Source organism: Odocoileus virginianus, chromosome 25, assembly GCF_023699985.2.
Source record: "Odocoileus virginianus isolate 20LAN1187 ecotype Illinois chromosome 25, Ovbor_1.2, whole genome shotgun sequence".
Lineage (NCBI taxonomy): Eukaryota > Metazoa > Chordata > Mammalia > Artiodactyla > Cervidae > Odocoileus > Odocoileus virginianus.
Genome location: NC_069698.1, coordinates 47441807 through 47513895, shown reverse-complemented (window position 1 = coordinate 47513895; position 72089 = coordinate 47441807). Strand labels below are relative to the sequence as shown.

The following is a 72089-nucleotide window of genomic DNA, read 5'->3' as shown; positions in this document are numbered from 1 at the left end:
GCAAGAGTACTGGAGTGGGGTGCAATTGCCTTCTCTGATACCAAGGTCTAGTGGAGGTTAAATCTTGGACCTAGTTGGCTCTAACCAGTTTTCCTATGGCTGTGTCATTCTTAACAAAATCCATTTATCTAACTAATTGTAATCTAATTTTAGAAAATCCTGAGCATACATAACTCTTTTTAGTATTTTTTCATACCTTATTTTTTTTATTGAAAACACACTTTCTTTAGCAATCAAGAACTAACTTTTATATTAGCATTTTATAGATTGTTGAGCATAAATACCAGTGATAATTTCTAAAACTCTTGCTTTCTTAGAACATTTTAGGATGGCACCAAACATTATTCATTTATAGTCCCAAATCTCTTTAGTTTTTTTGTAAAAGGAAATTAGTGCTTAGAAGTAAATGTTTCAAAATCTTATTGTATTTGGAAATTACCTAACTATTCAATAGATGCCCAACACTTATTTTAGCACAACCCTTAGAAATTCAAGTTACCCAAAGGAAACTATAAGCTAGGTGAAAAGACAGCCCTCAGATTGGGAGAAAATAATAGCAAACGAAGCAACAGACAAAGGATTAATCTCAAAAATATACAAGCAACTCCTCCAGCTCAACTCCAGAAAAATAAATGACCCAATCAAAAAATGGGCCAAAGAACTCAACAGACATTTCTCCAAGGAAGACATACAGATGGCTAACAAACACATGAAAAGATGCTCAACATCACTCATTATCAGAGAAATGCAAATCAAAACCACAATGAGGTACGCCAGTCAGGATTGCTGCTATCCAAAAGTCTACAAGCAATAAATACTGGAGAGGGTGTGGAGAAAAGGGAACCCTCTTACACTGTTGGTGGGAATGCAAATTAGTACAGCCACTATGGAAAACAGTGTGGAGATTTCTTAAAAAGCTGGAAATAGAACTGCCATATGACCCAGCAATCCCACTTCTGGGCATACACACTGAGGAAACCAGATCTGAAAGAGACACATGCACCCCAATGTTCATCGCAGCACTGTTTATAATAGCCAGGACATGGAAGCAACCCAGATGCCCATCAGCAGACGAATGGATGAGGAAGCTGTGGTACATATACACCATGGAATATTACTCAGCCATTAAAAAGAATTCATTGAATCAGTTCTAATGAGATGGATGAAACTGGAGCCCATTATACAGAGTGAAGTAAGCCAGAAAGATAAAGACCATTACAGTATACTAACACATATATATGGACTTTAGAAAGATGGTAATGATAACCCTATATGCAAAACAGAAAAAGAGACTCAGATATATAGAACAGACTTGTGGACTCTGGGAGAAGGCAAGGGTGGGATGTTCCAAGAGAACAGCATTGAAACATGTATATTATCTAGGGTGAAACAGATCACCTGCCCAGATTGGGTGCATGAGACAAGTGCTTGGGCCTGGTGCACTGGGAAGACCCAGAAGGATCGGGTGGAGAGGGAGGTGGGAGGGGGGACTGGGATGGGGAATACATGTAAATCCATGGTTGATTCATTTCAATGTATGACAAAAACTACTGTAATGATGTAAAGTAATTAGCCTATTAAAAAAAAATAAAAAATAAAAAATTAATAAAAAAAAAAAAAAGAAATTCAAGTTACCCCAATCTAGAGAGACTATTTTAGACAGACATTTCTAAAGCATAAGTATTCTTAATAGAGTTTATATAAAAGTTCTTATACCATTTACACTTTTTTTTTTAGAGGTTTCTTCACTTGAGGTAATTTCCTTGTTGACAAACTTGTAACAGATGTGATTATATTTAACTTATATTAAACCTAGGTACAATGAAAATATTCTACTTACTGTTAATTACTCTAAGACATGTCTATAATAGATAGGTCAACAAAAAACATTAATATCAGGTATTTAATACTGAATAATTCCCAGATCACATGAACCTGGAATTTATTGTTTAATTTAGAATTATTTGATTTGTAAGCACTTACCTTGCTTTAAGCCAATTAAATAGAGCTCATTTACAAATTAATCTCAAAAATATTATCTAGAGACAAACACATACTGAGACATATTTAGACAGACATAATGCAAGATCTAGCTTCATTTTCTAAACTTAGTCATGAATTAGATGTTACAATATAAAATTTACTAGTTTATAAAAAACAGTTGGAATAAATAAAATTTTTAAAGGCTTTTCCCCATTCTTCCTCAGTCTCGGGAGTTAGACATGGTCTAGATTAAATGTTCCTGAGAGTCCTGGACTCAAGGAACAGGGAAAGGAAATCAAGTTCTAACAACACGGCAGCAGGTCTAAACCAAATGGGGGGCAGACAAAGGAAAATATGTGATGGCCATCACAAATCACAACCCAGAACACAGAGTATAAAACACACACAAAGACCTGGCAGTCCTCATCAGACACTCCCTTAAATACAAGAATACAGCCTCTCAGAAAACCTCTTATAAAGACACAAAACTTCAGATCCAAGTATTAACAGAGTAAAGGAAAATATCCCAGATCGTCAAAGATTTCAAAGACAGGAAAGGAAACAAGGTTGAAAAAAGAAGGGGGAGGAAGCAGGAGAAGGGGACAAAACGGGTGGCCTTACAGATGTATCCTGCCACCTGCAGATACCCCGGCATTACAGGACTTTACCTTGGGTCTCCAGAGAAGGGAGGGCTGGAACTCAGCCCCATCAGAAACCAGGCCAGAACAGAACCAGAATTCGAGTTCTCTGCCAAAACGAGGTGATCAGTCTCCAATCCTCAACTCAGGTTGAGGCCCTTCGACTTGATTCCTGCATCCAGGACCAGGGGACTAGGGAAAAAAAGGGAAGGGTAGGAAGGGTTAAGGGGAGAAAAGAGAGAGGGGAGGGGAGGGAGGTCAGTAAAGGCCCTTGTTCCTTACCCAGTTGGGCACTCTGGCCAGTTGTCTGCGTCAGGAGGAGACCAGGGTCAAAAGGGTCCCAGGTGCAGCCACTGGGTCTCGTCCTTTGGTGGGCAAGCTGGTCCCTGAGTATCCTGAGTGGTCAGGATGTCAGTCGCAGTGAAGAGTCCCTGCCAGAGTTGCCATTTGTTGCAGGAAGGGGGCCCCTTTCCAGGGCCTGAAACTAGGCTCTTGTCTAACACTTGAAAGTGAATTGCCTGAGGAGACACGTGTGCTGACAAAGCAAGAGATTTTATTGAAAAAGGGCACCCGGGTGGAGTGCAGTAAGGTAAGAGAACCCAGAACTGCTCTGCACCTGGTTTTATGGTGATGGGATTAGTTTCCCAGTTGTCCTTAGCCAATCATTATGACTCAAGAGTCCTTCCTGGTGGTGCAAGTGGTGCTGCATCTCATTCAGCCAAGATAGATGCCACTGAGAAGGATTCTGGGACGTGGTCGGACATGTGGTGTCTCCTTTTGACCTTCCCTGAACTCTTCTGGTTGGGGGTGACTTATTAGTTCCGAGTTCCTTACCAGGACCTGCTGTCGTAAAACAACTCATGAAATGGTGTCTATGGTTCCTGGCCAGGGTAGGCGGTTTCAGTCAGTGTGCTTACCCTAAGGGCATAGACTTGGGTTACTGTGATATTGAATGGTTTGCCTTGGAAACAAACAGATTATTCTGTCATTTTTGACACTGCACCCAAGTACAGCATTTTGGACTCTTTTATTACTATGAGGGCTATTCCATTTCTTCTAAGGGGTTCTTGCCCCTAGTAGTAGACATAATGGCCATCTGAATTAAATTCACCCATTCTGGTCCATTTAGGTCACTGATTTCTAAAATGTCAATGTGTACTCTTGCCATCTCCTCTTGACCACTTCCAATTTACCACAATTTTTAATTATAAATTATGTATTATTATTTTCTTTGAAATTGCACAAATAAATCATGTCTATATCATTTTTGAGCATTTTAAAAATTTTGTAAAATCTATTGGATTTTATCTTATGTGACCATAGCTATTTTCATTGGAAATGACATAAATTAGCCCCCATCACACTCAACCTAGTATATACTGAATCATTCATGGGATTCTTAAATTTGTTAGATTATGTGTCATCATTTGACTTCAAAATGACTCATTGAGAAAAATATAATTTTGGTCAACTATTTTCTTTTTCAGAATAAAAATAAAAAATAAAGCTTGATAAAGGAAAAAACAGGATTTCACATTAAAATTAATTAGTCCTTTGAGTTAAATATTCCTTTAAAATCTGAAAGTCATTTCAGTCCATAATTCACCTTAAAAAATTATCAAAATTTTGCCATGTAAAATTTACTTTTTCATTAATTCATCAAACATTTTTGCTTGGAAAACAATGAACAAATCCAGTTATGAAAATGCATTATCAAAAATGTTATAAAAACAATAACTCAAAAGATATTCATGGGGAGTTCTCTGGTTTATCAGGGTATAGGATTTTGAACTTTTACTGCCATGGCCAGATTCAGTCTCTGGTTGCAAAACTGGTAACCCACAAACCACAGAGCAGGCCAAATATATATATATATATATATATATATTTACACCCTCTTGTTCACTGAAGCATCATTTTTACAATAGCCAGATATGGCATCAACCAAAGAGACAATGGAAAAGTGAATAGATAAAGAAACTGTTTTATATATATAAAGTGAAACTACACAGTCATAAAAAGAAATCTTTCTACTTGTAGCAACATAGATGGACTTTGAAGGCATTATGTGAACTGAAATATGTAAGACAAAGAAAGACAAATATCATATGATTTCACTTATGTGTGGAATTAAAAAGCAAAAGCAAAAACAGAAATCTGAGCTCATACATACAGAGAACAGGCTGAGGCAGAGGCAGGAGTCAGGGGTGGACAAAATAGGTGAAAGTGGTCAGAAGTTACAAATTTCCAGTTACACAACAGATGTCATGGGGATACTATATTGTACATTTGAAAGTTATTAAGACAGCAAGTCTTAAAAGTTTTTAACACAGGAAAAAAATTAACTCCTGTGTGGTGATGAATTTAACTAGACTTATCATGGTGATCTCTTTGCAATGCATGCAAATACTGAATCATTACATTGTACATCTGAAAGAATATAATATGTCATTTATATCTCAATAAAAATGCTATTTATAAGCCTCAAGACAAAGCCACAGTAACAAAACAACTAAAGTCTCAGTAATGATTTAAGTCGTGGAAAGTGATACGCTGTTAAAGACCCAAGAGCAAGATATGACTACCTCCAGAGGAGCTTAACCATCGGTTGGGTTTGCAGTCTTCACAGAGTGAGCCGAGGGTCAGCAGAGACTGGTCATCAGCTTCCTGTACCTTCTTCTTGTCTCAGTCATCATCACTGCACACTCATTTAGGGAGATTTTCAAGACATCAGGATTTTAAGATACCCTGTTAAAAATGCTGTATAATTTTAAGACAATATAATTTTTCATTAAGGTTAAACTTTAATGAGTAAGTAATGTATTATGAAAAAAATATTTGCCTATTTGCCTGAGAGAAATAAGGGACTGAGACAAACAGAAGTGCTAAAGAAAATTTAAGATAAAAAAAATCACACACAAAAAAATCACGATGAAATTAGAGACATGAGTAGAAAGAAAAAATACTGATTGGAACAAGTGGATAAGAATAAAAGACCTAGCTGATGCAAGCATGGCTGGGAATGAATGTTGATGGGGATTTAAAGAGAGGTTTCACAGAAGAATGATACATGGAACATGAAGAAGAGAAGAAAGATAGTAACTGTAAAGCATAGAGCCAGGATCATGTGCATTTTCAGGCCACATTTTGGGTATTGTCTGTTCTGGAAAAGAGGGATATGGTGTGAGGCAATACTTTATAATGGTTTTCAGACTGGTTATGAAAGTGAATTTTTTTCCCTTGGAAATATTCATGCCACTCCTGAGATAAATTTTACTATATTTATAAACCAAAAGGATGCTTTGTATGCCATATATAAAATCAAAATAGTTTTCTCATCTGTGTATACATATATATTATATATATTTACATTATAAGTACATACTGAATTTGTATATTATATGTATATATTATATACACGCAAATGGGAAATAAATTTGACATTTATTTGAAGAATTTTATAGATTCATGTTTTAAAATTTTGATCATTATATTTAAATTTAGGCAGAATTAATACAAGACAATCCAAAGAGTGCTATGAAAATGAGAAATGAGAAAAAATTTTAAGAGAAAACACTGTCAATTATGAATGATGCAATATGTTTAGTAATGAAGAATTCTTTTCAGGAAATTTTTACTTTGTGATTGTGCCAACACAAATTTCTGACTTTGACGGCAATTTTTTTTTTCTCTAACTAAAAGAGAATGTAATCAGTTCAAGGCCCTTTAAGCCAGGCAGTTATGCAAGCTCAAACAATTTAATGACTGTGTGCCTCTCCTCGGGTCAGCAAACAGATTAACAATTTGCCTCAGGTAAATGCATAATTTGAAATGATACAAAGGCAAGGTCACATGCTTAACCACGTGTTCTGACCAGGGTATATAAGCGTCCCTCCGCACGAGCTGACATCCACACTCAGGACCTGGTCTGAACAGCAAACCGGACTCGCCCCCCTGACACCATGTGCCATTCCAGCAGCTACTACGGAGGCCTGGGCTGCGGCTGCGGAGGCTTCGGCGGCCTGGGCTTCGGCCGCGGCTGTGGATGCGGCAGCTTCCGCAGGCTGCGCTTTGGCTCTGGCTTTGGAGGCTACGGATGTGGCTCTGGTTTCGGAAGCTACGGATGTGGATGTGGCTCTGGTTTCGGAAGCTTTGGCTCTGGCTGCTGTCACCGCCCACTGTTCTTTAGAAGATGTGGTTTCTCCAGCTTCTACTAAACTCTTGACTATAGTAACCCGACATCTGCTACCATGAGTGGATTTGACATAATGTTATTCAGTCGATGAATTGAGATTACTGTAGGCCTATGTATACTCAAACCTTAAGAATTTCAAAGAATTTATTATTTATTTATTAATTATACACATCTCTGTCTCATGTTTGCTGGAATTTGTTAGCTTGGGCCCTAACAGATGACTGATGTTGACAACCAATAAATTATCTAATTAGAAATACAAAATATGGATTTTTCGGGTTCATTTAACTCAGTATGTATACATACCTGTATGTAATTTTTCTGTTTGTCAACTATAAATGTAAGGATTATCTCCTTTAATATTTTTATAAAAACAGGTTGTGTTAGATATACCTAGTGATAGTTGATAGTGTTCTGTTTTATTAAAACTGTAGTCAGAGCATACTTGCATTTCACAAATCCTAAAATCCACATTTCTAAATTTTTAGGAAAAATAAGCTCTGTTTTTCTGTGAATCTATTAATTATAAAGTGTTATAATATTGTTCTATATTCGTCATCTTCTGCTTTCATCTAGTTTGTTACACATGTAAGATACACCTGAGTAAAATGATCTAAAAGTCATTAAGAAGCTGGATAGTAAAAATATGAACTTTGGCCACTCAACTCACTCATCTCACTTACTCTCTGACATCATCTGCATCATCATAACTGCATTGAAGCATTTGTAATTCAGTAAGAATTCAATGGGGGAAAAAAAAACAAAAAAATCACTGATGCTGAGAAAGATGAGGGCAGGAGGAGAAGGTGGCAGGAGAGAATAAGGTGATTGACTGGCATCACCAGCTCAATGGATATGAGTTTGAGGAAACTCTAGGAGATAGAGAAGGACAGGGAAGCTGGGCCTACTTCAGTTCATGGGGTCACAAAGAGACAGACATGATTTAGTGACTGATCATCAACAAAATCAAAACCACTAAATGCACAGAAATACTATCAAGGAGCAAAAAATTGTTTATCTACAACTGATCAAAATTTCTACTTGATAATCACAAAAAAAAATTTAAAGAAGAATTTAAATAAAAGATTATTCTTTCAAAAACAATCATTTCATTGCAATATAAGAAATGAGGAATAGGTAAAATTCCAGATTTTCTAAATTGTTTTCCAAAAACTTAATGATACCTTCAGATGATGATATAAACATAATATTTGGTATAAATGGGCAAATATATTTTTAAAAAGAGCTTTGTGGGTGGCTCAGTGGTAATGAATTACTTGCTAAGCAGGAGACGTGGGTTAGATGCTTGGGTCGGGAAGGTCCCCTAGAGGTGGGCAACTCAGTCCAATATTCTTGCCGGGAAAATCCCATAGGGAGAGCAGCCTGGTGGGCGATGGTCCATGGAGTCACAGAGAGTCAGACATGACTGAAGCGACTGAGTATGCACCCGTGCAATCAGGCAATAGTTCCTAGTATATGGACGAGCCCTACAGTTGGTGTTCAGTGCCTCAGTCACGTCTGACTGTTTTCGACCCCATGGACTGCCATACGCCAGGCTCCCCGTCCCTTCACCCTTTACCAGAGCTTGCTCACACTCATGTGCATTGAGTAAATGATGCCATTCAACCATCTTGTCCTCTGTCGAACACTTCTCTTCCTGCCTTCAATCTTTCCCAGCATCAGGGTCTTTTCTAATGAATCAGTTCTTCGCATCAGGTGGCCAAAGTATTGGAGTTTCAGCTTCAGCATCAGTCCTTTCAAAGAATATTCAGGACTGGTTTGATATCCTTGCAGTCCAAGGGACTCTCAAGAGTCTTCTCCAGCACCACAGTTTGAAAACATGAATTCTTTGGTGCTCAGCCTTCTTTATGATCCAACTCTCATATCCATATATGACTACTGGAAAAGCCATAGCTTTGACTATATGGGCCTTTCTCAGCAAAGTAATGTCTGTACTTTTTAATATGCTGTCTAGGTTTGTCATGGCTTTTCTTCCAAGGAGCAAGCGTCTTTTAATTTCATGGCTGCGGTCACAATCTGCAGTCATTCTGGAGGCCAAGACAATAATGTCTGTTACTGTTTCCATTGTTTCCCATCTATTGGCCATGAAGATATGGGAACAGATGCCATGATCTACATTTTTATTAATGTTGAGGTTTAAGCCAGCTTTTTCACTCTGCTCTTTCACGTTCATCAAAAGCCTCTTTAGTTCCTGTTTGCTTTCAGCCATAAGAGTGGTGTCACTTGCATATCTGAGGTTATTGATATTTCTCCTGACAATCTTGATTCCAGCTTGTACTTCGTCCACCCCAGCATTTCACATGATGTACTCTGTATAGAAGCTAAATATTCAGGGTAACACTTAGCCTCGAAGTACTCCTTTCCCAATTTTGAACCAGTCCATTGTTCCAAGTGCAGTTTTAATGGTTGCTTCTTGACCTGCATACAAGTTTCTCAGGAGGCAGGTAAGGTGGTTTGATATTCTCATTTCTTAAAGAGTTTTCCACAGTTTGTTGTGATCCACAGAGTCAGTCAGTGAAACAAAAGTAGTTTTTTTTTTTTTCTGGAATTCTCTTGCTTTTTCTATGATTCAGTGATTCTTGGCAGTTTGATCTCTGTATCCTCTGTATTTTCTAAATCCAGCTTGCACATCTGGAAATTCTCAGTTCATGTACTGTTGAAGTCTGGCTTGGAGAATTTTGAGCCTTACTTTACTAGTGTGTGAGATGATTGCAGTTGTTCAGTAGTGTGAACATTCTTTGACATTGCCTTTCTTTGGGATTGGAATGAAAACTGACCTTTTCCAGTCCTGTGGCTGAGTTTTCCAAATTTGCTGGGATATTGAGTGCAGCACTTTCACAGCATCATCTTTTAAGATTTGCAATAGCTCAGCTGGAATTTTATCACCTCCTATAGCTTTGTTCTTAGTGATGCTTCCTAAAGCCCACTTGACTTTGCATTCCAAGATGACTGGCTCTAGGTGAGTGAGCACACCATTGTAGTTATTTGGTTCATTAAAATCTTTTGTTTGGATAGTTCTTTTCTACATTCTTTACACCTATTCTTAATCTTTTCTGTTTCCATTAAGTTCATGTTGTTTCTGTGCATTACTGTGCCCATTTCCATGAAATGTGTTCCCTTGGTTTCTGTAATTTTCTTCAAGACATCTCGAGTCTTTCCCATTCTATTGTTTTCCACTATTTATTTGCATTGTTCACTTAGGAAAGCTTTCTTCTCTCTCCTTGCTGTTCTTGGAACCCTGCATTCACATGTGTATATCTTCCTTTCTTCCTTTGCCTTTAGCTTCTCTTCTTTTTCTCAGCTCTTTGTAAGGCCTTCTCAGGCAAACATTTTGCCTTTTTGCATTTCTTTTTCTTGGGGATGCTTTTGATCACCACCTCCTGTACAATGTCATAAACTTCTTAGGCACTCTGTTTATCAGATTTAATCCCTTGAACCTATTTGTCACTTCTACTGTATAATCATAATGGATTTAATTCTCTACTTTCTTCCACTTAAATCTGAACTTGGCAATAAGGTGTTCATGATCTGAGCTGCAGTCAGCTCCCAGTCTTGTTTTTGCTGACTGTATAGAGCTTCTCCATCTTTGACTGCAAAGGATATAATCAATCTGACTTCGGTATTGACAGTCTGGTGATGTACACTGGAGATTCGTCTCTTGCGTTCTTGGCAGAGGGTGTTTGCTATGACCAATGTGTTCTCTTGGCAAAACTCTGTTAGGCTTTGTCCTGCTTCATTTTGCACTCTAAGGCTAACCTTGCCTGTTACTTACATTATTTCTTGACTTTCTTCTTTTGCAGTCCAGTCCCATATGATGAAAAGGACATTTTTCTTTGGTGTTAGTTCTAGAAGGTCAGGTAGGTCTTCATGGGACCACTCAGTTCCAGCTTCTTCAAAATTAGTGGTTGGGGCATAGACTTGGGTTACTGTGATACTGAATGGTTTGCCTTGGAAATGAACAGAGATTATTCTGTCATTTTTGAGATTGCACCCAAGTACAGCATTTTGGACTCTTCTGTTACTGTGAGAGCCATTCCACTTCTCCTAAGGGATTCTTTCCCCTAGTAGTAGATAGAATGGCCCTCTGAATTAATTCACCCATTCTGGTCCATTTTAGGTCACTGATTCCTAAAATGTTGATATTCACTCTTGCCATTTCCTCTTGACCACTTCCAATTTACCTTGGGTATTAATTATATATTTGCATATTATTATTTTCTTTGAAATTACACAAGTAAATCATGCCATATTTCATTTTTGAGCATTTTTTTTGAAAATTGTAGAATCTGTTGGATTTTGTCTCATGTGACCATAGCTATCTTCTCTGAAAATGACATAAATTACCCCCATCACACTCAATCTTGTAGATTTAGTAGATCATTCATGGGATGCTTAACTTTGTTAGACTTTTTGTCATCATTCAACTTCAAAATGACATGTTGAGAAAAATATAATTTTGGCCAACTATTTTCTTTTCAGAATAAATATGTAATAAAGCTTGATAAATGAGAAAAGAGGATTTGAGAGTAAGATTAATTAGTCCTTTGCGTTAAATATTCCTTTAAAACCCCAGTCATTTCAATCCATAATTCACCTTAAAGGATTATCACAAGTTGTGCTGTATAAAATTTATTTTTTTATTAATTTAACAAACATTTTTGCTTGGAAAAACAATAAACAAAAGCAGTAGGGTAAATGCATTATTAAAAATGTTATAAAAATGATAAGTCTAAAGATATTCATGGGGTATTCCCTGATTTTTTAGGGGTTAGGACTGAGAACTTTTACTGCCTTGGCCAGATTCAATCTCTGGTTGTGAAACTGATAACCCACAAGTCACGCAGCAGGGCAAAAGTAAAAAAGAAAAACACTTGCATTCTCTTGTTCACTGAAGGGTTATTTACAATAGTTCAGATATGGCATTAACCCAAGAGACAATGGGTAAACAAATGGGTAAAGAAACTGTTTTATACATATAAAGTGTAACATTACACAGTCTTAAAAAGAAATATTTCTACTTGTAACAACATAGATGGACTTTGAAGTCATTAAAAGTGAAAGCAAAGTCACTCAGTCGTTTCTGACTCTTTGCGACCCCATGGACTGTACCCTACCAGGCTCCGCAGACCATGGAATTTTCCAGGCAAAAAACTGGAGTGGGTTGCTATTTCCTTCTCCAGGGGATCTTCCTGACCCAGGAATCCAACCTGGGTCTCCCTCATTGCAGGCAGACTCTTTACCATCTGCGCCACCAGTGAAACCTTTGAAGTCATTACAATAAGTGAAATAAGTAAGACAAGAAAGAAATATATCATATGATTTCACTTATATGTGGAATTAAAAAACAAAAACAAAAATCTGAGCTCATAGATACAGAGAACGGGTTGTTGGTTGGCAGAGGCAGGAGTGAGGGGTGGGCAAAATAGATGAAAGTTGTCAGAAGTTACAAACTACCATTTACAAAATAGATGTCATCAGATACTATGTTGTATATTTGAAAGTTATTAAAATAGCAAATCTTAATAGTTTTTAACACAGGAAAAGTTTTAGCTCCTGTGTGGTGATGAATTTAACTAGAATTATTATGGTGATCACTTTGCAATGTATGCAAATACTGAATCATTACTTTGTACATCTGAAACTAATATATGTCATTTATATTTCAATAAAAATGCCATTTAAGCCTCAAAACAAAGCCACAGTACAAAACAACAAAATCCTCAGTAATAATTTAAATTGTGGAAAGTGATATGCTGTTAAAGACCCAAGTGCAAGATATGACTACATCCAGAGGAGCTTAACCGTGGGTTGGGTTTGTGATCTTCACAGAGTGAGCCAAGGATCAGCAGAAGACTGGTCAACAGCTTCCTGTAGCTTTATCCTGTCTCAGTCATTTCATCACTGCACATTCATTTTGGGAGATTTTCAAGAAATCAAGATTTTGAGATGCTCTGTTAAAAAAACTGCATGATTTTAAGGGAATGCAAACTTTATTTTAAGGTTAATCTTTAATTAGTAGGCAATGTACTATGAAAAAAAAAATATTTGCCTGCTACCTGAGAGAAAATAAGGGACTGAGACAAACGGAATTGTTAAGAAAATTTAAGGTTAAAAATATTATGATAAAATTAGTGACATGTGGAGAAAGATAAAATACTGATTGGAACAAGTGCATAAGAACAAAAGACCTGGCTGATGCAAGCATGGCTGGGAATGAATGTTGAGGGGGATTTAAAGAGAGGTTTCACAGAAGAATGATACATGGAACATGAAGAAGAATAGAGAAGAGAAGAAAGATAGTAACTGTAAAGCATAGAGCCAGGATCATGTGCATTTTAGGTCATATTTTGGGTATTGTCCGTTCTGGAAAAGAGGGTTATGGTGTGAGGCAATACTTTATAATGGTTTTCAGACTGGCCATGAAAGTGAATTTTTTCCCTTGGAAAGTTCCTCACCACTCCTGAGATAAATTTTACTATATTTATAAACCAAAAGGATGTTTTGTACACCATATGTAAAATCAAAATAGCTTTCTTGTGTATGTATGCATGTATATTACATTTATGTATATTATATATGCATATTATATTTGTATATTATATGTATATATTATATACATGCAAATGGGAAATGAACTTGACATTTATTTGAAAAATTTTATAGATTCAAAATTTTAAATTTTGATCACTGAAATCTAGGTTGAATTAATACACAGCAATTCAAAGAATGCTATGAAAATGAGAAATGAGAAAAAAATTTATGAGAAAACACTGTCAAATATGCATGATGCAACACGCTTAGTAATGAAGAATTCTATTCAGGAAATTTTTACTTTGTGACTGTTCCAACATAAATTTGTGATTTTACAATTTTTTTTCTCTGATTAACAAAGAATGTAATCAGTTCAAGGCCCTTTAAGCCAGGCAGTTATGCAAGCTCAAACAATTTAATGGCTGTGTGCCTCTCCTCGGGTCAGCAAACAGATTAACAATTTGCCTCAGGTAAATGCCCAACTTGAAATGATACAAAGGAATGGTCACATGCTTAACCACGTGTTGTGTCCAGGGTATATAAGCGTCCCTCCGCACGAGCTGACATCCACACTCAGGACCTGGTCTGAACAGCAAACCGGACTCACCCCTGACACCATGTGCCATTCCAGCAACTACTACGGAGGCCTGGGCTGCGGCTGCGGAGGCTTCGGCGGCCTGGGCTTCGGCCGCGGCTGTGGATGCGGCAGCTTCCGCAGGCTGCGCTTTGGCTCTGGCTTTGGAGGCTACGGATGTGGCTCTGGTTTCGGAAGCTACGGATGTGGATGTGGCTCTAGTTTCGGAAGCTTTGGCTCTGGCTGCTGTCACCGCCCACTGTTCTTTAGAAGATGTGGTTTCTCCAGTTTCTACTAAACTCTGACTATAGTAACCCAACATTTGCTACCATGAGTGGATTTGACATAACGTTATTCAGTCGATGAACTGAAATTGGCCTAGCCTGTATACACTCAAACCTTAAGAATTTCAGAGAATTCATTATTTATTTATTAATTATACACATCTCTGTCTCATGTGTGCTGGAATTTGTTAGCTTGGGCCCTAACAGATAATTGATGTTGACAACCAATAAATTATCTAATTAGAAATACAAAATATGGATTTTGGGGTTCATCTAACTCAGTATATATACATACCTGTATGTAATTTTTCTGTTTGTCAATTATACATACAAGGATTATCTCCTTTAATATTTTTATAAAACAGGTTGTGTTAGATATACCTAGTGATAGTTGGTAGTGTTCTGTTTTATTAAAACTGTAGTCAGAGCATACTTGCATTTCACAAATCCTAAAATCCACATTTCTAAATTTTTAGGAAAAATAAGCTCTGTTTTTCTGTGAATCTATTAAAGTGTTATAATATTGTTCTATATTCATCATCTTCTGCTTTCATCTAGTTTGTTACACATGTAAGATACACCTGAGTAAAATGATCTAAAAGTCATTAAGAAGCTGGATAGTAAAAATATGAACTTTGGCCACTCAACTCACTCATCTCACTTACTCTCTGACATCATCTGCATCATCATAACTGCATTGAAGCATTTGTAATTCAGTAAGAATTCAATGGGGGAAAAAAAAACAAAAAAATCACTGATGCTGAGAAAGATGAGGGCAGGAGGAGAAGGTGGCAGGAGAGAATAAGGTGATTGACTGGCATCACCAGCTCAATGGATATGAGTTTGAGGAAACTCTAGGAGATAGAGAAGGACAGGGAAGCTGGGCCTACTTCAGTTCATGGGGTCACAAAGAGACAGACATGCTTTAGTGACTGATCATCAACAAAATCAAAAACACTAAATGCACAGAAATATTATCAAGGAGCAAAAAATTGTTTATCTACAACTGATCAAAATTTCTACTTGATAATTACAAAAAAAAATTTAAAGAAGAATTTAAATAAAAGATTATTCTTTCAAAAACAATCATTTCATTGCAATATAAGAAATGAGGAATAGGTAAAATTCCAGATTTTCTAAATTGTTTTCCAAAAACTTAATGATACCTTCAGATGATGATATAAACATAATATTTGGTATAAATGGGCAAATATATTTTAAAAAGAGCTTTGTGGGTGGCTCAGTGGTAATGAATTACTTGCTAAGCAGGAGACATGGGTTAGATGCTTGGGTCGGGAAGGTCCCCTAGAGGTGGGCAACTCAGTCCAATATTCTTGCCGGGAAAATCCCATAGGGAGAGCAGCCTGGTGGGCGATGGTCCATGGAGTCACAGAGAGTCAGATGACTGAAGCGACTGAGTATGCACCCGTGCAATCAGGCAATAGTTCCTAGTATATGGACGAGCCCTACAGTTGGTGTTCAGTGCCTCAGTTTTGTCTGACTGTTTGCGACCCCATGGACTGCCGTATGCCAGGCTCCCTGTCCTTCACCCTTTACCAGAGCTTGCTCACATTCATGTGCATTGGGTCAATGATGCCATTCAACCATCTTGTCCTCTATCGAACACTTCTCTTCCTGCCTTCAATCTTTCCCAGCACCTGGGTCTTTTGCAATGAATCAGTTCTTTGCAGCAGGTGGCCAAAGTTATTGGAGCTTCAGCTTCAGCATCAGTCCTTTCAAAGAATATTCAGGACTGATTTCCTTTAGGATGGACTGATTTGATCTCCTTGCAGTCCAAGGCACCCTCAAGAGTCTTCTCCAACACCACAGTTTGAAAATATGAATTCTTTGGTGCTCAGCCTTCTTTATGATCCAACTCTCATATCCATATATGACTACTGAAAAAGCCATAGCTTTGACTATATGGACCTTTCTCAGCAAAGTAATGTCTGTACTTTTTAATATGCTGTCTAGGTTTGTCATGGCTTTTCTTCCAAGGAGCAAGCGTCTTTTAATTTCATGGCTGTGGTCACAATCTGCAGTCATTCTGGAGGTCAAGACAATAATGTCTGTTACTGTTTCCATTGTTTCCCATCTATTGGCCATGAAGATATGGGAACAGATGCCATGATCTACATTTTTATTAATGTTGAGGTTTAAGCCAGCTTTTTCACTCTGCTCTTTCATGTTCATCAAAAGCCTCTTTAGTTCCTCTTTGCTTTCAGCCATAAGAGTGGTGTCACTTGCATATCTGAGGTTATTGATATTTCTCCTGACAATCTTGATTCCAGCTTGTACTTCGTCCAGCCCAGCATGTCACATGATGTGCTCTGTATAGAAGCTAAAGAAGCATGGAGACAATATACAGCCTTGAAATACACCTTTCTCAATGTTCAACCAGCCCATTGTTCCAAGTTCAGTTTTAACTGTTGCTTCTTGACTTGCATACAGGTTTCTCAGGAGGCAGGTAAGGTGGTTTTGGTATTCTCATTTCTTGAAGAATTTTCCACAGTTTATTGTGATCCATACAGGCAAAAGCTTTAACACAGTCAATGAAACAGAAGTAGTTCTTTTTTTCTGGAATTCTCTTGCTTTTTCTATTATTCAGCAATTCTTGGCAGTTTGATCTCTGGATCCTCTGTATTTTCTAAATCCTGCTTGCACATCTGGAAGTTCTCGGTTCACTTTCTGTTGAAGTATGGCTTGGAGAATTTTGAGCATTAACATGCTAGGATGTGAGATGAGTGCATTGTGCTGTAGTGTGAACATTCTTTGGCACTGCCTGTCTTTAAAAACCAACCTTTTCCAGTCCTGTGGCCGCTGCCGTTTTCCAAATTTGCTGGCATATTGAGTGCAGCACTTTCACAGCATTATCTTTTAAGATTTGCAATAGCTCAGCTGGAATTCCATCACCTCCTATAGTTTTGTTCTTAGTGATGCCTCCTAAGGCCCACTTGACTTTGCATTCCAAGATGGCTGGCTCTAGGTGAGTGAGCACATCTTCGTAATTATTTGGTTCATTAAGATCTTTTTTCGGATAGTTCTTTTGTGTATTCTTTTTATGGATAGTTCTTTCTTTTTTTTTTTTTTTTTGTTTTGTTTTTGGATAGTTATTTTGTGTATTTTTCCACCTCTTCTTAATCTCTTCTGCTTCTGTTAGGTCCATACCATTTCTGTCCTTTATTGTGCCCATCTTTGCATGAAATGTTCCCTTGGTGTCTCTATTTTTCTTCAAGACATCTCTAGTCTTTCCCATTTTATTGTTTTCCTCTATTTCTTTGCATTGTTCACTTAAGAAAGCTTTCTTATCTCTCCTTGCTATTCTTTGGAACTCTACTTTCATATAGGTATTTCTTCCTTTGCCTTTAGCTTCTCTTCTTTTCTCAGCTCTTTGTAAGGCCTCCTCAGGCAAACGTTTTGCCGTTATGCATTTCTTTTTCTTGCAGATGCTTCTGATCACCACCTCCTGTACAATGTCATGAACCTCCATCCATAGTTCTTCATGCACTCTGTTTATCAAATTTAATCCCTTGAACCTATTTGTCACTTCTACTATGTAATCACAATGGATTTGATTCCCTACTTTCTTCAATTTAAATCTGAACTTGGCAATAAGTTGTTCATGATATGAGCCACAGTCAGTTCCCAGTCTTGTTTTTGCTCTGTATAGAGCTTCTCCATCTTTGGCTGCAAAGAATATAATCAATCTGACTTCGGTATTGACTGTCTGGTGATGCACATGTGAAGATTCGTCTCTTGCGTTCTTGGCAGAGGGTGTTTGCTATGACCAATGTGTTCTCTTGGCAAAACTCTATTAGACTTTGCCCTGCTTCATTTTGCACTCTAAGGCCAAACTTGCTTGTTACTTATCTCTTGACTTCCTTCTTTTGCAGTCCAGTCCCATATGATGAAAAGGACATTTTTCTTTAGTGTTAGTTCTAGAAGGTCTTGGAAGTTTTCATGGAACCATTCAGTTTCAGCTTCTTCAGAATTAGTGGTTGGGGCATAGACTTGGGTTACTGTGATACTGAATGGTTTGCCTTAGAAATGAACAGGGATTATTCTGCCGTTTTTGAGATTGCACCCAAGTACAGCATTTTGGACTCTTCTGTTACTGTGAAGGCCATTGCATTTCTTCTAAGGGATTCTTTCCCCTAGTAGTAGATATAATGGCCCTCTGAATTAATTCACCCATTCTGGTCCATTTTAGGTCACTGATTCCTAAAATGTTGATATTCACTCTTGCTATCTCCTCTTGTCCACTTCCAATTTACCTTGAATATTAATTATATATTTACATATTATTATTTTCTTGAAATTACACATATAATTCTTGCCATATTTCATTTTTGAGCCTTTTTAAAAATTGTAGAACCTATTGGATTTTACCTCTTGTGACCATAGCTATATTTGCTGAAAATGACATAAATTAGCCCCCATCACACTCAACCTAGTAGATTTACTAAATCATTCATGGGATGCTTAACTTTGTTAGATATTTGTGGCATCATTCAACTTCAAAATGATTCATTGAGAAAAATATATTTTTGGCCAACTATTTTGTTTTTCAGAATAAAAATAAAACTTGATAAAGGAGAAAAGAGGATTTGACAGTAAGATTAATTAGTCCTTTGAGTTAAATATTCCTTTAAAACCTGAAAGTCATTTCAGTCTGTAATTCACCTTAAAGAATTATCATAAGTTGTGCCATATAAAATTTATTTTTCCATTAGTTCAGCAAACATTTTTGCTTGGAAAAACAATAAACAAATCCAGTAGGGTAAATGCATTATTAAGAATGTTATGAAAACAATAACTCAAAAAAATATTCATGGGCAGTTCCCTGGTTTCTTAAGGGTTAGGATTGTGAACTTTTACTGCCTTGGCCAGATTCAATCTCTGGTGATGAAACTGATATCCAACAATCTACGCAGTAGGGAAAAAATGAAAAAGAAAAAAAAAATTGCACCCTCTTATTCACTGAAGCATCATTTCCAATAGCCCAGATATGGCATCAACTCAAGAGACAATGGATAAATGAATGGATACAGAAACTGTTTTATATATATAAAGTGTAGCATTACACAGTCTTAAAAAGAGATCTTTCTACTTATAACAACATAGGTGGACTTTGAAGGCATTACACTAGTGAAATAGGTAAGACAAAGACAAACATTGCGTGATTTCACTTATGTGTGGAATTAAAAAACAAAAACAAAAATCTGAGCTCATAGATACAGAGAACGGGTTGTTGGTTGGCAGAGGCAAGAGTGAGGGGTGGGCAAAATAGATGAAAGTTGTCAGAAGTTACAAACTTCCAGTTACAAAATAGATGTCATGGGAATACTATATTGAACATTTGAAAGTTATTAAGACAGCAAGTCTTAATAGTGTTTAACACAGGAAAAGAGTTAACTCCTGTGTGATGATGAATTTAACTAGATTTATTATGGTGATCAATGTATGCAAATACTGAATCATTTTGTTGTACATCTGAAATGAATATAATATATGTCATTTATATCTCAATAAAAATGCTATTTATAAGCCTCAAGACAAAGCCACAGTAACAAAACATAACAAAATCCTCAGTAAGAATTTAAATCGTGGAAAGTGATATGCTGTTAAAGACCCAAGTGCAAGATATGATTACATCCAGAGGAGCTTAACCATGGGTTGGATTTGCGATCTTCACAGAGGGAGCAGAGGGTCAGCAGAGACTGGTCATCAGCTTCCTGTACCTTCCTCCTGTCTCAGTCATCATCACTGCACACTCATTTTTGGAGATTTTCAAGACATCAGGATTTTGAGATGCTCTGTTGAAAAAGCTGTATGATTTTAAGGTAATACAAACTTTATAAATACAAAATCAAAATAGTTTTCTTGTGTGTGTATGCATATATAGTATATGAATGTATGTTGTATGTACATAGTATATTTGTATATTATATGTATATATTATATACATGCAAATGGGAAATAAATTTGACATATATTTGAAGAATTTTAAATATTTAAATTTTGATCATTGTATTTAAATATAGATGGAATTAATACATGAGAATGCAAAGAATTCTAGGAAAATGAGAAATGAGAAAAAATTTTATGACAAAACACCATCAAATATGCATGATGCAATACGCTTAGTAATGAAGAATTCTATTCAGGAAATTTTTACTTTGTGACTGTGCCAACACAAATTTGTAACTTTGATGACAAATTTTTATTCTTTAATTAACAAAGAATGTAATGATTTCAAGGACATTTTAGCAAGGCAGTTTAGCCATTGCAATCTCAAGCAATTTAATGAGTGTGTGCCTCTCCTCGTGTCAGCAAACAGATCAACAATTTGCCTCAGGTAAATGGATAATTTTGAATGGTACAAAGGAATGGTCACATGCTTAACCACGTGTTCTGACCAGGGTATATAAGCGTCCCTCCGCACGAGCTGACATCCACACTCAGGACCTGGTCTTGAACAGCAAACCGGACTCGCCCCCCTGACACCATGTGCCATTCCAGCAGCTACTACGGAGGCCTGGGCTGCGGCTGCGGAGGCTTCGGCGGCCTGGGCTTCGGCCGTGGCTGTGGATGCGGCAGCTTCCGCAGGCTGCGCTTTGGCTCTGGCTTTGGAGGCCTACGGATGTGGCTCTGGCTTTGGAGGCTACGGATGTGGCTCTGGCTTTGGAGCCTACGGATGTGGCTCTGGTTTCGGAAGCTTTGGCTCTGGCTGCTGTCACCGCCCACTGTTCTTTAGAAGATGTGGTTTCTCCAGTTTCTACTAAACTCTGGCTCCAACATCTGCTACCATGAGTGGATTTGACATCACATTATTCAACGATGACTCGAGATAACCCCAGCCCTATATACACTCAAACCTTAAGAATTTCAGATAATTTATTATTTATTTATTAGTTATAAGCTTCTCTGTCTCATGTTTGCTGGAATTTGTTAGCTTGGGCCCTAACAAATGACTGATGTCGACGACCAATAAATTATCTAATTGGAAATGCAAAGTATGGCTCTTTGGGTTTCATTTAACTCAATATGTGTATATAACTGTATGTAATTTTTCTATTTGTCAATTATCAATACAAGGATTATCTCCCTTTAATATTTTTATAAAACAGGTCATGTTAGATGTTACCTATTTATAGCTGGTAGTGTTCTGTTTTATTAAAACTGTAGTCAGAGCATACTCGCATTTCACAAATCTTAAAATCCACGTCTAAATTTTTAGGAAAAATAAGCTCTGCTTTTCTGTGAATCTATTAAATATAATGTGTATTATAATGTTGTCCTATATTCATCATCTTCTGCTTTCATCTAGTTTATTATGCATGTAAGATAAGACTGAGTATAATGATCTAAAAGTCATTAAGAAACTGGATAGTAAAAATATGAACTTGGCCACTCAACTCACTACACTGAAGTGTTTGTAATTCTGTAAGAACTCATTGGAAAAAAACACTGATGCTGGGAAAGATGAGGGCAGGAGGAAAAGGTGGCATTAGAGAACAAGGTGATTGACTGGCATCGCCAGCTCAATGGATGTGAGTTTGAGGAAACTCTAGGAGATAGAGGAGGACAGGGAAGCCGGGCCTACTTCAGTTCATGGGGTCACAAAGATACGGACATGATTTAGTGACTGAACAACAATGAAAACAAAAACACTAAATGCACAGAAATATTATCAAGGAGCAAAAAAATTGCAACTGATCAAAATTTCCATTTGGTAAATTTTTAAAAAATCATATAAAGAGGAAAGTAAATAAAACATTATGCTTTCAAAAATAATCATTTCTTTGCAATATAAGAAGTGGGGAATAGTTAAAATTCCAGATCTTCTAAATTGTTTTCCAAAAATTTAATGATATCTTCAGATAATGATATAAACCAAATAATATTTGGTATAAATTGGGAAAATATAATTTTAAAAAGAGCTTTCTGGGTGGCTCAGTGGTAATGAATTACTTGCCAAGGCACGAGATGTGGGTTAGATGCTTGGGTCGGGAAGGTCCCCTAGAGGTGGGCAACTCACTCCAATATTCTTTTTGGGAAAATCCCATGGAGAGATGAGCCTGGCAGGCAATGGCCCATGGGGTCACAAAGAGTCAGATATGACTGAAGAAACTGAATATGCACCCATGCAACCAGGTAATAGTTCCTAGTATATGGACAAGCCCTACTGTCGTTCAGTGCCTCAGTCATGTCCGACTCTTTGTGACCCCATGGACTGCCGTACGCCAGGCTCCCTGTCCTTCACCCTTTACTGGAGCTTGCTCAAACTCATGTCCATTGAATAAGTGATGCCATTCAACCATCTTGTCCTTTGTTGAACATTTCTCCTCCTGCCTTCAATCTTTGCCAGCATCAGGGTCTTTTCTAATGAGTTAGCTCTTCTCATCAGGTGGCCAAAGTACTGGAGTTTCAGCTTCAGCATCAGTCCTTCCAATGAACACCCAGGACTGATTTCCTTTAGGATGGACTGGTTGAATCTCCTTGCAGTCCCAGGGACTTTCAAGAGTCTTCTCCAACACCACAGTTTGAAAGCATCAATTCTTCAGTGCTCAGCTTTCTTTATTGTTGAACTCTCACATTCATATATGACTATTGGAAAAACCATAGCTTTGATATATGGACCCTTGTTGGCAAAGTAATGTCTGTACTTTTTAATATGCTGTCTAGGTTTATCATAGCTTTTCTTCCAAGGAGCAAGCATCCTTTAATTTCAAGGCTGTGGTCCCAATCTGTTGTGATTTTGGAGCCCAAGAAAATAAAGTCTGTCACTGTTTCATTGTTTCCCCATCTATTTGCCAGGAAGTGATTACCAGATGCCATGATCTTAGTTTTCTGAATGTTCAGTTTTAAGCCAACATTTTCATTCTCCTCTTTCACTTTTATCAAGAGGCTCCTTAGTTCTTCTTCGCTTTCTGCTGTAAGAGTGGTGTCATCTGCATATCTGAGGTTATTGCTATTTCTCCTGACAATCTTGATTCCAGCTTGTGCTTCATCCAGCCCAGCATTTTCCATGATACTCTGCATGGAAGTTAAATAAATAGGATGACAACATACAGCCTTCATGTACTCCTTTCCCAATATGGAACCAGTCTGCTCTTAAATTTCCAGTTCTAACTATGGACATGCCCTATATGGCTAAAAATTTAAATTGCCATCAATGTCATTAGAAGTATTGTGTATGATACTTCTAGTCAAATATATTGTCATATTTTATTACATCCTACTTCATGATTCAATTAATTTTTTCTAAGAAACACATTTTGAATTAGTGGTAGAAGTGCCTTTTGTTGTTTAGTTGCTAATTTGGGCTCCCTCATCCATGTCTGACGCTTCTGTACACCCATGAAATGTAACCTGCCAGGCTCCTCTTTCCATGGGATTTTCCAGGCAAGACTACTGGAGTGGGTTACAATTTCCTTCTTTAGGGGATCTTCCTGACTCAGGGATTGAATCCATGTCTCGTGCAGTAGCAGGCGGATTCTTTACCGCTGAGCCACCACAAGTGCCCTTTGCTTCCAAATAAAAGCTATAATTTGGCCAATGAAAGAATATGTCTTCATCATTTAGCATGGCAAAAACAGGATCTTAGGTTCATAATCAACTCATTGCCTTCTTGTAGACAGTTCCCAAAAAGGCTAACAAAGAATTGCCCGAGTCTTTGAGTCCACTGAATTAACCAAAACAAAAAACAAACACAAAGCAAACAAAAGGTCAAGAAAACTCTCAAAAGAAATTTGTATTTCTCAGTTTTCAAATTAATTAATATCCAAAAGATATTGCCATTGTTCCCTTATTTAACTCACAACTAAATCAATAAAAAAAATACCTGGCCAGTATATTTTGCAGATTTGCTTTCTAATTTTTTATCTTAATTATATATCCACATATTGTTATTTTTTTTGAAAATGCACAGGTAAATCATGGCATATTTCATTATCCAGCTTTTTTAAAAGTTATAAGTTCTATTGGCTTTTATCTCATGCAAACATAGCTATTTTCATTGAAATAAGAACAAAAATTAGCCCTCATCACACTCAATATGTACATCCCTTGTGGCTCAGCTGGTAAAGAATCTGCCTGCAATGCGAGAGACCTGGGTTCAGTCCCTGGGTTATGAAGATCACTGGAGAAGGGAAAGACTACCCACTCCAGTATTCTGGCCTGGAGAATTCCATGGACTCTGTAGTCCACAGGGTTGCAAAGAGTCAGACACGACTGAGCAACTTTCACACTTCACACTCAGTATAGCTATCATTCATGGGATTCTTAAACTTGTTAGATTTGTCATCATTTGACTTAAATATAACTCATTGAGAAAAGTATAGTTTTTGCCACATATTTTTTAGAATAAAAAATAAAGATGTAATAAAGTTTGATAAAGGAGAAAACAGGATTTAACAGTAGGATTAATTATTACTTTGAGTTAAGTATTCCATTAAAATTGAAAGTCATTTAAGTCAATAATTCATCTTAGGGAGTCATTACAAGCTGTGACATGCAAAATTTATTATTAATTTAACAAGGTTTTTAGTTTGGAAAGACAGAAAACAAATCCAGTTCTGAAAATGTATCATCAAAAATGTTATTGAAATGTAATTAAAACACTAACTCAAAAAGATATTTGTGCAGAGTTCTCTTTTACCTAGTGGTTAGGATTCTGGAGCTTCACTACCATGGCCCCGGTTCAATTCCTGGCCATAGAACTGAGATCCCACAAGCCATGTGGCAAGGCAAAAAGAGAAAGAAAAGAAAAAAAAATAAACATATTTGCATTCCCAATTTCACTGCAGCATTATTTACCTTAGTCTAGGTGTAGAATTAATCTAAGAGACAATTGATGGGAAAATAGACAAAGAAAATGTGTTATTTATAAAATGAAATATCATTTACCTATGAAAGAAAGAAATCTTTCTACTTGCAACAACATAGAAGGACTTTGAAGGCATTATACTAACTGAAATAAGACAAAGAAAGACAAATATTGTATAATCTCACTTGTATGTGGCACTAAAAAACCAAACTGTGGACTCACAGATAGAATAGATTGGTGGCTGCCAGATATGGGGGATAAGGGTTGGGCAAAATGTATGACAGTGGTCAAAAGTTATAAGCTTCCAGTTATAAAATAAATATCATGGGATTTAACATACAGCATAGGGAATATGGTTAATAATACCATACTGCATATTTGAAAGTTATTAAGAGAGTATATCTGAACAGTTTTTTATCACAGGAAAAAATTGCAGCTGTGTGGTTATGGATTTAACTAGATTTATTATGGTAATCATTTACAACATATACAAATATTGAATCATTATTTTGTACACCTGATACTAATATAATAATGTATGTCAACTATATCTCAATAAAAATGTTACTTATAAATCTCAAAACAAATGAAAACAAAGCAACAGTAACAGCACAAAATCCTCAGTAACATGGTTAAGTCATAGAAAGCGAACATGTTAAAGACCCTAGATCAAGATATGATCACATACAGAGGAGCTTGTATGGGGGTTGGGTTTATCATCTTCACAGTCACAGAGTGAACGAAGAAACAGCAGAAGACTGGCCAACTACTTCATATACCTGTTCCTATCTCAGGCATTCCATCACTGCACTTTCATTTTTGGAGTTATTCAAGGCACCAGGATTTTAAGAAGTTTTGTTAAAAGTGTTGCATATATATTTTCAGCTGTAATAATTTAAGTGTACAAAATTTTTTTTCACAATGTTGCATTGGTATTTGCCATAATTTTTAAAAGCATATAAAATTTGTAAATCTAATCTTAATGAATAAGGAATACTTAATGAAAAATTATTTGCTGATCACCTGAGACAAAATAAGGGGATGGGATGCACAGAATTGGTAAAGAAAATTTAAAAGTAGAGATTTATGATAAAACTAGAGACAAATAGAAGGATAAAATAATGATTGGAAAAATAGATAAGAATACAAATTCTAGATGGCACATACATGTAATGAGAATCAGTGTAGAATGAAATTTAAAGAGAAGTTGAATAAAAGAGTAATATATGGATTATGAAAATGAGTAGAGAAGAGAAAGGATAAGTGTAAAGCAAAGAGGTAAAATCATCTGCATTTTAAGATATTTGGATATTAAGCATTTTGGAAAAGTGGATAATGATATTAAGAGAATATTTTTTTCATGGTTTTCAAACTGCTCTTGAAAGAGAGTTAGTTCCCTTGGTTAGTCCCTCAGTCCCTAAAATACATTTATGTTGATAAATCAAAAGGAAGCTATGTAAGCTGTTGCATAAAATCAAAATAGTTTTCTTGTATGTGTGTGTGTGTGTATATATACACATATATATATAATATATGGATATTATGTATAATCTCTGTCTATATATGCTGCTGCTAAGTCACTTCATTCGTGTCCGACTCTGTGCGACCCCATAGACGGAAGCCCACCAGGCTCCCTCGTCCCTGGGATTCTCCAGGCAAGAACACGAGTGGGTTGCCATTTCCTTCTCCAGTGCATGAAAGTGAAAAGTGAAAGTGAAGTCGCCCAGTCATGTCCGACTCTTAGCGACCCCATGGACTGCAGCCTACCAGGCTCCTCCGTCCATGGGATTTTCCAGGCAAGAGTACTGGAGTAGGGTGCCATTGCCTTCTCCACATCTATCTATCTATCTATCTATCTATCTATCTATCTGTATATATATACAAATGGAAAATAAATTTGATATTGTTTTAAAGAATTTTATAGACTTAAAATTTTTAATTTTGATCATTGTTTTTAAATCTAGGTGGAATTAATACACAACAATCCAAAGAATGCTATGAAAATGAGAAAATGTTCAATGCAAAAACACCGTCAAATAAGAATGATGCAATATGCTTAGTAAGGAAGAATTCTATTCAGGGAATTTTTATTCTGTGACTTTGAAGACATTTTCTTCTCTCATTAAAAAAGAATGTGATGAGTTCAAGAACATTTTAACCAGGCAGTTATGCAATCTCAAACAAGTTAATGAGTGTGTACCTCTCCTCGTGTCAGCAAACAGATTAACAATTTGCCTCAGGTAAATGCCCAACTTGAAATGATACAAAGGAATGGTCACATGCTTAACCACGTGTTGTGTCCAGGGTATATAAACGTCCCTCCGCACGAGCTGACATCCACACTCAGGACCTGGTCTGAACAGCAAACCGGACTCGCCCCCCTGACACCATGTGCCATTCCAGCAACTACTACGGAGGCCTGGGCTGCGGCTGCGGAGGCTTCGGCGGCCTGGGCTTCGGCCGCGGCTGTGGATGCGGCAGCTTCCGCAGGCTGCGCTTTGGCTCTGGCTTTGGAGGCTACGGATGTGGCTCTGGTTTCGGAAGCTACGGATGTGGCTCTGGTTTCGGAAGCTTTGGCTCTGGCTGCTGTCACCGCCCACTGTTCTTTAGAAGATGTGGTTTCTCCAGCTTCTACTAAACTCTGACTATAGTAACCCAACATCTGCTACCATGAGTGGATTCGACATATCATTATTCAGTCGATGAATTGAAATTGGCCTAGGCCTATATAGCATGAAAAACTGAAGAATTTGAGAAAATGTATTATTTAGAAGCATGTCCCCTGGCATTTGTTAGCTTGGACACTAACAGATGACTTATGTTAATGACCAATAAATGACCTAATTGGAAATAAAAAATATGGTTCCTTGTGGTTCATTTAACTCAGCTATGTGTACATACCTATATGAAATTTTGCTGTTAGTCAATTATAAATATAAGGATTATCTCTGTTAATTTTGTATGAAAATAAGTCATCTTAGATATACCTATTCATAATTGGTAGTCATCCATACTATTAAAATATATTAAAACATATATAAAATAATATATCCATATTATTAAAACATTTCTTTCTCTCAAAAGAAACATATATTTCTCAGCTTCCAAACATAATTGATATCCAAAAGATATTAATATTGTTCCATTATTTAACCCAGAATGAAATCAATTAAAAAAAACCTGGTTCAAATATTTCACAGCATTGTCTCAAATTTTTTTGTTCTAATTACATATTTACATAGTATTTTCTTTGAAAATACACAAACAAATCATGCCATATTTCTTTATTCAGTTTTTAAAAGTTTGTAAAATCTATTGAATTTTTATCTCATGTGAACATAGCTATATTCATTGGAAATAACAAAAATTAGCCCTCATTACACTTAATCTAGCAGACTACTTAATCATTCATGGAATGATTCTTAAACTTGTTAGATTTATTTGTCATCATTTGTCTTCAAAATTACTCCTTGAGAAAACTACAGTTTTTGCCATCAATTTGTGTTTTTTTCTAAAAAATAATAAAAATAAATTCGATAAAGGGGAAAGCAGGATTTAACAATAGGGTTAATAAGTACTTTGAGTTAAATATGCCTTCAAATCCCAAAGGCCATTTGAATAAATAATTTATCTTAGGGAATCATTGCACGTTGTGGCATGCACAATTTATTATTTTATTAATTTAACAAATATTTTTGTTTGGAATGACAGTAAACAAATACAGTTAGGTAAAAGTATTATCAAAAATGTTATTGAAACACTAACTCAAAGAAAAATTTGAGGGAGTTCCCTGGTGATCTACTGGTTAGGATTCTGGAGTTTCACTGCCATGGACCAGGATCAATTCCCGGTCAGAGAACTGAGATCCCACAGCCAAATATGTTGTTTTTGTTCAGTTGCTCAGTTCTGTCTGACTCTTTGTGACTTCATGGACTTCAGCATGCCAGGCTTCCCTGTCCATTGCCATTTCCCAGAATTAGCTCAAACTCATGTCCATTGGGCTGGTGATACCATCCAAACACCTCATCCTCTGCGCTAATCTCCTCCTACCTTCAATCTTGCCCTGATCAAGTTTTATTTTAATGACTCAGCTCTTCTCATCAGGTGTCCGAAGTATTGGAGCTTCAGCTTCAGCATCAGTCCTTTCAGTAAAAATTCAACACTGATTTCCTTAAAGACTGAATGATTTTATCTTCTTGCAGTCCAAGAGTCTCTCAAGAGCCTTCTTCAGCACTACAGTTCAAAAGCATCAATTCTTTAATGCTCAGTCTTCTTTATGGTCCAACACTCACATCCATACATGATCACTAGAAAAATCATAGCTTTGACTAGATGGACCTTTGTTGGCAAAGTAACATCTGTACTTTTTAACATGCTGTCTAGGTTTATCTAGGGCTTCCCTGATCACTCAGCTGGTAAAGAATCCAACTGCAATGTGGGAGACCTGGGTTTAATCCCTGGGTTGGGAAGATCCCCCGGAGAAGGGCATGGCATTCCCTCCAGTATTCTTGCCTCTACAATCCCCATGGAAGAGGAGCCTGGGGGCTATAGTCCATGGGGCCGCAAAGAGTCAGACACAACTGAGCGACTAAGCACATGACAGCAACAGGTTTGCCATCGCTTTTCTTCCAAGGAGCAAGCATCTTTTAATTTCATGGCTGCAGTCACTATCTGCATTGATTTTTGGAGCCCAAGAAAACAGTTTTCTCACTGTTTCCATTGTCTCCCCATCTATATGCCATGATGTGATGGGACTGGATGTCATGATCTTCATTTTGTGAATGATTAGTTTTAAGCCAGCTTTTTCACGCTCATCTTTCACCTTCATCCAGTGGTTCTTTGGTTCCTCTTCACTTTCTGCCATAAGGGTGGTGTCATCCGCATATCTGAGGTTATTGATATTTCCCCGGCAATCTTGATTCCAGCTTATGCTCCGTTCCTAATTTTGAACCAGTCCATTGTTCCATGACAGGTTCTAACTCTTGCTTCTTGACCTTCAGACAGGTTTTGCAGGAGGCAGGCAAGGTGGTCTGGTATCCCCTGCTCTTTAAGAATTTTCCACAGCTTGCTACAAGCCATATGACAGGGTTAAAAGAAAGAAAGAAAGAAAAAAGGAAAAACATTTGCACCCCCATGTTCATTGCAACATTAATTACAATACCCCAGGTGTGGAATCAACCTAAGAGACAATCGATGGAATGATGGACAAAGAAAATGTGTGAAATATTATTCAGCCATAAAAAGAAAGGAATGTTTGTACTTGCAGCAACATAGAAGGCCTTTCTAGGCATTATGTTAAGTGAAATAAGACAAAGAAAGACAAATATTGTGTGATCTCACTTATACACTGGATCAAAAAAATAAAAATCTGAACTCATGGATGTAATAGATTGGTGGCTGCCAGAGACAGGGGCTGACGATTGGGCAAAATGGATGAAAATGGTCAAAAGTTATAAACTTTAAGTTATAAAATAAATATCATAGGGATATAATGTATAACACAGGGAATATGGTTAAAAACACCATACTGTACATTTGACAGTTATTAAGAGAGTAATGTTAGTAGTTTTATCACAGGAAAAAATTATAACTGTGTGGTGATAAATTTAACTAGACTTATTATGATGCTCATCTTTCAATGTATACAAATACTGAATCACTATGTTTTATACCTGAAACTAATATAATAATATATATCAGTTATATCTCAATAGAAATGTTATTCACAAACCTCAAGACAAATCAAAACAAAGCAACAGTAGCAAAACATGACAAAAAAAACCTCACTAACATGTTTAAGCCATGGAAAGTGAACATGTTCTTAAAGATGTGAGTCCAAGATATGGTCATGTTCAGAGGAACTTGAATGCGGGCTGGGTTTACCATCTTCATGGCTGACTATTTTTTTGGGCTCCAAAATCACTGCAGACGGTGACTGCAGTCATGAAATTAAAAGATGCTTACTCCTTGGAAGGAAGGTTTTGACCAACCTAGACAGCATATTAAAAAGCAGAGACATTACTTTGTCAACAAAGGTCCATCTAGTCAAGGCTATGGTTTTTCCAGTAGTCATGTATGAATGTGAGAGTTGGACTATAAAGAAAGCTGAGCGCCAAAAAATTGCTTTTGAACTCTGGTGTTAGAAAAGACTCTTCAGAGTCCCTTGGACTGCAAGGACATCCAACCAGTCCATCCTAAAGGAAATCAGTCCTGGGTGTTCACTGGAAGGACTGATGTTGAAGCTGAAACTCCAATACTTTGGCCACCTGATAGGAAGAGTGACTCATTTGAAAAGACCCTGATGTTGGGAAAGATAGAGGGCAGGAAGAGAAGGGGACGACAGAGGATGAGATGGTTGGATGGCACCATTGACTCAATGGACATGAGTTTGTGTAAACTCCGGGAGTTGGTGATGGACAGGGAAGCCTGGCATGCAGCAGTTCATGGGGTCGCAAAGAGTCAGACACGACTGAGCAACTGAACTGAACTTACCATCTTCATGGAGTGAACCAAGAAAGAGCAGATGACTAAACATACTTCATATATCTATTCTTGTCTCAGTAATTTCATCACTACATATTCAGTTCTGGAAATATTCAAGGCATTGGGATTTTAAGAAGCTCTGTTAAAAATATTATATAATTTTTCTATTTTTTATTTAATTAAAAAATACAGTGTATTGGTTTCTTCATAATTTTTAAAACATATAAATCTTTTTTTTTGAAAAAAATATAAAACCTTAATGAATAAGTAATATATTATAAAAAAATATTTGCTAATTACCTGACAGGGGCTGGGGCACCGGGAATAAAGATAACTTAAAAGCATAAGTATTATGCCAGAACTAGAGACCCAAATAGAGGGATAAAATATTAACTGGAAAAAAAGATAAGAACAAACAATTTAGATTGTCAAAGCATGTAGTGAGAATGACTGCAGAATGAGAGATTTAAAGAGAGATTGAATAAGAGCAATATATGGATTATGAAGAAGATTAGAGAAGAGAAGAAAAATGGTAACTGTAAAGTATAGAATAAAGATTATCTGCATTTTGTTCTTCCCTCTTAGGGTCTGAGATTTAATCCTTTTGGACTGTGAGTCAAGTATGATTCTCAGCTGGCGCTTTGCTGTTCATAAAGACCTCATCTCCTTCATTTCTATTTGCTCCAGTGACGTCCAGCACGGACCTCTTCTCACTCAGGATCTCCATGCTCCCCTGCACCATGTCCCAGTTGGTTTCTTCAGCTCATATGTCCACAGCTTCTGGCATTCCAACTGTCTCACCTGAAAGATGGATTCCACTTCTCTCACAGCTTCTGGCAGAATTGACAGTTGAAAACAAACAAACAAAACAAAACAAAAGCAAACTAAAATTGAAACTAGTGTCTGCCCTCAGAGACCTCAATCCCAACCCATCAATCAGTCTAAAGCCTCTTTCTCATGTAAGGATTATTATTACTTTTTTTTCCCCAAACCCTTGGGTCCAGGGCTGACATTCAATAGATGCCAGTGAGGGAAGTGTTAGTTGCTTAGTCCTGTCCAACTCTTTGTGATCCCATGGACTGTAGCCCGCCAGGCTTCTCTGTCCATGGAATTCTCTAGGCAAGAATACTGCAGTGGATTGCCATGCCCTTCTCCAGAGGAGCATCCTGACCCATGGATCGAATCAGGGTCTCCTGCAATGCAGGCAGATACTTTGCCATCTGGGCCACCAGAGACACAGAGAAGATCAAATCAGTCAATTGTAAAGGAAATCGATCCTGAATATTCACTGGAAAGACTGATGCTGAAGCTCAAGCTCCAATACTTTGGCTGCCTGATGCCCGGAGCCTACTCACTGGAAAAGACACTGATGTTGGGAAAGATTGAAGGCAAGAGGAGAAGGGGACAGCAGAGGATGAGAGGGTTGGAAAGCATCATCGACTCCATGGGCATGAGTTTGAGCAAGCTCTGGGAGAAGGCGAAAGACAGGGAAGTCTGGTGTGCTGCTGTCCATGGGGTCGCAAAGAGTTGGACACGACTGGGAGACTAAACAACAAGCACAACAGTGAGGGAGCTGCTCTGCTAAGTCAGAAACCCAATCCAGAAGGAGGTCATCTACAAAAGGTTTAGTACCCGCTGGTGCATGACGGGTGGGGGCGAGGCCACTTTTCCACCATGCTTGTTTCTCAGGATGAAGGGCTTTCCACCCCGGGTCCTAGTCTCCACTCAAGAAGGGCCGGGCCATGCCACAGAGGCCAGACTGCAGGGATTGCCTCATCAGTGGGGGATTGGCTATCTGAGGCCACCCAAGACTCCTGCAGCACTGCCATCTCCTTCTGCCTGGTAGTAGTCCTATTATTATTTATTACTTTCGGTGACTCCACTGGAATGCAAAACTGCTGTGTCCACACATCACCAGAACCTATAAGATCCCTAATTTTCTTTTCAGTCATTCACTCAGTAAACTCATTTCAAGGGTTTTCTCCAGGTCCAGTATTTTTTTAAAGTGTTCATCTATTCATGTATTTATTTGTTTAATTTTTTGGTTCAGTGGGTCTTTGCTGCTGCATGTGGGTTTTTCTAGTTGCTGCCAGCAGGGTCTACTCTTCATCGCAGTGCACAGGCTTCTCATTGCAGGGGATTCTCCTGTTGCAGTTCCCGGGCTCTAGGCACCACAAGCTTCGGTAATTGCAGTGATTGGGCTCGCTAGTTGCTCCTCACAAGGCTTAGTTGCTCTGTGGCATGTGGAATCTTCCCACACCAGGGATTTAACTGGTGTTCCTTGTATTGCAAGGCAGAGTCTTAACCACTGGATCACCAGACCCAACGTGTTCATCAGAATTACAAATAGTCCCTTTCTCTTCTTTGCGTGTCCACTGTCACAAGGCTACAAGGTACTAAAAGTTTTCAGATTTTCACAGACCACAGACTTAGTCACCAGCGTCTTGGCAACCAATCAGACACTCAGAAGGAAATCCTCTGAGCTCTGGTGTATTTCTGTCCCTGAAGCTTTCAGTTCTTTGCCTGGTCTTAGCTTTCTGCCACTTCTGCAGAGCTACTGCACCTGCTGGGTTGAGACTGATGATCAGTTCTTCTCACAGATTCTCTTGTGAAGTCTGCTTTCCTGTCTTAATTTCTCATGTCTGTGCCCAGTTCAGTAGGGCTCCGTTGTTTCTCCTCAGCACCCTGCTAGTTCCTCAGGAAGAGGGACTCTGACAGCGTAATTGCACTGATGGATGGTGAACACTTGGATTTCATGGGCACATTCTCCATTTGCTTCCAAATTGTGAAACTAGGAATGTTAGGTAGAATGGGTCTTAAAAGATGGATCAGGAGCTGTTTCTCACTTCCCACATGTTAGGATTTGCAGTTTTCACTATTTGTGTTCAAGGTTATCTGTTAGTGGATTTTGATGCTCTGGGTATTGCTGATTCTAACACAGAATCAGAGTGATTGGTGGTAGGTCAATCTTTCCCAAACAGTGGATAAGTGTGGTCTGTAAAATTTTCAATATCTATCTTATGGTAAATAGTATGCCTGGGTTGACAAAAAAGGATAACACTTTGTTTGCTGTTAATATCTTAAAGTTGTTGTCAGTTGCATTATTTTCACATGTAACACAGGGTGAAAAGTTAGGAAGATACATTATGTGCACCATTGGTGTTCAGTCACTTAGTCATCTCTGACTCTTTGCGGCCCTATGGACCACAACATGCCAGGCTTCTCTGTTCTTCACTATCTTCCTGGAGTGGTTCAAACTCATGTCCATTGAGTCAGTGATGCCATTCAACAATCTCCTCCTGTCTTCAATCTCTCCCAGGATCTGGGTCTTTTTATGAGACAGTTCTTTGCATCACCAAAAATATTGGAGCTTCAGCTTCAACATCAGTCCTTCCAGTGAATATTCAGGGTTAGTTTCCTCTAGGAGTGACTGATTTGATCTTCTTGCTGACCAAGGGGCTCTCAAGAGTCTTCCTCAGCATCACCATTCAAAAGCATCAGTTCTTCAGTGCTCAGCCTTCTTTATGGTCCAACTCTCACATCCATACATGACTACTGGAAAAACCATAGCATTGACTAGACAGACCATAGTAGGCAAAGTGATTTCTCTGCTTTTTAATATGCTGTCTAGGATTGTCACAGCTTTTCTTCCATGGAACAAGCGTCTTTTAATTTTGTGGCTGCAGTCACTGTCCTCAGTGATTTTGAGGCCCAAGAAAATAAAGTCTACCAGTGTTTACATTTTTTCCTCATCTATTTGCCTTGAAGTGATGGGACCTGATGCCATGATCTTAGTTCTTTGAATACTGAGTTTTAAGCCAGCTTTTTTTTTTATATGTACATACTAAATGTTAATGTTATTCTAAAACAGGAAGCACTGTTTGTAACAAAGGAGAGTGTGGCACAAGATGCAGAGGTTAATGTTGCCCAGGATACTGCACAATTCAGAAGAGAGCTGACCCTTCAGAGAAAATACATCCTGCCCTTACAAGAGTAAATCCAAAGTAATTAACAAAACGGCAATAATAACATGCAAATTGACAATTACTTTAAATGTAAATGAATTAAGTGCTCCAAGCAAAAAACATAGACTGGCTGAATGGATACGAAACAAATTCCCATATATGCTGTTGACAAGAGAGCCATTTCAGGGACACATACAAATTGAAAGTGAAAGGATGGCAAAAGATATTTCATGCAAATGGATATCAAAAGAATGCTGGAGTAGCGGTACTCATGTCAGACATTAAAATAGAAACTGTCACAAGAGACCAAGAAGGTCACTGTATAACAATGACTGGATAAATCCAAGAAGATATTGCAATCGTAAATTTAAAGGCACTCAAGATAGGAGCACCTCAGTATATATGGCAAATGATAATAGCCATAAAAAGAAATCAAGTCAGTAAGACAATAATAATGCGGAATTTTAAAACCCTACTTTTGTCAATGCAGAGATTTTTCAGACAGAAAATCTTACCTCAGGAAATAGGAAAAATCTCAAATAAACAAACTAAATTTATCCTTTAAGCAACTAGAGAAAGAACAAAAAAAACCCCCACAGTTATGTTAAGGAAAGAAATTCTAAACAATCAGAGCAGAAATAAATAAAATAGAAGTGAATAAAACAATAGCAAAGATCAATGAAACTAAAAGCTTTATAGTATCTAGTATTACATTTAGATCTTTGCTCCATTTTGTGTCTGTTTTTTGTATACTGTACTATAGAATTATACTTATTTCATTCTTCAGGAAGAATGAAATTTTTTTCAGTACCACTTATGAAAAAGATTGTTTTTCTCAAAGAAATCATCTACATTTTTAGATATTTTGGGTATTGTTTATTTTGGGAAAGTGCATAACGATGTAAAGATAATATTTTTTCATAGTTTTCAGACTGATTATAAAAAGTGAGCTTGTTCCATTAGATGGTCCCTCAGTTCCTGAAATAAATTTTATTATGTTGATAAACCAAAGATGTTTTGCAAGCTGTTCAATAAAATCAAAACAGTTTTCCTGTGTGTGTGTATATATATGTGTACATATTATATATAATTTATATATGTATATACAAATGGGAAGTGAATTTGATATTTATTTAAAGTATTTTATAATTAAAAAAAATTAATTTTGATCATGGTATGTAAATCTAGGTGGAATTAATACACGACAATCCAAAGAATGCCATGAAAATAAAAAGAATGTTCAACGAGGAAACACTGTCAAGTATGAATGATGCAGTGTGCTTAGTAATGGAGAATTCTATTCAGAGAATTTTTATTTTCTGACTTTGAAAGCAGATTTTTTTTCTCTCATTAAAGAAAAATGTAATGAGTTCAAGGGCCTTTAAACCAGGCAGTTATGCAATCTCAACAATTTAATGAGTGTGGGCCTCTCCTCGTGTCAGCAAACAGATTAACAATTTGCCTCAGGTAAATGCCCAACTTGAAATGATACAAAGGAATGGTCACATGCTTAACCACGTGTTCTGACCAAGGTATATAAGCGTCCCTCTGCACGATCTGACATCCACACTCAGGACCTGGTCTTGAACAGCAAACCGGACTCACCCCCCTGACACCATGTGCCATTCCAGCAACTACTACGGAGGCCTGGGCTGCGGCTGCGGAGGCTTCGGCGGCCTGGGCTTCGGCCGTGGCTGTGGATGCGGCAGCTTCCGCAGGCTGAGCTTTGGCTCTGGCTTTGGAGGCTACGGATGTGGCTCTGGTTTCGGAAGCTACGGATGTGGCTCTGGTTTCGGAAGCTTTGGCTCTGGCTGCTGTCACCGCCCACTGTTCTTTAGAAGATGTGGTTTCTCCAGCTTCTACTAAACTCTGGCTATAGTAACCCAACATCTGCTACCATGAGTGGATTCGACATAATGTTATTCAGTCGATGAATTGAAATTGGCCTAGGCCTATATAGCATGAAAAACTGAAGAATTTGAGAAAATGTATTATTTAGAAGCATGTCTCCTGGCATTTGTTAGCTTGGACACTAACAGATGACTTATGTTGATGACCAATAAATGATCTAATTGGAAATAAAAAATATGGCTCTTTGTGGTTCATTTAACTCAGCTATGTGTACATACCTATTTGAAATTTTGCTGTTAGTCAATTATAAATATAAGGATTATTTCCATTAATTTTGTATGAAAATAAGTCATCTTAGATATAGCTATTTATAACTGGTAGTCATCCATATTATTAAAACTATATCAGAGCATGCTTGCATTTCACAATACTTAAAATCCATATTTTTAAAGTTTTGAAGAAAGTAAGCTCTGTTTCCCTGTGACTGTTTGAATTATATGTTATCTTCCTTTCTTCACAATCTTCTACTTTCATCTAGTTCGTTATGTATATAACGTAAGACTGACTTAAATGATCTAAAAGTCATTAACTACACAATAAAAGCATGAACTTTGGTCATTCAACTCACTCATCTCACCCTCTTATGGGAACACAGTCCTTCATCTGTATCATCATTACTACACTGAAGTATTTATAATCCAGTAAGAATTCATTGGAAAAGACCCCAATGCTGGGAAAGATTGAGGGCAGGAGGAGAAGGGGGTGACAGAGATGAAATGGTTGGGTGGCATCACCAACTCAAAGGACAAGAGTTTGAGCAAACTCTGGTAGATAGTGAAGGACAAGGAAGCCTGGTGTGCTGCAGCTCATGGAGTTGCACAGATCAGACACACCTTTGCGACTGAACAACAAGAAGGACAATAAATGCACAGAACAATTATCAAGGAGTAAAACATTGTTAATCTTCAACTGACCAAAATTACCATTTGATAATACTTAAAAATTATATATAGGGGAATTTCAGTAAAATATTTTCACTTCAAAAATGATCATTTTATTGCAAAATAAGAAATGAGAAATAAACTAGGTAAAATACCAGATTTTCTCAATTATTTCCCTAAAACTGAACGATATCTTCAGATAATGCTATAAATCAAGTAATATTTGGTATAAACTGGCAAATATAATTTTTAAAAGGGCTTCCTGAATAGCTAGCTCGGTGGTAATGAATTGCCTGCTAATGCAGGAGACAGAGGTATGTTTCCTGGGTCTGGAAGTTCCCCTAGAGGAGGGTCTGGCAACCCACTCCAGTATTCTTGCCAGAAAAATCCCATGAACAGAGGAGCCTGTCAGGCTATGGTCTATGGGTACCAAAAGAGTTGAACAGATGGCTGATTCATGTCAATGTATGGCAAAAACCACTACAATAAAAAAAAAAAAGCATTGAACAGGAGTGAAGTGACTGAGTAAGCATGCATGCAATCAGGTAATAGTTTCAAGTTTAGGAACATGCTCTATACGGCTAAAAACAGAGTCATCAATGTCATTAAATAGAGAAGTGTTGTGTGTGACATTTCTAAAAAGAAATACATTATCATGTTTTATTACATTCTACTTTACAATTCAATTAGTTTTGTCTAAGGAACACATTTTGAGTTCATGGCAGAAATGCCCTTTGTTGTTGCTGTTTAGTCACTAATTTGGGCTCCCCTATTTGTGTCCAAATGTTTAGTGACCCCATGAACTGTAGCCTGCCAAGCTCAACTGTCCATGAGATTTTCCATACAATAATCCTGTAGTGAATTGCCATTTCCTTCATCAGGGGATCTTCCCAACCCAGGGATCAAACCTGTGTCTTCTTCATTGTCAGGTGGATTCTTTACCACTGAGCCACCAGAAATGCCCTTCCAAGTAAAAGCTACAATTTGGCCAATGGAAGAATATATTTTCATCATTTAGCATGTCAAAACAGGATCTGAGCTTCACAATCAACTCACTGTATTCTTGTAGGCAGTTCCTAAAAAGATTAGCAAAGAATTGCCCAAGTCTTAGAGTCCACTGAATTAATCACAAAGGTCACTCTGCAAAGGATTCTCAAAAGAAATATACATTTCTCAGTTTTCAAAGATAATTAATATCCAAAGGACATTACTATTGTTCTGTTGTTTTACCCAGAATAAAATATATAAAAAATATCTGATTCATATATTTCATAGCATTCATTCACATTTTTTGTTTTTCATTATGTATTTACATATTACTATTTTCTTTGAAAATACAAAATAAATTCATGCTATATTTCATCTTTTAGCTTTTTAAAAAATTGTAAAATTTATTATTTTTTATATCATATGAACATAGCTATTTCATTGGCAATAAGAACATAATGTAGCCCTTATCACACTCAGTCTAGCAAATTTGCTTAATCATTTATGAGATGCTTAAACTTAGATTTCTTTGTCATTATTTGACTTCAAAATTACTCACTGAGGAAAAAAAAAAGTCTTTGACAACTACTTTCATTTTCAGAATAAAAAATTAAGATGGAATAAAGTTTGCTAAAAGAGAAAGGAGGATTTAACAGTAGGATTGATTATATTTTGAGTTAAATATTCCTATAAAGCTGAAAGCCATTTGAGTTAATAATTCTTCTTAGGTAATTATTACAAGTTGTGGCCTGCAGAATTTATTATTCTATTAATTTGACAAGTTTTTGGTTTGGAAAAACAGTAAATAAATCAGGTTGGTAAAATGTATTATCAAAAACATCATTAAGACACTAACTGAAAAAGATATTTGAGTGGAGTTTTCCAGTGGCCTAGTGGTTAAGATTCTGGGCTTTCATTGCCAGGTATCAGGCTCAATTCCTTGTCAGGGAACTGAGATGCCACAAGCCCTGTGGTCTTACAAAGCAAAGAAAAAAAGAAAGAAAGAAAAAAGAAAATATATCTGCAACCCCATATACATTATTTGGTGCTCCCCTGGGAGCTCAGCTGGTGAAGAATCCTCCTGCAATGCAGGACAACCCAGTTCAATTCCTTGACCAGGAAGATCCTCTGGAGAAGGGATAGGCTACCCACTCCAGTATTCTTGGGCTTTCCTGGTGGTTCAGACAGTGAAGAATCCAACTGCAATGCTGGACTGCAGATGTGGATTTGATCCTTGAAGATCCCCTGGAAGAGGACACGGCAACCCACTCCAGTATTCTTTCCTGGAGAATTCCCATGGACAGAGGAGCCTGGCAGTCCTACAGTCCATGGGGTCACAAAGACTTGGACACAACTGAGTGACTAAGTGTGGCACAGCACATATATTATTTATGGCTTCCCAGCTGGTGCTATGGTAAAGAACCCACCTGCCAATGCAGGAGGCATAAGGGACTTGGGTTCAGTCGCTGGGTTGGGAAGTTCCCCAGAGGAGGGCATGGCAATTCACCGCAGTGTTCTTGCCTGGAGAATGCCATGGATGGAGGAGCCTGGTGAGCTATGGTCCATAGTGTCGCAAACAGTCAGACATGACTGTACTCAGACTGTACCCAGACATGATCAGTACCCAGACTGATCATGGGTACATCATTAAGAACAGTCCAGGTACAAAATTAACTTAAGAGACAACTAATGGAAAAATCAACAAGGAAAATGTGTTATGTTTAAAATGAAGTATTATTCAGCCATAAAAAGAAAGATATTTTTCTACTGGCAACAACATAGACAGACTTTGAAAGTATTATGCTAATTGAAAAAAGACCAAAAAAAGACAAATATTGTATGATCTCACTTTTATGTAGGATTAAAAAAACAAAAATTTGAACTCACAGATATAACATATTGGTGGTTTCTAGAGACAGGTGCAGAGGCTTGGGCAAAATGGGTGAAAGTGCTCAAAAGTTACAAACTTCAAGTTATAAAATATATATCATGGGCATCTGAGGTACAGCATAGGGGATATGGTTAGTAACACCATATTGTACATTTGGGAACTATTAAGAGAGGAAAACTTCATAGTAAACTTCATAGTTTTTATCACAGGGAAAAATTGCAACAGTGTGGTGTGTATTTAACTAGACTTATTAAGGTGATCAGATGGATCAGATTGGCTAGTTTTCTGTGATTATGGCTTCAGTGTGTCTGCCCTCTGATGCCCTCTCACAACACCTACCGTCTTACTTAGGTTTCTCTTACCTTGGACATGGGTTATCTTTTCACGGCTGCTCCAGCAAAGCGCAGCCACCCTTCCGTAACTTGGAAGAGGTCACCCCTCCGGACCTTGAATGTTGAGTAGCTCCTCTCGGCCCTCCTGCGCCTGCGCAGCCACCGCTCCTTGGACCTGGGGTTGCTCCTCTCTGTCGCAGCCCCTGATCTCGGGCATGGGGTAGCTCCTTTCGGCCTAAAATTAGAGATAGCAAGGGAACATTTCTTGCAAAGATGGGCTCGATAAAGGACAGAAATGGTAGGGACTTAACAGAAGCAGAAGATATTAAGAAGAGGTGGCAAGAATATACAGAACAATACGAAACAGATCTTCATGACCCAGATAATCATGATGGTGTGATCACTCACCTAGAGCCAGACATCCTGGAATGTGAAGTCAAGTGGGCCTTAGGAAGCATCACTACAAACAAAGCTAGTGGAGGTGATGGAATTCCAGTTGAGCTATTTCAAATCCTGAGAGATGATGCTGTGAAAGTGCTGCACTCAATATGCCAGCAAATTTGGAAAACTCAGCAGTGGTCAGAGGACTGGAAAAGGTCAGTTTTCATTCCAATCCCTAAGAAAGGCAATGCCAAAGAGTGCTCAAACTACCGCACAATTGCACTCATCTCACACACTAGCAAAGTAATGCTCAAAATTCTCCAAGCCAGGCTTCAGCACGAAGAATTGATGCTTTTGAACTGTGGGGTTGGAGAAGACTCTTGAGAGTCCCTTGGACTTCAAGGAGATCCAACCAGTCCATCCTAAAGGAGATCAGTCCTGGGTGTTCATTGGAAGGACTGATGCTGAGGCTGAAACTTCAGTACTTTGGTCACCTCATGAGAAGAGTTGACTCATTGGAAAAGACCCTGATGCTGGGAAGGATTGGGGGCAGGAGGAGAAGGGGATGAGATGGCTGGATGGCTGGATGGCATCACTGACTCGATGGGCATGAGTTTGAGTAAACTCCGGGAGTTGGTGGTGGACAGGGAGGCCTGGAGTGCTGCGATTTATGGGGTCACAAAGAGTTGGACACGACTGAGTGACTGAACTGAACTGAAGGTTATCAATTCGCAATGTATACAAATATTGAATCATTACACCGTATACCTGAAACCAATACAATAATACTTGTCAATTATATCTCAATGAAAATGTCATTTATAAACCTCAAGACAAATCAAAACAAAGCACCAGTAACAAAAGAAAACAAAATACTCCATAACATGATTAAGTAATGGAACGTGAACATGTTGTTAGAGACTCAAGTCCAAGATATTTTCACATTCAGAGGAACTTGAACATAGGTTGGATTTACCATCTTCACGGAGTGAACCAAGAAAAAGCAGAAGACTGGCCAACTGCATCAAAGACCTGTTCCTGTCTCAGTCATTTCATCAGTACATTCATTTTTGGCAATATTCAGGACATCAGGATTTTAAGAAGATCTGTTAGAAATGTTATATAATTTTTAAAAGCATATAAATCTTTTTTTATTATATCTAAAGCCTTAATAAGTAAGCAGTTTATTATTTTAAAAAAATGCTGATTGCCTGAGAGAAAATAAAGGGCTCAGACAGTCGGAACTGTTAGAGAAATTTTAAAGGCAAAAATAATATGATCAAACTAGAAATGAATAGAGGGATAAAATATTGATTGGGAAAGAATATAAAAGCAAAAATCTAGGTGGTGCAAGCATGTATTGGGAATAACTGTGGAATGAGATTTAAAGAAGGGCTGAATAAGAGAGTAACATATGGATAATGAAGAAGTTCACATAAGAGAAGAAAAACGGTAACTGTAAAGCATGCAGACAAAATCACTTGCATTTTGAGCTATCTGGGTATTGTCCAATTTGTAAACATGGACAGCAATGTAAAGAGAATATTTTTTCATGGTTTTCAAACATATTATGCAAGTGAATTCGTTCCTTTTCACAGTCTGTCAGTTCCTGAAATAAATTTTATTATATTGATAAACCAAAAAAAATGTTTTTTAAGTTGTTATATAAAATCAAATAGTATTGTTTTGTGTGTCTATATGTCATATATATGCATATTATATAATTTCTCTATGTACATAATGTATAAATGGAAATAAATTTGAGATTTCTTTAAAGAATTTTATAGATTTAAAAAATTTAATCTTGATCAGTGTATCTAAATCTAGGTGGAATTAATACACAACAATCCAAAGAATGCTATAATGAGAAATGAGATAATATTCAATAGGAAAATACTGCCCAATATGAATGATGCAACATGCTTAGTAATGAATTCTATTCAGGGAATTTTTATTTTGTGACTTTGAAGATATTTTCTTCTCTCATTAAAAAAGAATGTAGTGAGTTCAAGAACATTTTGACCAGGCAGTTATGCAATCTCAAACAATTTAATGAGTGTGTGCCTCTCCTTGTGTCAGCAAACAGATTAGTAATTGGCCTCAAGTAAATGCATAATTTGGAATGATGCAAAGAAGTGGCCTCCTGTATCACCACGTGTTGTGTCCAGGGTATATAAGCATCCCTCTACAGGAGCTGACATCCACACTCAGGTTCTCACTTTGAACAGCAAACCGGACTCACCCCCCTGACACCATGTGCCATTGCAGGAACTACTACGGAGGCCTGGGCTACGGCTGTGGAGGCTTCGGCGGCCTGGGCTTTGGCGGCCTGGGCTTCGGCCATGGCTGTGGATGCGGCGGCTTCCGCAGGCTGCGCTTTGGCTCTGGCTTTGGAGGCTACGGATGTGGCTCTGGTTTCGGAAGCTTTGGCTCTGGCTGCTGTCACCGCCCACTGTTCTTTAGAAGATGTGGTTTCTCCAGCTTCTACTAAACTCTGACTATAGTAACCCAACATCTGCTACCATGAGTGGATTTGACATAATGTTATTCAATCGATGAATCAAGATAACCTTAGCCCTATATAGCATGAAAAACTCAAGAATTTCAGAGAATTTATTATTTATTAGCTTGTCTGTCACATGTCTCCCGTCATTTGTTTGCTTGGACACTATCAGATGATTTATGTTGGTGACCAATAAATGTTCTAATTGGAAATAAAAAATATGGCTCTTTGCAGTTCATTTAACTCAGTTATATGTACATACCTATATGTTATTTTGCTCTTTGACAGTTATAAACACAAGGATTAAATCTTTTAATTTTTTTATAAAAGCAAATCATGTTAGATGTACCCATTTATATTTGCTAGTCATCCATACTTAATTAAAATTGTAGCCAGAGCAAACTTGCCTGTCACAAATCTTAAAATCCATATTTCTAAATTTTCAGGGAAAGTAAGTTCTATTTCTCTGTGAATCTTTTAATTATACTTTATAATGTCTTCTTTTGTTCATAATCTTCTGCTTTCATCTACTTTCTTATACATGCAAAATAACACTGACTTAAATGACCTAAAAGTCTTTAACAATCTGTATAATAAAAATGTGAAATTTGGTCATTCAGCTCACTCATCTCACTTACCCTCCTATGGGAACACAGTCTTTCATTTGCATAGTCATTGCTACACTGAAATATTGCAATTCATTAAGAACAATAAATGCACAGAAATATTTCCAAGGAGCAAAATATTGTTTATCTTCTACTGAACAAGATTATCACTAAATGATTGTTTAAAAATTATATAAGGATGAATTTCAGTAAAACATTCTCCCTTCAAAAATAATATTTTATTTAACTAAAAGAATTGAGGAACAGAAGTAGAATACTAGAGTTTCTAAACTGTTTTCATAAAACTGCATGATATCTTCAGAAAATGATATAAACCAAATAATATTTGGCATAAATTGGGCAAATATAATTTTAAAAAGAGCTTCCTTCATAGTTCAGTGGTAGAGAAACCACCTGCCAATGCAGGAGCCCTGGGTTCAATCACTGGGACAGGAAGATCCCCTGAAGAAGGAAATGGCAACCCACTCCAGTGTTCTTACCTGGGAAATCCCATGGATAGAGTTAGCTGATTACAGTCCATGAGGTCACAAGAGTCAGACAGAACTTAGTGATTAAACAACAGTAATTTTATAAAACAACAAAAAGTGAAATCATAGAGACCTGAATGCAAAGTTACAACTCTACAATGCTGCCCCATAATCTTGTCGGCAAGGTTGTCATGCTTGTTCAGCTGCCAAGTCTTGTCCAACTTTTTGGGACACCATGGACTGCAGCACACCAGGCTTCCCTGCCCTTCACCCTTTACCGGAGCTTGCTCAAACTCATATCCATTGAGTCAGTGATGCCATTCAACCATCTTGTCCTTTGTTGAACATTTCTCCTCCTGCCTTCAATCTTTCCCACTATCAGGATCTTTTCCAGTGCGTCAGGTCTTCACTGCAGATGGCCAAAGTATTGGAGCTTCAGCTTCAGCATCAGTTCTTCCAATGAATATTCAGGATTGATTTCCTTCAGGATTAACGGTTTGATCCCCTTGCAGTCCAAGGGACTCTCAAGAGTCTTCTCCAACACCACAGTTCAAAAACATCAATTCCTCTGTGCTCAGCCTTTCCTTATAGTCCAATTTCCACATCTGTACATGACTATTGGAAAAACCATGAGTTTTATTATACAGACCTTTGTCAACAAAGTGATATCTCTGTTTTTTTAATATGCTATTTTTCATAGTTAGGTTTGTCATAGCTTTTCTTCCAAGGAGTAAGTGCCTTTTTATTTCATGGTTGCAGTCACCATCACAGTGATTTTGGAGATCAAGAAAATACAATCTGGCATTGTTTCCACTTTTTCCCCATTTGTTTCCTGTGAAGGGATGGGACTAGATGCCATGATCTTAGTGTTTTGAACATAGAGTTTTAAGTCAGCTTTTTCACTCTCTTCTTTTACCCTCATCAAGAGGCTCTTTAGTTCCTCTTCACTTGCCATTTGTGTGCTATTATCTGCATATTTTTGGTTATTGACATTTCTCTAGCAATCTTGATTCCAGCTTGTGAGTCATCCAGTTTGACATTTCACATGATATACTCTGCATATAAGTTAAATAAGCAGGGTGACAACATACAGCTTGATGTACTCTGTTTCCAATTTTTAACCAGTCCGTTTTTCCAGGTCCAGTTCTAACTATTGTTTCTTGACTTGTATACAAGTTTCTCAGGAGGCAGGTAAGGTGGTCTGGTATTCCCATCTCCTTAAGAATTTTCCACAGGTTGTTGTGATCCACACAGTCAAAGGCTTTAGCATAGTCAATCAGGCAGATGTTTTTCAGGAATTCCTTGCTTTTTCTATGATCCAAAGGATGTTGGCAATTTGATCTCTGGTTCCTTTGTCTTTCCTAAATCCAGCTTGTATATCTGGAAGTTTTTGGTTCATATACTGTTGAAGCCTATGTTGAAGGATTTACAGCATGATTTTGCAGACAAGGTATCTTGGAACAAATGATTTTCCCTTGAAAATCAGTGACAAAATTACGGACAGAACTCTGCTGCCCTGATTTCCATGATGACTATACAATGTTCACTTTCCAAATATTTTCTCCCTGAAAGTTCTAAGATAGAGCATTTAAAAAGTTTTGGTGATAGTTATTAGAGCTGAATTATGACAACTCATTTTATGGATTGATCTCATAAATCAATATCTGTGTTTCTTTAACATTTGCACTGTTCTCAAACAGAGAATTGTACTGACCAATTTTTAGTTTATCTGATTTTGAATGTAACTAAACAATAAGCAATTGTTAAAATTCAAGTCTAAATAAAAACAAACCAAAACACTGCAAATCAAAAATTTACCATCTTTTCTTTCAGGCAGCATTATCTAGGGGTTGTATGTAGCACCATAGTGGGCTCAGCAGGAGAAATAAAGGCAAGTTACTCTGTTGAAGAATAAGACAATATATTAATAATTTAGTGCAGAAGAGAAGACTTTCTATTCCCTTTTCATTTGGATAATATCTCTGGGGACAGTATACATGAGGATGATCAGCAGTAATCAATACAATTATTATTATTGCTGACATTCTTAGTGTAATCAATATTATCATAATTCTGGGCTCAGATTTCATTGATCTATCTCTGAGATGAAAGTAAATGTTTTGAATTTATAACAAAAGACTTCTAGGAAAAATGTGAGAACATTTTTCACTCTTTCACCCATAAACATGAATAGAAACTTGGGTCATGATTTAAAAATTAAAACAAATATAATCTCAATCTGCTTTTGATCAACTGATTAGACAGGAAAATAATAACTCACCAGAGAAATTTCCAACATGACTTTTTTTCTTGTGCTTGTGGGGAAAAAAAAAAATTGTTCCATAATTTTCTAACTATTTTTGCTTTCTTTTTTTCTTTTAAATTGCTAATGAGCATTTATAAAATATGCATACCATTGTTATTTGTTTTCTTTTTTAAAAACACAATTAGCATTTATTGTTATTGAAAAATTTTAGTTATATCCCATATTTTTTCCACGTATAAAGTAGAGACAGCCTAACACTTAAAAAAAAAAAAAATCTCTTAATCCTGGTCATATGCTCTGACTAAATCACACAAGAAGAGTGTGATATCTTTAATGTTATGTAATTTATTCATATTTCTAAATGATTCATTAAAAATAAAAATTTAATAATTTTCAATCAACTGATTATCTGAATACAGAATAAAAATGGGATAAAGTTAGGTTAGAGTAGCAGATTAAATATTAAGTAAAGATTAAGTAAGAGATTAAAGTATGACATTGGAGTAATGCCATTTTGTAGCCAGAAAGCCTGTTGGAACTCACATCAACCTTCAAATATTTCCTAGGATAGCCAAGAAATTATTCAGGCTATGATACACATGTTCCTCAATTTAACATCACAGTCATATAAATTCTTTAGACAATACTGTTGCTCTGTTTTATTTAGATAGTAAGATAATGTCAGAGAACAAACCTGACAAAAATACATTATCCAAATGTTGCTTATAAATCTCAGCAAAAGCTTAGCAATACGGTTATAGTCCCGTAAAACATGTTTCTTGAGCTTCAAAAAACTTTCTCAAGTTTCAAGGTATGGGCATATTTACTTAGGGCTTTTTCAGGTATGGGACCAGCTTTGGTAGCAACCTCACTGGGCTAACCTGAGAAACTCTGTGAATACCTGGTAAAAATTTTCCAAGAAGTATATCCTTATTCTTTGTCCATTTTTCCATCTGTGCCATGTATTTAGATAATTTAAGTATTCCGGGTTGTACAAGTCCTTACAAAATTTCAGAGGATTTTTCAAGTTGAAAAATATTTTGAACAAGCAACATTATCAACATCCTTGAAAGGTCTTAGGAAAGTCTAGTTAGAAATTTCCTGAAAACAAAAAGTTGGCATGTATGTGTGTTGCTCAGTCATGGCCTACTCTTTGTGACCCCCATGGACTGTAGCCTGCCAGAATCCTCTGTCCATGGAACTTTCCAGAGCGTAAGTAGAGGAGAAATCTCTTGATTAAATATAAGATCTTAATTTTGAAGAAAGTATAATACTGTTAGTTTATCCCTGGTATGCTAGTAAATAAAGATTGAATAATTTAGGATACAGGATAACTGTTAAGAATAATTTCTTGAAACATGGTTGCCAAAGTGTAAAATTTCTTATCTCCACTGAAAAGGGTTTTAGAAACATAAAATCATAATCACATCTCTTAACAATTCAAATTGGTCACAGGGAATCTATTGATTAAAGTCAATACAAAAACTCTTTAATCAATGAAAAAGTCTCCATTAATATGAAAGGACTTTTTAGTAAATATTTTATCTTTTGTGTGTACAGAATAAAAATTCATTATACCTGGTCAATTTTCCAAGTCTGAATACTTTTTTTAAATCTATTTAGCAAATATAATTTCTGGTCTCCAACTGAGAGGAGCCAGACCCTTTGTTCTGGTATTTCTATCTACGTAACATTCCCAGACTGAGCCAGTCATGAAAACAATTTTCAGTTTGTCTGCTCTCCTCATTCATTGATTTATCTTTAATTCTGTCATCTAAATCCTCCTAAAAGAGATTTCATCTTCTTCATCACTAACTTCTTCTTTATTTGGCATGTTTTCATCAATTCATCACAATATTCTCTATTAAGAGTATTCTCAAATCAACTTTCACTCCATTCCCATCTTAAGATGCCATTCTCCTACATTCCTCTTATTGGTTAGAAACCCAAAGTTTGACATCACTGTTTGGGTTATAATGTCAATGTTGATTAACTCTTGAGAATATATTTTACTTTGAGTCTCATTTTTGTTATCTGAAAATTGAAGATTATTTCATTGTTTTCTTTGTAATATTGTGAGTATTAAATGAGCTAATGCTTGTAAAGTACAAAGAATGGCCAGACAGAGTAAACAATATTTGTTAACTGTAACTATTACTTTAACAATTTTATTAGTGCATATCTTTTTCCTCATTTAATTCAATAAAGTACCCTCACCCTCTAACGCCTAGCATATAAAAACTAAAATCTGTGCTCAACTATATTCTTTTCACATGCTTTATTTTTCTCATAATAGCCATTATTTTATAAGGTGATGTTTGCTTATCTTTTTCTGCTGCTCCTTCATTGAACTCCTTCATTGAAATCTGTATTTACTCACCTTCAATACAGCTACATTGAAATTCATTACAGACTCATTAGAGAAATATCTTACTTTCCTTTTCATTCGTTGCTATAATACTAGATGCTTATTAAGGCAGTAATACGAGATGATTCTTAAACTTGATATGGTCTTATTATAAGTTGAGTTTCCTTTATGCTATATTTTTATGCTAAAATGATAGCTGAAATAATTTGTTAAAAAGGTTTAAACAGCCCTTATAAAACAATGCATTGCTTCATAGGTAGACAGTGCATGCACAATGTGAGTACAATAATTTATTAGAACTTCCATTCCAGCAATCATTTGTACTATGAAGAGGCACAAACTCATTTTCTCGCCACCAGTTACTCCTTCTGTCCACCAGACTACTCTAAGAGTCTGTTCAGAGATCTTACGACAGCACTGTTTACTAGGCAAGGAAGAGGTTCAAAGAAAGATTGTCAAGTCTTCACATAACTTCAAATTGTCACTGTCTTCATCATGTACTTTTCTTTCAGAAGTAAAGATGTAAGGAGAAATAGGATATATCTGACATAGTTCTTGATCAAAAGAGATGGAAATCATTTGAAAACAAATGCATTTACTGAGAATATGGGTTACTCAAAGAAAAGTTTGTAAGCTGGGAGATTAGTTTAACAACTTGTCCAGGATCCAGGGATGTAGACATGGTTGGAATAACAACCATGTCAATGCTGCGGCAATGGCAGCCCACTCCAGTACTCTTGTCTGGAAAATCCCATGGACGGAGGAGCCTGGTAGGCTGCAGTCCATGGGGTCTCTGGGAGTTGGACATGACTGAGCGACTTCACTTTCACTTTTCACTTTCATGCATTGGAGAAGGAAATGGCAACCCACTCCAGTGTTCTTGCCTGGAGAATCCCAGGGATGGGGGAGCCTGGTTGGCTGCTGTCTAAGGGTCGCACAGAGTCGGACACGACTGAATTGACTTAGCAGCAGCAACAGCAATGCTGCAGCAATAGTATTACAATACCGCTTTATCCATTACTGTTGGGCTGACATGGTTGGCCAACCCTTCGGTACTTATAATTGTGAGACACTGTCAGCAAGAACTGCCAGGAAATTTAGGGGAAAAACAAAACAAAAGGTTTATTACTTACAGGACCTGGAAATTATACAACATACCCGGGATCATATAGCAAGGTCAAGGGAAAGGGAGTGCATATATCTAGGGTTCTGCTTTTAGTGGGACTGAGGGTAAGGGTTACTTGGTTTTAGCCTTTTTTGGAGAAGTTAGTATGTAAGAGTGTAGATTCAAGTGCAAGAAGAGAAAAAACAAGTGGCTCCAATGGCCCGTCACTGAAATCAACCAAGAGCACCAAAACAAAATTGCCTCGACTCTTTATCTAATCATGTGGCTGGCACTGTGTTTGTTCCAGATAGCCTCTTTGAAGTGGATGTCTCTTTGAAGTGGCTGCCTGGGTGATCAAAGCTTAAGTCAGGCCATTGGTTTATAAAAAGAAAAAAGCAAAACAAAACAACTGTCACGCGTTTACAATATGCTGTGAGAGTATTTTGAAGACATAGTTAACATTCCCAATTAGTCCACCTCAAATAAAAGAGATTACCTGCATAATATGGGTGGAATTAAGCCAATTAATTGGAAGCCTTAAATGCAAAATTTAAGATTTCCCAAAGAAAGAATCCATTAAGACTGTAGCACCAAACCTTGCCTGAATTTACAGCCTGCCAACCTTTACTTCCATTTTGGATTTACCAGCCCCCACAGTCATGTGAATCAATTCCTTAAAATAAACACATGTAAACATACACATATACACACTGTATTTACATCATCTATGTCTATATATACTATTGCTTCTCTTAATAATTCTTCCAGTTTTCTATGAGGGTTTCCCAGGAGGCGCTAGTGGTAAAGAACCTGCCTGCCAATGCAGGAGACGTAAGAGATGTGGGTTCATACTCTGGGCGGAGGGCATGGCAACTCGTTATGGAGTCCAAGCTTGTTCTGCTCACTGCAAGATAAGCCAGTGAACCTGAGGTGAAGTGTTGGGACTAGGAAGGGACTTTATCCAGGAGCTGGCTGACTGAGAAGATGGCAGGCTAGCATCTCAAAATAATCATCTTTTAGGGACCTGGATGTTAGATCTTTTATGGATCAGAGATGGGGGGAGGTGAGGAAACAAAGAAAAAAGACCATTTAATTCCTGCAAATATCTCCTAGAATGGCAAGCCTCAGATAGGGGATGTGTTAGTCTAACTTCTTACAGTCATTTCATGGGTAGTGTTAAATGCAACATCTCCGGTCGTATCAACAAACAAAGATGTCACATTTATCTATGATTCTGGCCTCCCCAAATGAGGAGGCCCCAGGTACTGAGCCATTTGCCACACAAAGAATTCAAGAATGTCACAGTCCTTCACAGAGGTAGGGTCAGGTTTACTCCCTGAGGCAGGCCATTATGTATGCCTACAAATTGGCAAGATAAGGGTTAAAGTCACTGAAGCAGATCCAAAATAAATTCAAAATTAACCCTTCCTGGTTACACCCCTACTCCAGTATTCTTGCCTGGAGAGTCTCACAGACAGAAGGGCTTGTCGGGTTGCAGTCCATAGGGTCGCAATGAGTTGGTATATACTATTGCTTTTCTTAACAATTCTTCCAGTTTTCTATAGGTGATGAAAATTTCCCTAAACCAAGTCAAATCACCACTTAGCCCTTGGGGTTATGGCATGAGATCAATGGTTAGAACTGTTCATTTACTTCCCAGGTCTTGAGAGGAGGGCAGACTGTACATTATTCCCCACCTGTCCCTGAAGCACTAGACACAAAAATGTTGGGGGAATAAAGAAAAGAAGAGAAGAAGAAAACAAAGAGATAAATCTGGAACAAGAGATAAGGTGACAAGAGAGCAGAATTCTGGAGTGATGCAGCGAAAACCGAAAACCGTGGAACCTAAGAATGAAAACATTCCCTGCCATGTCAGTAAACAAAGGATTTGCAGCTGCCAAGAGGGAGCTCAGGATGGAGACAATGGGCTGCCCACTGCCAAGCCCTCGGGTACTGTAGCCATTCTCAATGGTGCTCGATGGGACTCGGGCTGGGAAAGAATAGGAAACCGGCCCTGGATAACTAAGGAGCAGATGCAGTCTTCCCCTACATAGAGAAATGCTCAATTTATTAGCTTGAGATGTCTAGATTTTCTTTAACTAGCAGTAATCTTTTGATGTTCTGACTGCCTGGTCTTTGTTGCAAAACCTCCTGTATATCCTCTCTCCCTTACTGCTTCAGAGCAATCTCTCAGGGCTGTCTGAGAGGTTGCCTCCCTCGATTGAAGCCTCCAGAATGTCCTCCAAATAAAACATAGTTCTCAACTTTAAGATTGTGCATTTTTTTTTTTTTTTTCAGTTTGCAAACCCAGGAGACAGCACATAGTGAGGGAGATTCTAAGAACAGATGTGACAGGGATGAGAGAAGTGACCAAAAGGAAATGGAAGAGAAGTCACCAAGATCAATCACCTTTACAAAAATTATGCCCTAAGCTCTCCCTCGTTCTAAGTGTGTTGGAGAAACACCATCCTGGGAGTGTCTATCTTCTGTCCCTTCTGGATGGTTCTCTTAATCAGCAGTTCGGGCAAGTGAAAAAAAAAAGGCGCTTGAGTCTTTTACCTAAGTTCAACCTGTGCAGTTAGTAGCTGTGGAGCCTTTGGGCATGTTACCGATTAAGTGCTCTGAGCCCTTAGTGCAACGGGAGTAAAAGCAATATTCACCTCACGGGGTGATTTTATGGAATGAATGGATACGTGTAAAGTTTATGAACATGATAATATGAAGAGACCCTGTTTTTACTATTATTATTATCAAACTGTGAGATATGTCTTTTCCAGGGACTCCGTTGAAGTGGTTTTAACACTTTAATAGAGCCTGGTTTTGAATAATGGTGGACGTGACATTTACATAAAATATCTGCTTACAGAGGATGTCAGAAGCAGTCATATCTAATTAGTGAACCAAAACAATCTTTCGAAATACAGTCGGGGTATTACCTCATGTCATAGAGTCAGTTTATGGGAATCTAACCAGGGTCACATAAAAGCCAAAGCTTTGAGAATGGAAAAATTACCTCTAATGGGCCCAACGTTGATTAAAGGGATACTAACTTAAAGCGTGTTAACATGTGGCGATCTCGGAGAGGCAGCAGTGAGCCGGACCTTGAAGTGAGATCTTAGTTCCCTGCAAAGGAACTGGACCTGGGTAGCCTGGATAAAAACTAGGAATCCTAGCCACCGTCCACCAGGGGCTAGGGGCTAGAAACAAAATTCCCCTGGCCTTTGCCACTATTGAACAATGCATTTCTCAAGGATGCAAAACTGTCAGATCAGGTACAAAGTTTATTATTAGAGACACAGCACAAATGGGAGATCACACAGAGAAGCAACTTGCTTGTTTAAGACAGAGGCAAGGCAGAGACACCCACGTGGAGAGAAAGGGTTTGGCCGTTCCTCTTAAGGAGGAGTAACTCAGTAAAGAAGCAGCTAAATCATTTATATAGGACAGTTCTTCAGGGCGTTTATTTGCTTTTGGCCAAATATATGTTTTCTTTCCCATGCTTGACCTGCCCTAGGATACTCACCACCATGCAGGCGCAGTTTTTTCCCAAACTGGATTCCAGCCCAGAGGCCCATGGGAGGGCCTTGTCATCATCAACTACGGAGTGGCGCCCCTCGTTTCTGACTCCCGAGGAGGCTTCCTGCACTTGGAGGAAGTGTCTCCCTTGCCCCAAGGAGAGGAAATATGTGACCGCTTGATCTTTTGCTCAAACAGGGTTCAGTCCTCTTTGTCTCTGCCTTGTGCTGTGTGTGTGTGTGTGTGTGTGTGTGTGTGTCTGTGTTGCTCAGTCAGGTGCGATTCTTTGCAACCTCACTAACTGTAGCTCAGGCTCCTCTGTCCATGGGGTTCTCCAGGCAAGAATATTGGAGTGAGTTACCATTCTTTTCTCCAGGGGATCCTCCCATCTCAGGGATTAAACCTGGGTCTCCTGCATTGCAGGCAGATTCTTCACCATCCCAGCCACCAGGGAAACATCTTAAAGTGTCCACAGAAAACTAAGAAACAGGAAAAGCCTGGCTGTTTATCTGGTTAATTTACCCTGATTCTGTTGCTAGTTCAAAGTGTAAACAGGAGGCTGATTGCAAATGCCTAACTTGCAGCCCACCTACCTCCTGTCTCAGAGAAAATGAAAACAGGAGGAGAGTAAGTGTGGGACTGAAGCCCATCTATCTCCTGCCTCAGGGGGAGTCCCTCCCTTGCTGGAATCCAGGGAATATTAAAGGGACTGGGAATGCCATTTGAGATGTAAAGACTGCAGGCTTTCCCAGTCCCACTTCTAAGGATTTGCACTCCCTGTGCTGAGAGGAAAATTGAAGCTCAAGTAATTGGGCTTTTACTCCTTGTCTGGATCCATCCCTGTTATAGAGTGAGCTGTGGTGATTGGCAAAATCCAGGCCTCCCCAGAAGCTTTGCAGTGGGTATTGTGACCTTGGTGGTTTCAATCACCACTCTCATTTTGACTGTGGAGATGAGAACTTTGGCAGACAAATTATTCTGGCTTCTGTCAGGTCATGGAAAGTTCAGGTTCCCAGTAATCAATTCAACACACATTAACAAGATGATAACATTTTGGATTTATTGATGTAAGATTATCTTTGGGCTATCACATTTGTAGATCAGAATTTTTAAAGTATGACTTTTTCCCTCAAACAATTTCAGCAAGTAATGAGTATTTAACTGCTGTAGACTAAACTTCAACTTTAATACCTTGCAAATCACATTGCAATCTTTCAAGCTGCTTAATTTCTACCTCAGATATATCAAGTTTCTATAGGATTAAAGAAATTAACTCATAAGGTACTCACTACTAAGAAGTGTGGTGATGTTATGCAAAGGACATTATTCTGGTAAATTATGTCTTGAGAGGGTTATTTTCAGTTATGTTCCTTCTAATGAGGGCTTTTTGTTGCTATGAGCAGTCTTTTATTTATTCAGTTTTTATTCTGAGTGGTAGGAAGCATAGAAGCACATAACATTCAAAACCAAAAAAAAAAAAAAAAAGAAGCAAATGTATAGTTAGTATTAGGAGCAGCATGAGATGCTGGTGAAAAACGAAATCAATAGCAATTAAAACCAGTCAAACCAAGCAAACCATCAAAAGTCAATTTCACAACATGTAGAATAATATTCAGTCATTTATTTTTATTTTTATTTTCAAAGATATGGAGTGACAGATATCAAAGCCCTCAGCGTGTCATAGCTCTCAGATCTTGGACAGACCGTGTTATAGCTCTCAGGTCTCGAATGGACCGTGTTATAGCTCTTGGACAAATCAGTGTTACAGCTCCGTGTTACAGCTCTATTTTATTTAGATAATAGCAGGAAAATCCATCTTCGAGTCATGAGGGCATGTCGACCCAAAGCGAAGAGAAGAGCGCCCCAGTGCGCTGGAGAGAGAGAGAAAGAGGGCCAGAGTCCTTTAATTCCTCTTTTTATATGTTCCCCCCCACACACACACCCCCACCCGACCCCACACCCCTGGCCTGTGCTATGCAAAGTGGGCTTGGCCAGGAGTGCGAAGTCCTCACTCCGGTCCTCAGACCTTTCTTTGACCTTCCTCTCTTCTATTTTTGCGGGCTTTTCCCTTCCTTGTCTTTTAGCCACCGCCATTTCAGACTCCTTTTCGCTATTCTAACTACCTAACATTTTGATGTATTAAATATTCAGGCTCTGTTGTTGTTGTTCAGTTACCCAGTCATGTCTGACTTTGCAATTCAGGCTCTGAGTAAAAATAAAATCTATTTACATAACAGAAGACATAAGAATAAATGGCCACCTGATCACAATAAAGATTTAATAGCAAAGAACATCAGGATTATGGCATCTTATACAATCTACTTCACCCACTGATTGCATTAATCCTTCAGCTGAGAAACTCAGTTTTGCCTACAGCTCCTTTAACCTCAGGGTTGTGTTTGTGCAGTAACCTTTTAACATTTGCTTCACATTGATCCCAGTTTTCAATTTATATCTTTCACAGTGACTCTGTCAGTCATACTTTATCTGTTTGCATTTTCAGTTTGTATATAGTTGCTATTACCTTAAAAAAAAGTAATGATTCCTGAATATCCTTCTTCTTTGGTGTTGACTGGGCCTTCTAAATGAGCGATGATATCTTATTTTTAGTAATAATCTATGTTGTTCTTATAGACACCTTATTATGAAGACTAGGTAGACACAAGGGTTTTTCAAAACCAATTTAAGTGATGTAGCTGTTGTATTTTTTTGTTTGTTTAACTCTTAACAGAATTATATATTTTATTTACTTTTAGAGACACCAATAAATAGTCTATAGTGACTTTGGGTATGTTAGTCACTCAGTTGTGTCTAACTCATTGCAACCCCATAGACTGTAGCCCGCTAGGTTCCTCTGTCCATGGAATTCTCCAGGCAAGAATACTTAGTGAGAAGTCGTTCTCTTCTGCAGGGGATCTTCCCCATCCAGGGATTGAATCTGGGTTCCTGCATTGCAGGCAGATTCTTTACCATCTGTGCCACCAGGGAAACCATTGTGATTATATCTGCAGAGTTCATATTTTTCACCTTTAATCCAGAATAGCATAGTTTAAGCTTCATATGTCATGCTCACATGTTTTATATTCCTTTCGTAATTCACTGACCTCACTTTCAACATCTGTAAAATAAGAATGTTGTACTCATCTTATAACCAAGATATTTTAATATTCTATGATCCTGTTTTTACCATTACTAGTTACTAAGTGTTCTTTTTGCATGCTAAATTTTTATTTTGAAAATAAAACCAAATATCCTTAATATATAAGTTTATCTATATACTGTCTTTTGATTTAAGACAGATGGCTAAGAATTCTTATTACAACTAAAAATTATTACAGATATATGTGCTTTTATATGTTTTTTATTTTATATTAACAGAATTTCATGGAATGTCGATTCATTGTCTCTATTAGTTGCCTGATTATCTAATAAGTAACCTATAAAATCTGTGAGGAAAGTGCTACAACTTTCAAGCCAAATATATGTTTTCAGCTTTACCTAAAGTAAAAGTCATAAAAGATAATTGCTCTTTAATGTTTACTGAAGAATCTAATGAATATTTAAATTTATGACATGAAATAACTTGGGTTAACTGATTTTTATTTTCAAGACATTTCCTTACTCTTTATGAATTGATTTTTATTGCTAAAAATAAAACAAGTGAACATGTGCTTTTCGATGAGTTTGAGTTATAGTGCATGGCAATTAGTTACTCTAGCTGGCCTCAAATTTACTCACCTGGGATCAATTAATTTGAATTTAATAAAAAAAATCCACCATTTAAAGATTAATAACTTACAGCAACATGGATGAACCTGGAGAACATTTGGCTAAGTGAAATAAGCCAGACACAAAAAGACAAATACTATGTGATAGCACTTATATGTGGAATCTAAAAAAAGTCAGATTCTTAGTAACAGAGACTAGAATGGTGGTTCCAGGGGCTGTGGGCTGGAGGAAATGGGCAGACTGTGGCTGGGGGCTGGAGAAATTGTTCAGTTATAATTTTATAACATTTATAAATGTTCAGTTATAAAATGTGTAAGTTCTAAAGACCTAATATATAGCATGAAGACTATGGTTGATAATAATGTATTGTAAACCTGAAAATTGCCAAGAGAGAAATTTCAAGTGTTCTCACTAAAAACAACAACAACAACAACAACAAAAAACCCCCACAAAACTGTGAAATGATGCTGTTATTTTGTCTCTAAGTTATATTCGGCTCTTTGCCACCCCATGGACTGTAGACTACCAGGCTCCTGTGTTCATTGGATTTTCGAGGCAAGGATTCTGGAGTGGGTTGCCATTTCCTTCTCCAGGGGATCTTCCCAACTCATGGATCAAATCACATCTCCTGCATTGGCAGGTGGATTCTTTACCACTGTGTCACCTGTTGTCCAATACCAAACATCTAGTAGGTCGTCAAGTCAAGATTCGAATCTGGATTCAAAATCCATGTTTGTTCTTTATTCAACACCTTGCTATTCCCAGAGTTCAGTTCTGATATTTAGGATAAATTGTGAATTGCACAAGATGGTAGATTGACTTCTTTGTCTTTGCTGGCTAACGCAGATTGAGCATTAACTGGTAAGACTCAACAGAAATCTAGAAACAAGGAAAAAAAATTAAAAAATGAGTTTTGTTTAGATCATGAGTTTTTCATTGGCATACACCCAGGAAAAATTAAGGAAATGCTAGTATAAACCTACTGCAAATAGTTTTCTATAGCATTTTGTTTTAGTATATCAAATTTTACACCAGTTGAAATAGATATTAATGATACTTTGTGTTTAACTGTCAAACAGGACCTATAATTTTTTTTTCATTTATTTTTATTAGTTGGAGCCTAATTACTTTACAATATTGTAGTGGGTTTTGTCATACATTGACATGAATCAGCCACGGAGTTACATGTATTCCCCATCCCGATCCCCTCTCCCAAAGACCTATAATTTTAAGTTGAGGATGGACCCAAAATTTACTTTATTAGAGGAAACTTCATAAGGCTCTGAATTGCAATAGTGGGCCTAGGTCTACCAGAAAATGAGCTAAGGAAGAACTGTCGTATAAGCAACATGCTAATCTTACCTCATCTCCTCTAATAATTTCTCTTTTCATCATGGGATATATAATGCCTCAAGTCCTATCAGATAACTTTTAAGGAAGGTAAATTTTGCCAAAATTCTCCCAAGGAGAACAAGAAATTTCATGAGAGATATAGCCTAGGTATTTTGAAGAAGAAAATTTCAAAGGATAATCTAAAAGGAACGCTCCCCCCCCCTCAAAAAAAAAAAGGAAGAAGAAATCTTCTCTTTATAGAACATTTCTCTAAGGTGAAATGTTCCCTTATGGGCTTCCCAGGTGGCCGCTGCTGCTGCTGCCAAATCACATCAGTCGTGTCCGACTCTGTGTGACCACATAGACGGCAGCCTACTAGGCTCCTCTGTCCCTGGGATTCTCCAAGCAAGAACACTGGAGTGGGTTGCCATTTCCTTCTCCAATGCATGAAAGTGAATAATTGGTAAAGAATTCACCTGCTAATGCAGGAGTCCCAAGAGATGCGAGTTCAATCCCAGGGTCAGGAAGATTCCTTTGGAGAAGGAAATGGCAACCTACTCCAGTACTAATGCCTGGAAAATCCCAAGGACAGAAGAGTTACCTGGAGAATTCCATGGACAGGTTACAGTCCATGAGGTCACAAAGAGTCAGACATTACTGAGTGACTAAGCATGTGAATACAATGGTGCCTAATGTAAAGTCTAGATTCTCTGTGCTGAGAGTGGTTGGATTATTACTAGAGGGAAGATGGTCTGAACAGCAGAAGTCACATAAATGAAGTTAAATAAATGGAGCTAATAATAATATTTGAAAAGAAAGTTGTGAGTGTGGTTCAGTTCAGTTGTGTCCAATTACTTGCAACCCCATGGACTGCAACACGACAGGCTTCCCTGTCCTTCACCAAATCCCAGAGCTTGCTCAAGCTCATAGTTGGTGATGCCATCCAACCATCATATCCTCTGTCGTCCCCTTCTGCTCCTGCCCTCAATCTTTCCCAGCAGCAGGCTCTTTTCTAATGAGTCAGCTTTTCTCATCAGGTGGCCAAAGTATTGGAGTTTCAGCTTCAACATCAGTGCTTCCAATGAATATTCAGGACTGGTTTCCTTTAGGATGGACTGGTTGGATCTCCTTGCTATCCAAGGGACTCTCGAGAGTCTTTTCCAACACCACAGTTCAAAAGCATCAATTCTCTTGCCCTCAACTTTCTTTATAGTCCAATTCTCACATCCATATGTGACGACTGGAAAAGCCATAGCTTTGACTAGATGGACTTTTGTTGGGAAAGTAATGTCCCTGCTTTTTAATATGCAGTCTAGGTTGGTCATAGCTTTTCTTTCAAGGGAAAAGTGTCTTTTAATTTCATGGCTGCAGTCACCATCTGCAGTGACTTTGGAGCCCTCCAAAATAAAATCTGTCACTGTCTCCACTGTTTCCCCATCTATTTGCCATGAAGTGATGGGACCGGATGCCACGATCTTAGTTTTCTGAATGTTGAGTTTTAAGACAACTTTTTAATTCTCCTCTTTCACTTTCATTAAGAAGTTCTTTAGTTCTTCTTCACTTTCTGTCATAAGGGTGGTGTCATCTGCATATCTGAGGTTATTGATATTTCTCCCAGTAATCTTGATCCCAGCTTGTGCTTCAGCCAGCCTGACATTCTGTATGATGTACTAAGCAGGGTGACAATATACAGCATTGATGTACTCCTTTTCCTATTTGGAACCAGTCTGTTGTCCATGTCCAGTTATAGCTGTTGCTTCCTGACCTGCATACGGATTTCTCAGGATGCAGGTCTGGTGGTCTGGTATTCCCATCTACTTAAGAATTTTCCACAGTTTGTTGTGATCCACACAGTCAAAGGGTTTGAGTAGTCAATAAAACAGAAGTAGATGTTTTCCTGGAACTCTTTTGCTTTTTTGATGATCCAACTGATGTTGGTAATTTGATCTCTGGCTCCTCTGCCTTTTCTATATCCAACTTGAACATCTGAAAGTTCATGGTTCATATACTGTTGAAGCCTGGCTGGGGAATTTTGAGCATTACTTTGCTAGCGTGTGAGATGAGTGCAATTGTGTGGTTGTTTGAACATTATTTGGCCTTTCTTTAGGATATGAATGAGAACTGACCTTTCCCAGTCCTGTGGCCACTGCTGAGTTTTCCAAATTTGCTGGCATATTGAGTGCAGCACTTTCACAGCATCATCTTTGAGGATTTGAAATAGCTCAACTGGAATTCCATCACCTCCACTAGCTTTGTTTGTAGTGATGCTTCCTAAGGCCCACTTGACTGCATTCCAGGATGTCTGGCTCTAGGTGAGTGATCACACCATCATGATTATCTGGGTCATGAAGTTCTTCTTTTTTTGTGTGTGTGTATAGTTCTTCTGTGTATTCTTGCCACCTCTTAATATCTTCTGCTTCTGTGAGTGTGGAGAGAATCTATTTGATATTGTCAAGATTCAAGAGCCTATAGTAATCCACGATGCTCATGCACACCTTTGTTTGTGACAAAACAGCTGCAGGGCAAATTCTGTCCACCAGGGGGCGAATCACCATTGTTTACCATTTAGGAAATTTCTAAAGTAATTTTGAGAACTCTCTCATTCACTCTGTCTTCCTTGTCTCACTGATCATTTGGTTATCTTTCAAGACTACTTTTTGTCTCTTCTAATTTTATCGTGGAGCTCTAAGAGCTGAAGTTGGCTGGGAGTTAATATTGTGTCATTTAGAAGCCAACAGGAACCATTTTAAGACTGGAATAAAACTCTTCAAGCTTTCCTTATTTGAAAGCCTAAATTCTGTTTTCTGTGCAGCTTGATGTTTCTGTTGAGGTAGAAACTTCTGCAAATAGGATGAGCATGACCTAGTTTTCCATGATTTACATGCTTTGGATGGTTGCAGTCCATTGCTAATTTGCTGAGGATCTTTTAGACCTTACTGAGAAGAATTCTCATTAAAATCAATGCCAAAGCAGTAATACTTAAGGACACTTAGAATGAATCCTTTAATACTGTCTAATGCTTCTCAAAGAAAAAAAGCTCATCACCCAAAATCCTTTATTTTCAGTTAATAAAGAGTATAGATTTTTGAAACTATGACATAACCCTTGGTGTACAGAAGGTACTACTGGAGACATTTTGCCTTTGTCAACATAAAAAAGGAGATTTCTCTCTCTCTCTCTCCACACACACACACACACACACACACACACACACTCACACTCACGTACATCCTTATTATAATTTCAGGACTTGTGGCAAATGTAAAATTGAATGTAAAAACTGAGCTTTCTCAGCCAGTTGATTTTTAATACTTGAACCTGAAGAAAACAGAGGCTGTGTATCAATAATAGAAAACATGATTTTATACGTGCCTTGGAAGGCACAGCCTTTGTAAGGCAAATGCCTTATAAGGATCAGAGTTAAGCAACATAATGGAGAATAGCAGTTGATGTGGTTTCTGAGGCATGTCATAAATCATGTTCTATTTCACCCTGAAAATGTCTCTGCTGGCAATCACCTCTGCATTCAGGGGTCAAGTGGAATACTCATCTCCTATTAAATCCAATGCAAACTACAAAGCAAAGCTTAGTGGCTGTGCTGTGGTTTATTTCTCAAGGGACTCTGGTAATTACAAGTGAAAAAGCCCTGGACGTCTCTCATGATAGACGGTTTTGTAAAGAAATATACCAATGCACATGTGTTGCTTAGCAACATGGCTTTCATAAGGAAAAGCCAATGGTTTAGTATTTCAGAAAGTCATCACTCTGAGTATACCATATCCCAACGCCTTCAGTGAGAAGCTGAGAAAATGGAAAAAAAAAAAAGTACAAACACTTTTGACCCCCCCATCCACATTGATGGTAAACTAGTAATGCTTATGTGTAAGTTGCAATATTTATTTACTCATGCAAGAAATCACATTTTCTGAACATCTGCTACAAGCGAAGCATGCACTCCAACCATGAGGTCAATATTTTACCCCGTCAGAACAACATCCACTATCTCTTGAAGAAGTAGCCGATTACAAGTAAAATGATTACCTTATCATAGTGTTCCCATATTTGTTAATGGCCATAAAGTTAGAAAGAAGAGCAATATTGTAGGGATTATTATTTAAAACATGTTCTGTCTAGGCAGCCTTCTCTAATTAAGTTCAAAGCAGTAAATAAAAATGGAAGTTCTAGTATATAATAAAAAAAAAAAACCCCGAGTTGGATGCTGTATTAGATTTTTAACAAAGTATGTACTCAAATAGTAGGAAACAGACATACAAGAACACCCCTTGTTCTTGAATACAAGAAAAGTGATTGTTATAAGTAACAATCTCATAGAGCAGAGGAACACTTCTGAACACTCCTTACATATTCTTCTATGTGTAAGAATACACAGAGAAGCAGTCGAGCATTCCAAAATGTGAAAACAATAGAGCAATTTCTCAAACAAAAGCAAATGTGTATAAAAGTATTGGATGAGAGGAAATTGATAAATAGTTTGGAGTGTGGATAAAACAAATTAGAATAAGAAGGTTGGAACCAAATCATAGATTATTATGTGAAAGAACTGTACTGAAAAGATGAGTTTGGATTCACATTGAGCTAAGGTTCCAGCTTCAAAAATTATTAGCTGGGTGTTGTTTGGCATGCTATTTGTTTTCCGTGATTTCTAGTGCTAACCACACAGAGTTGTGAGAATTAAGTAAGTTATCTTGTGCAAAGGTGAGACCTCATATTTAAATAGCAACAAGACACAGGCAATTTATATAAATGAGCACAAGAGAGTCTCACATAAGAATTCAGTACATCATATTTCAAATAGTATCTTAGGTTCTATTTTTATTTTTTCATGAACACAGTTGGCCAGTATGGTTAGTGTATTCAGTATGTAGAAGTAATCTTTCACAAAGAAATATGTTCTTTCTTTCATATTTTTAAAAACATAGAGACCTCAATATTTTTTTCACTTTTGCTAGAGACTAGAGTTCAAGAAATATTTCACCACTTTTAAAATTTTACCTTATGACAAAAAACAGTGCAAATACATTAAAAACTTCTAGTCACATTAACTCTCAGTTTAAAAGAAAGTGGTGAACTGCAGGACCACATCCCAGGATAAAAGGAAAGATTTTAACAGTTTTAATAGATTGCCCTTTAGGAGTCATGGCTAAGACTTACAAGATTTAAAAAATAATCAGAGTACCAATATATCTTTTGATCTCTTCCTTTTAAAATTTTGAAAACCTGTTCAATTAAAAAAAAAAAAAGGAACACTGGGGCAATTAGCATATGTCATTTGAATAAAACTTGAAAGAATCCTTGACCTTCAGAGATTCTCTATAACTACTTACTGAACAAATAAATGATAACTGAATGATTCATTGATTGAATAGACGAATTCAGGGCCAATTTGACCCATTGTTTTTGAATTCTGAAATGAAGTATGTATCATATATGCCAGCAAATAGTTCTCAGTAAATCTTTATTCTTGTTGTTGGCCAACCACTGAACAGCTTTAAGAAGAGGAATGATGTTATCTGAACTGATTTAAGAAGGAAATTCTGTTTTATCAATTAAATTTAGTTGTATCCAACACAGAGACTAGATTTATACAGGAAGCAATCAGGCAGAGGAAATTCCTTGCAATATTGTCCTGACGAGAGCTTGCAAAAGTCTACGTAAGAGAGAAGCAAAGAAATAGGAACAAATGGTAGCTACTGAGAACATTTTAAAAGAACAGGCTAATCTAATTTGTTGTAAATGAAGATTAAGAGAAGGATAAAAACCAAACCAATATGAAGATTTTGAGTTTTGGTTACAGAAGTAAAAGGCTTATCTTCGTAGAAATAAGGAGATATAACAATGAGTCCAAATTTCACAAGCTGCCTTTGAGATATTGATGGTTAACAAACACAGCAAGGGATACTTAGGAATTAGTTGACATGCAAGACTTTTCTTTGAAAACTAGTTAAGATTGTGAATGCAAATTTTTAAATTACCTGTAAAATTGATAGTGAAAACCATGAAAGAAGATGCAGCTATCCTGGGAGGAGTCACAGAGTATTAAAAAAAAACAAACGATCATGGTACTCCATTTTGCAAAATGTGTACATTTTGAGGACTGAAAAGAAGGATATGACAATGGAGAATTTATGGTGAGGTGGATACTGAGAGATCCAAGTGATGCAGAGTCAAATAAATGATTCAAAGAAGAGAGTTTCAAGAAATGTAGAAAAGTGGTCCCATGAGATAGTTTAGAAATGTCAAGTAAGTATAAGAATGAGAAGAGACCATGGAATTTGATCACTAGCTGGGCATTGATGACCAGTAACCTAGCATTTCAGCAGAGAAACACCAGTGGTGGCCAATAGAGAGTGAGCAGGCAAAGAAAAAAAAAAAAAGAAGAAGAAGAAGAGACATCAAATATAAAATTTATTTGTAGATATAAGACTCATGGAATTGAAAAATGGGGATGGGGTTGCAGCAATCAGATTTCACCAGTTCTTGTCCACTTATTCTCTGTTCTTGATATGTATTTATATGTTTCGCTTGTTATAGGTTGATGGGTTTGAGTGTAATTGTGCTGAGTCAGTCTAGATGTTAAAATCACCATTGGCACGAACACCTTGGATTATTATTAATCTATTGACTACACCTGAAAGATGACAATGTGAAAGTGCTGCACTCAATATGCCAGCAAATCTGGAAAACTCAGCAGTGGCCACAGGACTGGAAAAGGTCAGTTTTCATTCCAATCCAAAAGAAAGGCAATCCCAAAGAATGCTCAAACTACTGCACAATTGCACTCATCTCATAGGCTAGTAAAGTAATGCTTAAAATTCTGTAAGCCAGGCTTCAGCAATACATGAACCGTGAACGTCTAGATGTTCAAGCTGGTTGTAGAAAAGACAGAGGAGCCAGAGATCAAATTTCCAACATCCGCTGGATCATCGCAAAAGCAAGAGAGTTCCAGAAAAACATCTATTTCTGCTTTATTGACTATGCCAAAGCCTTTGACTGTATGGATCACAATAAACTGTAGAAAATTCTGAAAGAGATGGGAATATCAGACCACCTGACCTGCCTCTTGAGAAACCTTTATGCAGGTCAGGAAGCAACAGTCAGAACTGGACATGGAACAACAGACTGATTCCAAACAGGAAAAGGAGTACATCAAGGCTGTATATTGTCACCCTGCTTATTTAACTTATATGCAGAGTACATCATGAGAAACACTGGGCTAGAGGAAGCACAAGCTGAAATCAAGATTGCTGGGAGAAATATCGATAACCTCAGATATGCAGATGACACCACCCTTATGGCAGAAAGTGAAGAACTAAAGAGCCTCTTGATGAAAGTGAAAGAGTAGAGTGAAAAAGTTGGCTTAAAGCTTAACATTCAGAAAACTAAGATCATGGCATCCAGTTCCATCACTTCATGGCAAATAGATGGGGAAACAGTGGAAACGGTGTCAGACTTTATTTTTTCGGGGCTCCAAAATCACTGCAGATGGTGATTGCAGCCATGAAATTAAAAGACGCTTACTCCTTGGAAGGAAAATTATGACCAACCTAGACAGCATATTAAAAAGCAGAGACGTTACTTTGCCAACAAAGGTCCATCTAGTCAAGGCTATGGTTTTTCCAGTGGTCATGTATGGATGTGAGAGTTGGACTATAAAGAAAGCTGAGCACAGAAGAATTGATGCTTTTGAACTCTGGTATTGAAAAAGACTCTTGAGAGTCCCTTGGACTGCAAGGAGATCCAACCAGTCCATCCTAAAGGAGATCAGTCCTGGGTGTTCATTGGAAGGACTGATGTTGAAGCTGAAACTCCAATCCTTTGGCCACCTGATGCGAAGAGCTGACTCATTTGAAAAGACCCTGCTGCTGGGAAAGACTGAGGGCAGGAGGAGAAGGGGATGACAGAGGATGAGATGGTTGGATGGCATCACCAACTTGATGGACATGAGTTTGGGTGGACTCCAGGAGTTGGTGATGGACAGGGAGGCCTGGTATGCTGCGGTTCGTGGGGTCGCAAAGAGTCAGATATGACTGAGCAACTGAACTGAACTGAACTGAAGACCTGGTAATGTCAGTGGAATGTAAGCTCTCTGAGATAAGGAATCATTCCAGTCTTATTCAACACTCTACACACAGCAGGTATCAAAAGATGCTGTTTAGCTGATTGATAAGAAATCCTCTCTGACTCACTTGTTCCAGGGTTTTGGTTGCATATATGTTTCCTTGATTGAATTCTCATTATCTTAATGTTTAGAGGTATCAGTTTTTAAATCTTCTGGTTTCCCACATTTCCTTTGAAGATATGTGATATTTTTGAAAGGTTTCCAATAAAGTGCATAGTAATTAGATTAAATTATAATTTTTCATCTGATAAAACTCTATCATTAGACTATTTTTAAAGGCCTATGTTATAGTTGTCCTAGCTCAGGTTTCCTGAGATGCTTGGTCTTGGCAAATACTCTAAATCAGTGTTTTGAGAATTAATGGCTAAAATTATGTGAAATGATTACTTTAAAAAGAGAAAAGATTTCTGGAAAAAGTATTTTACAAGATTTATTACATATAAGTAAGTCTCCCTCACCACTAACTCCCAGGAATTTCAACTAAATATTAACACATGTGACAGTTCTACCTGCAGTTTCAGTAAGGTGATGGATTCATTCAAAATCATGTGTAGATATTATGTCCATTACTAAGGCACAAAGGTTAGAATACTGGGTGAAACACATTCTCAGACAACTCCCTAAAAATGAGTGCATCAGAACCGCTACCATCTGTCATTCTGGAAACTTCGGTTAGGTCCTTGCGGCTCCCTGTAGCTTCTTTCTTTCAGTCTTCCTATCCAAGCTGCTTTATCTATTTCTTTCTTGTGCCTTTCAAGACAATACCCAAATTCATGACGGCTGCTACGATTTTTCCTACAATGCCACTGGCTCAGCTCCTGTATATCCTGCCAAAGCTTTCTCTCTGTCTCATTCTGGACAAAGAATTTAATACTAGATAGTGGGATTATACAAGTGGGTTCTACCATCTGAGCAGATTGTAGGGTTTAATCCCTAGGTGGGGAAGATCCCCTGGAGTAGGGAATGGCAATCTGATCCAGTATTCTTGCTTTGAAAATTCCATGGACAGGGAAGTCTGATGGGCTCAGACCATGGCGTCAAAAAGAGTCAGACATGGCTGAAAGACTGCGCACACACATGTACATACATAATTCTCCATCAGGAGCACAGTGTAATGCAATATATTTGTAAAAGAAGCAAGTACCTAAATCTTTTGTAATACATTATGTGATGTTCATAATGTAATGTGTGTGTATTAAAGTGCCATATAAACTGTAAAACATGATATGAACATTAAAGAACATTAAACTTCGTTAAGAGTTTAACTTGAAAGAATTCAAGCTCAAACACGGACTTGTTAGTAGTCTTTTTGATTATGATATAAGCATAGACATATGTGAGATATTTTTAATTGATTTAAATTTGCCTCAACATGCTTTCCTAATTATTATTTATCCCTTTTAAAATAACAACTCTGATTTTATCCTAAATTATCTTTCCATCTAAAGATTGTAATTTTATCTGATAAAAAGCATCTAGAAATCTAAGATTTCTTTTGTGAACATCTAGTGACCCAGGTAGAACAGTCGTCTAATAGGAATTTTGTTTCACTTACTGGGAGAGAGAGAGTGTGCTGGTACATAAAATAGAAGACATTTTTTTGCGATAAGATCAAGTAGGAAGACACAGAATTAGCTGCTTCAATAAATCCCATGTGGAAAATCTCCTTAGCAAAAGTTTTCAGTATGTGAGTTCTGTAGCATTAGTGGATCACACAATCTATTTATTGATGGTGATCAGTACTTCTTCTAGTGAGAAATAATAGAATAGAATGAGATGGGATGGGATAGAATGGGATGGGATGGAATGGGATGGGATGGGATGGGATGAGATGGGAAAGGGACGTTCAAAGTTATCTCACACATCTTTTTTCTGAAATTTTGGTTTTTGAGAGAAATACATACACACACACACACACACATAAAAAAAAAGAAAGAAAGAGAAATAGATTCTGTAGTAAAATGTACTTCTCAGTCCAGATCAAGCTTACACAGATTTGAAAACCGCTGATCTACAAAAACCTTCCCTGGCTCCTATTGCCCTGACTGCATGGTGTGGTCCACTGCATTGGGAACAGGGTGGACAGTCTCCTAGTAGAACTATTTAGGATACATTTTCTTTATTTTTAAAAGCAGAACGCAGTGCATTATTTTTATTGGAGTATAATTGCTTTACAGTGTTGTGTTCGTTTCTTCTGCACAATGAAGTGAATCAGCTCTATGCATGCATACATATGCCTTCCCTCTTGGACCTCCCCACGCCCCCCAGACCCCCGTTCCACCTGTGCAGGTCATCACAAAGCACTGAGCTGAACTTCTTGTGCTCAGACATGAAATTAGTTGCTTCAATAAATCTAATGTGGAAAATCTTGGCAAAATTTTTCAGTTTGTGAGTTCTATATTATTGGTGGGTCTCAAAATACAGCAGCTCCCCACCAGCTACCTATGTTACATATGGTAGCGTGTATATTGCCAATTCTGATCTCCCAATTCATCCCACCCTTCCTTCCTCCCCCCACCCCCATAGAAGGAGAATAGTAAAATGTCTATTCCTGTCCATTTTACTCTCACAGCATAACAATTCTTTTGCTAGATGGAGTCATTTATTTTTAAGGGGGATTTTTTTCTTTCTGCTAATATTTAAGACTGCTATATAAATTGTTTGAGGATAAGAAATGCCATTCAGTGTTAAGGATCAACTGAAGAAATCTCCCTGTTTTAGGATGTGTAAATTAAAACTAAGAAAAATAGCAAGAAAGACCTAATGTTGTCACCACCTTCCATTAGGTAATAAGTGTTTTTAATATAATGTCCCCATTAGTCCCTAGACTAATCCTGCCATATATGCAATTTTAATCCAAGAGTAAAAATGATGAAATTGAGGCTAGAAGCTAAGTCACCAAAGTTCACCAGCTTGTATCTCAGGAATTAAAAAAAAAAATCATCCCTGATAACTAAGTTTAAAAGGAAAAAAAATTAGGAAGATTTCTCAAGAATAAGATGTGGAAACAGATGTGTCATCCTGCCATAACAGCTCAGAGGATATTAAAGATCCCAATTTCTCAGTAAAATCAGTCTCTCTCTCTCTAACTTAGTGTTATCACTTTCAGGAAACACTTTAAAAATGAGAGCATTTTATTCTTAATAGAGCTCATTTTATATGTAAATAGAAAATGCTTTCATATACTCAATGGTTGAATATGCAATAGAATGAAAAATAGAGACAAATAATGAATAGTTATGTGTAGTCACTGCAATATAAGCCATCTTTGGGGGTTGAGGTGAACAATGGACAAACTAAATAAATCTTAATTCCTTATAATATAATTTGTTCAAAACTGGTCTATTTCATGATTTAAGTGGCTAGAATGAATTTGATCACTGCTTCAAAGAAGCCTGGTACTATGAGTTAAAGCAATTTAGAATTTATCATTACATACTTGCATTTCTCTGTTTCATCAGGGAGCAAAAATATTTTGTGCATGATATATAAAAGAGTAAAAACATTTTCATGTTTCCTAATTTTAATTTTCTTGTTGGTAATCTTTGTATTCCTTCTATATTATGTGAAATCCAATTCCCTAAGTTAATTTCATAATAGCTGGGAATCTCTAGTTTTGTTGTTATGAGAATATGGCAGCCAAATGTATTTAATGAGAATGCATTATATAACATGCAAGAAAGCCTGCTCCTTGCTTGGGTCTCCTGCATGAACATTCTTGTCTTTGTGTAGAAGGGTCACAATTTAAGTAGAACTTCTCTTTGCAAGCAATACCATCCAATTCTCCACATTATTTCTTTCATATCATCATTTCTCAATTTGTACTCCACTTGCTCAAAAAATATTCTTTGATATTCATCATAAGTATGGCTATAATTATTCAGAGCATTATTCAGCATTCATTTTAACTTTCTCTGGGCTTTGTAAAATAAATATGAAGACACGCAATTTGTTAAGAGCATAGATCCTTAATAACAAAATGTGACATTTTCCCCAGGCCTTTGAAAACTTAATGCTCAATATTTCCTTGATGTCAAATGCTTAGAAGATATTAATAAGGAAAATAGATACTTTAGTACCCAGAGGATGAGATGGTTGGATGGCATCATCAACTCAATGCCATGATTTTGAATAAATTTGCAGAGATGG

The 72089-nt window shown here is 37.4% G+C and overlaps 6 protein-coding genes across 6 annotated transcripts; all 6 read left to right on the top strand.

Annotated features, from left to right (window-relative positions):
* Positions 1-6583: 6583 nt before the first annotated feature.
* On the top strand, positions 6584-7045 carry LOC139031119 (keratin-associated protein 19-3-like). The gene has a single exon (XM_070455247.1). The coding sequence runs from the start codon at positions 6584-6586 to the stop codon at positions 6836-6838; it is 255 nt and encodes an 84-aa protein (XP_070311348.1). The 3' UTR covers positions 6839-7045.
* Positions 7046-13985: 6940 nt separating this feature from the next.
* LOC139031118 (keratin-associated protein 19-3-like) lies at positions 13986-14680 on the top strand. The gene has a single exon (XM_070455246.1). The coding sequence runs from the start codon at positions 13986-13988 to the stop codon at positions 14238-14240; it is 255 nt and encodes an 84-aa protein (XP_070311347.1). The 3' UTR covers positions 14241-14680.
* Positions 14681-20734: 6054 nt separating this feature from the next.
* Positions 20735-21206, top strand: LOC139031117 (keratin-associated protein 19-3-like). The gene is made up of 2 exons (XM_070455245.1): positions 20735-20840; positions 20917-21206. Exons 1-2 carry the CDS (start codon positions 20735-20737, stop codon positions 21009-21011), a joined length of 201 nt encoding a protein of 66 aa, XP_070311346.1. The 3' UTR covers positions 21012-21206.
* Positions 21207-27446: 6240 nt separating this feature from the next.
* LOC110142981 (keratin-associated protein 19-3-like) lies at positions 27447-27915 on the top strand. Its single transcript, XM_020902472.2, has one exon. It carries the CDS (start codon positions 27447-27449, stop codon positions 27693-27695), a length of 249 nt encoding a protein of 82 aa, XP_020758131.2. The 3' UTR covers positions 27696-27915.
* A 9207-nt stretch (positions 27916-37122) lies between these two features.
* Positions 37123-37547, top strand: LOC139031116 (keratin-associated protein 19-3-like). The gene has a single exon (XM_070455244.1). It carries the CDS (start codon positions 37123-37125, stop codon positions 37369-37371), a length of 249 nt encoding a protein of 82 aa, XP_070311345.1. The 3' UTR covers positions 37372-37547.
* Positions 37548-44142: 6595 nt separating this feature from the next.
* LOC139031115 (keratin-associated protein 19-3-like) lies at positions 44143-44573 on the top strand. Its single transcript, XM_070455243.1, has one exon. It carries the CDS (start codon positions 44143-44145, stop codon positions 44377-44379), a length of 237 nt encoding a protein of 78 aa, XP_070311344.1. The 3' UTR covers positions 44380-44573.
* Positions 44574-72089: the final 27516 nt, after the last annotated feature.

Coding starts and splice junctions, on each gene's coding strand:
- LOC139031119 (XM_070455247.1), top strand. CDS start 6,584: ATGTGCCATTCCAGCAGCTACTACGGAGGCCTGGGCTGCGGCTGCGGA.
- LOC139031118 (XM_070455246.1), top strand. CDS start 13,986: ATGTGCCATTCCAGCAACTACTACGGAGGCCTGGGCTGCGGCTGCGGA.
- LOC139031117 (XM_070455245.1), top strand. CDS start 20,735: ATGTGCCATTCCAGCAGCTACTACGGAGGCCTGGGCTGCGGCTGCGGA. Junction 20,841..20,916: donor CGGCAGCTTCCGCAGGCTGC/GCTTTGGCTCTG, acceptor CTGGCTTTGGAG/CCTACGGATGTGGCTCTGGT.
- LOC110142981 (XM_020902472.2), top strand. CDS start 27,447: ATGTGCCATTCCAGCAACTACTACGGAGGCCTGGGCTGCGGCTGCGGA.
- LOC139031116 (XM_070455244.1), top strand. CDS start 37,123: ATGTGCCATTCCAGCAACTACTACGGAGGCCTGGGCTGCGGCTGCGGA.
- LOC139031115 (XM_070455243.1), top strand. CDS start 44,143: ATGTGCCATTGCAGGAACTACTACGGAGGCCTGGGCTACGGCTGTGGA.